The sequence below is a fragment of the Schistocerca piceifrons genome, chromosome 4, assembly GCF_021461385.2.
Source record: "Schistocerca piceifrons isolate TAMUIC-IGC-003096 chromosome 4, iqSchPice1.1, whole genome shotgun sequence".
Taxonomy (NCBI): domain Eukaryota; kingdom Metazoa; phylum Arthropoda; class Insecta; order Orthoptera; family Acrididae; genus Schistocerca; species Schistocerca piceifrons.
Genome location: NC_060141.1, coordinates 497,169,053 through 497,241,141, shown reverse-complemented (window position 1 = coordinate 497,241,141; position 72,089 = coordinate 497,169,053). Strand labels below are relative to the sequence as shown.

At 41.7% G+C, this 72,089-nt stretch overlaps 1 non-coding gene across 1 annotated transcript; it reads right to left on the bottom strand.

Annotated features, from left to right (window-relative positions):
* Window positions 1–42,614: 42,614 nt before the first annotated feature.
* On the bottom strand, window positions 42,615–42,689 carry Trnas-cga. Its single transcript has one exon. It is a non-coding gene; the product is annotated as a tRNA-Ser (tRNA).
* Between the last annotated feature and the right edge of the window lie 29,400 nt (window positions 42,690–72,089).

Genomic DNA, 72,089 nt, shown 5'->3' with positions numbered 1-72,089 from the left:
AGGCTTTTTGCAGATGATGCTGTGGTGTATCGAGAGGTTGTAACAATGGAAAATTGTACTGAAATGCAGGAGGATCTGCAGCAAATTGATGCATGGTGCAGGGAATGGCAATTGAATCTCAATGTAAACAAGTGTAATGTGCTGCGAATACATAGAAAGATAGATCCCTTATCATTTAGCTACAAAATAGCAGGTCAGCAACTGGGAGCAGGTAATTCTATAAATTATCTGGGAGTACGCATTAGGAGTGATTTAAAATGGAATGATCATATAAAGTTGATCGTCAGCAAAGCAAATGCCAGACTGAGATTCATTGGAAGAATCCTAAGGAAATGCAATCCGAAAACAAAGACAGTAGGTTACAGTACGCTTGTTCGCCCATTGCTTGAATACTGCTAAACAGTGGGATCCGTACCAGATAGGGTTGATAGAAGAGAGAGAGAAGATCCAACGGAGAGCAGCACGCTTCATTACAGGATCATTTAGTAATCGTGAAAGCATTACGGAGATGATAGATAAACATCAGTGGAAGACTCTGCAGGAGAGACGCTCAGTAGCTCGGTACGGGCTTTTGTTAAAGTTTCGAGAACATACCTTCACCGAAGAGTCAAGCAGTATATTGCTCCCTCCTACGTATATCTCACGAAGAGACCATGAGGATAAAATCAGAGAGATTAGAGCCCACACAGAAGCATACCGACGATCCTTCTTTCCACGAACAATACGAGACTGGAATAGAAGGGAGAAATGATAGAGGCACTCAGGGTACCCTCCGCCACACACCGTCAGCTGACTTGCGGAGTATGGATGTAGATGTAGATGTAGAGTGGTACACTTGTTTCTTGGCCACAGTTTGTTGGTGGCCATTCATGTGGACAGACAGCTTGTTGGTTGTCTTGCCTATATAGAATGCACCACAGTGGTTGGAGCTTGGCTTGTAGACCACGACAGATTTCACAGGTAGCCCTGCCTTTGATGGGATAGGTGATGTTTGTGACCGGACTGGAGTAGGTGGCAATGGTGGGATGTATGGGACAGGTCTTGCATCTATGTCTGTGTGTGTGAGTTGTGTTGTGTGTGTGTGTGTGTGTGTGTGTGTGTGTGTGTGTGTGTGTGTGTGTGCGCACGCATGGGCGTGCATATGCGTGTCTGTTGTTGATGAAGACCAATCGCCAAAAGCTTTAATTATGAAAGTCTTTTTGTTGTGCTTATCTGTGACTCAGCATCTCTGCTATATGGTGTGTAGCAACTTTCCTTCCCATAATACTGTTACGTTCCATCCTGGACTTTCCACTGTTTGATTTTTTACTGTAATTTCTTTGTGCCTCTATCACAGTCTCTGAAGTAAATGCAATTAGTCATTGAAAATCACTCTTTTGGTGTGACAGAATGGTGCCTACACCATAGACTGAAGTATCAACAGGAACTGTGAGCATTATGCTCAGATCATGTATCATAAAACATTTGATACTGAGCAAACATTAATTTAATTTGTTAAATGTTCACTGGCATTCACTGTACCGGTTCCATGTGGTGCCTTTTCGTAACAATTTGTGCAATGGTTCACTGATGGACGTTGCATGAGGAAGAAACTTCAGATAAGTTATTTGCTCCAATACAGAACATAATTGCCAGATGTCCTTGGGAGCCAGAATATTTTTAATGCCATCAAAGTGTTGTGGGGTAACTTGAAGCCATGTGTAGACTGTACGTGTCTCAATTATAGCACTCTGTGTTGAAAGAAGATGCAATTATCTTTGTTGTATTTCAAATTTGTTGCTTGTAGAAGTACAAGATACCAAAGTCTGTAAAATTTCCTGTGGAGTTATTCCTGAAACAGTTATGTTGCCCAGGCAGTTCACAGTGTTCAACCAAGTGGAATGCTAACCACCATAAAACCTAGTGCTGACAATTTAAATCCCAGGATGTCTTCATCAAAATTCACTAATCAGCTGAGAATTAACTGTCACTTTAAAATATCCTCAGATGTAAAGTGAGATGCTTGGTTTCCGTATAATTATGACTGGCTTTGCCCACTGGCTACTGATTATTTCATCAATAATATCATTCTGTTTACCACAGTAGAGTTCCTGTTCATTTTGTGTTTCAATGCAAAAGGAATGTTGCATGCTTTGCAAAATTTTTGCATATTTTTGCAACAGCTGATTCAACTCCAGGAGACACCACCTTGTAGAAGCACTATCCACGAGGACAGAGAGACTTCTATGTTCACAAGGAGCTGAGGACTATGCCGGCAGTAGCAGAGCTACTGGCAAGGTCTTCCACAACAGTCAGGCCACAGTGGATGAACCAGACAAAGTGTGTGCAGTCCTAAAGCATTGACTGCACACCAACCAGCGAGGCATCATGAAATAGCATCAAGAAGGCACTAACCTGCACGCCAATGGAATGGGCGGGCAGTGCCACATCTGCATTTTGCAAGTAGTAATTGTGAAAAGTACTTGCATGTAGGAGTCACAAGAGGTTAAGTTTCTTTTCCTCATAGAAATAAAGTTTTTCATTAATTTGAAAGTGTTTTGTACAAATGATTTTGGAATCTCGCCACCAGCCATCACAACTTGTCTCCTTCCTTGTTTGTGTCAAGTGCTGACAGACTGTAACATTAAGGAGACAGTATCGGTAGATTCAGTGAAACTTTCCAGTTCATCTTTACTATCTGTTCAAACTGCTCACACAATATTTCGACAGATAATATGTGTAGACACAGTTTAAGTTCCACAGACAAGAAATATAGGATGGATTTTGCAGCTTATCGAAAATTATATCCTATGTGGACTTACATCCAAATTTGCAACCACACAGTTATCACCAACACATAAATTTTTGGAACAGACAAAATGAATATTACATTTAAACAAACCTCTGAGCACTGACATCATAGAAACTGTTATATCCTAGCCAGTAATGCCACCCGAGCCCGCTGCCGAAAAGGTTGGCAGCATCAAAGTCCGGACGCCGTCCGCATAAGCAGCGCCAGCGAGACAGGAAATCGCCGCACGTCTGCGCGTGCCACCGCTGGCTTCTGGTTTCTTAAGCGCTGGAGTCGCGAGCGCTAGGACAGTTCTGTATTCGCCGCTCAGTTGTATACTCGCCACCGAATTGTGTACTTGCTAGTCAGTTGTGTGTTCATCGCAGCAGAGTTGTTGTTTGTCGTCAGCCGACGCTGACCTAGCCGCTCCGACTCGAACTAGACAGATTTCTGTAGACACGGAGGTCACTACTGTGTTTCTGTATCTTCGTTAATAAAGATAAGTACCAACTTTTATTTAATCAGAGTGTTTGGGTTTTCATCTTTCTGTTCACTATTCCAACGGACCGGTCGGTCCGCTATGAAAAGTGTGGCGGTGACTTCGTAAGCCGTTTCTACAGCGAATTGCTTGTCGCTACGAACGCCGCCACAGAACTGGCGACGAGGGCTTCCGAACTCGTGTGCAGGGCTGGTTCAACTTGTTTCTGGTTATACTAATTATAGCGATAAAATTTTGGGGGCTGGTTTAATTTGTGTTCACTATGTCTGCCGAATTACAACAGTTGATCTTGTTACAGAGTCAGCAAATACAAAGTCTGGTGGAAGCAATCGCCAAACAAGCAGCTAATCCTCCAACACAAAAGGAACAAGCACAGGCAGCACCACCTTTCCGTGCTTTTGATGCATCAAGAGAAGAATGGCGATAATATTTCGCGCAGTTGCAGGCGCACATGACAGTCTACAAAATCACGGGTACTGAGCGGCAGCTTTATTTAATTTCCACTGCAGGCGTGGACGTCTATCGACTACTTTGTAAGTTGTTCCCAGAATCCAAGCCAGAAGCTTTAGACTATGACGTTGTTGTTAACAAGCTTGCTGAGTATTTCGAGTCGCGCGTTCATGTGGCAGCAGCCAGATTCAAGTTCTTCAGATTAAAGAAACTGCCACATCAATCTAATAAACAGTGGTTAACAGATTTACGGGGCCTCACCCGTCAGTACCGATTTAATTGTGTGTGTGGAGCTTCCTACAGTGATGTCATGTTACGAGACGCTATTACTCAAAACATTGCAGATTCTCATATTCGTGCTGCTATCTTAAAGTTGCCTGACCCGTCGTTAGAGACTGTGATGAACATCATTGAAGCCCAAGATACTTTTGACTATGCTGAGTGTGAGTTAGATCAGCCATGTATTTCTCAAATTGCCTGTGCTAAGCAAGTTATGTCACGCTCGCGGCCCCACCGGCAGAGTCAGACTGTAAACACTAGCCGGCCGCGTCATGTTAAACACATTCGTCAGCCGCGTGTGCAAAATGATAGAGTTAAGTCTTGCCCTAAGTGTGTTCTTGCTCATCCTTGTGAACGTTGCCCGTTGAGAAACGCGGTTTGTCACTTTTGTCAAAGGAAAGGACACATCCAGACTGTTTGTTTGCGTAAACGCAAGAACAATTCTAGTGCTGCCCAGCCCATGGATATTCATGTTCTTCAAAGCCAGCCCGCCCAGAAGGTCGCGTTTAAAGACTCTTCCACGGTTCGTGTGGGTAATAAACTTGTTCGCAATAAGCCACCCACCCAGCCCTCTGCTATGCGACCCAGGCGTAATTCAAACGCTGTAAAAAGTAATGTACAGATTGCAAGTGAAGCGGGAGTTGTTGTTCCACCCGCCCAACCCACGAGTTGTCGTAAGCAGCGAACATGCGCTAAACGCGCTGATTTTGTGTCTTCCGCCTCCACTGCACCGATCCAGAGACAGTGTAATAAACTATTTGTGAAGCTACGCATCCAGGATAAGACCTTCAATTTTCAATTAGACACTGGTGCGTCTGTGACTCTCATAAATAGTGCTACGTATGCGGCTATCGGCCGCCCTAAACTTTCAGCAGCAAAACATTCTTTGGCTACTTATAGTGGAGAACAAATTCCTGTGTTAGGTGTATGTGGCGTGCCAGCCACATTCCGTGGCAATACAAAAACAGTTTCATTCACAGTGCTCCGCGCTACAGACAGTGTAAACATTTTCGGATTAGACTGTTTTGACTTGTTTGGCCTGTCTATCCAAGACAATGTGTTGCAAATTAATTCTGTTGTTTTTCCTCAAGACAGCATAACCGATTTGTGTAAACAATACAGTGACATATTTAAAGACGAACTAGGTTGTGCTGCGAACGTTGCCGCTCATATTACGTTAAAAGATAATGCTCAGCCTCGATTTTTTCGTGCTCGTCCAGTGCCTTATGCCCTCCGGGCACCTGTAGCAGATGAACTTCGTCGTTGGCAAAACAACGGTGTTATTCAACCCGTTTCAGCGAGCCAGTGGCCTTCTCCCTTAGTTATTATAAAGAAACCGTCTGGCAAGTTACGTTTGTGTGCTGATTTTAAGTCGACAGTTAATCCTCAGACTGTCATTGATTCTTTTCCTTTGCCTAGACCGGACGAGCTGATGGATAAGTTAGGGGAAGCTCGTTTCTTTTCCAAAATTGATCTCCGTGAAGCATATTTGCAATTGCCCCTCGACGAGCAATCACAACAGTATTTTGTCATAAACACGTCGTTGGGGTTGTTCCATTTTCTGCGTTTGCCTTTTGGTTGTGCGTCAGCTCCAGCTGTTTTTCAGCGTTTTTTGTCACAACTTCTGGCTAATGTGCCATCGTGTTGCAACTATTTAGACGATATTGTTGTGTCTGGTCGGACGCCTGCTGAACATTTCCGTAATTTGGAGTGTTTGTTTAAAGTGTTGTCTCAGGCAGGCCTACGTTGCAACATCGATAAATGTTCATTTTTCCTTACGGAGATGGAGTATCTGGGACATGTTATTAATGCTCAAGGCATTCATCCCTCCCAGTCACATTTAGCAGCTATTCGTGATTTGACCGCCCCTTGCAATCTGCATGAATTGCAAGCAGTTCCTGGCAAATTGACATATTATATTAGGTTTATACCTAATGCATCACAGATTGCTGCACCGTTGCATCGTCTCCGCCGTAAGAATGTTCCGTTTGTGTGGTCAGCTGATTGCCAAGCAGCCTTTCAGCAGCTTAAAGAGGCTTTATTGAATGATCGTTGTCTGGTCCATTATGACCCTAACAAACCTCTGGTGTTAGCTTGTGATGCCTCTTCTTTCGGCCTCGGTGCTGTGTTGTCTCACCGAGTCGGTAACACCGAACGTCCTATTGCGTTTGCATCTAAATTGCTAAACAAAGCTCAGTGTAATTATAGCCAATTGGACAAGGAAGCGTTGGCTATTGTGTTTGGTGTCACAAAATTCCATTACTACCTCTATGGCAGACCATTCTATTTAGTAACAGATCACAAGCCCCTGACGTCACTGTTTCATCCGTCTAAACCAGTTCCTCAGCGGACAGCTCAGAGACTACAACGTTGGGCTCTTTTGTTATCACAATACCAGTATGAGATACCGTATCGCCCTACAGCTCAGCATGCAAACGCTGACGCGCTTTCTAGATTGCCGATTGCTGCGGATGATGTCTTCGATTCCTCTGACGACTCTTGCCATCAGATTGACGCCGATGAGCATCAATCCCTCCGGGATTTTCCGATTGATTATCGTCAGGTGGCACGTGAGACAGCTACGGATCCTCATCTGAGTTTACTATTACGTTTTGTTCAACGTGGTTGGCCGTCCAAGGCAAAGGACATATCGGATCCTGTGGTTCGTCGCTATTATCTGCAACGTCATCTGTTGTCTGTTTCGCATGGAGTTTTGCTGTTACGCACCGCGAATGACCAGCTTCGTGTAGTGGTTCCCCAAGTGCTCCAATCCAAGGTCCTCGACTTGTTGCATCAAGGTCATTGGGGAGTGGTCCGCACCAAGCAGCTTGCCCGCCGTCATTGTACATGGATCGGCATTGATAAGCAGATTACGCAGATGTCTACAGATTGTTCGACGTGTGCCGAACACCAAGCTGCTCCGCCTCAACGCTATTTTGAGTGGGCACGCCCTGCCGGTTCCTGGCAGCGAGTACATATTGATTTCGCTGGTCCATATTGGAATTCTCGTTGGCTCATCGTGATAGATGCATTTAGTAATTTTCCATTTGTTGTGCCCATGCAGTCTACAACGTCTGCACAAACTATACAGGCGTTGACTTCAATTTTTTGTATTGAGGGTCTTCCAGAAGTTTTAGTGTCTGACAATGGTCCACAATTTACCTCTGCTGAATTTGAAAGTTTTTGTTCTGCCAATGGCATTCGCCATGTTCTTACTCCGCCGTTCCACCCTCAATCGAATGGTGCAGGGGAACATTTTGTACGCACATTCAAGGATCATATGGACTGCCTTCGTGCTACGCACTCTCGTCAGCAGGCCCTCATCACGTTCCTGCCGTCGTACCGGACCACGCCACGCGACAGCCCTTCGCCTGCGGAGCTTCTCCACGGCCGTCGTCATCGCACCCTACTACGGTTGTTGCACCCCCCAGGATCGACCCACCGCTTCTGAGCATCGCACGCGTTTTCAGCGCAACGACGCCGTTTTTTTCAGAGTTTATCACGGTTGCCGTCGTTGGGAACGTGGTACCGTGATAAGTGTCCAGGGTCGCGGTTTTTATACTGTTCAAGGTGCTACTGGGGTGCACAGGAGGCATCAGAACCAGTTGCGCCGCGCTGGCCGCCCGGATTCTGCCGCTCGTTCTTTGTCCACAGATTTGGTCCGCGGCGGGTTCCAGCCGCGCCTTCCGACTTCGCTGCCGCCCCCAGGGCAGCAGCAGCAGCCGTCGCCGCTACCACGCCGACAGCCCGTCCCGTTGATGCCTCCCGCGCAGCTTCATCCGGGAGCGCCCCAGGTGGTCGCTCCGGCGCCTGCGGTCCCTCTTCAGTCGCCACCACCTTCGGAGCTGATGGACGTCGACCCCTCAGCCGGGCCGCCTTCCCAAGTGGTGGCTGTGCAGCCTGTCCTGCAGCCGCTTTCCTTGGGCACCCCCAAGGAGTCTGACACTGCAGCGCCTTGTCCGGCGCCCACTCAGCAGCCGTCGACGCAGCGTCAGGAGACGCTGTCTCTCTTCGTGGGTCCCGACGCCCCGTCGCGTCCAGTACCAGAAGCTGCGCCCATGGTCACAGGCGTGCACCCTGACCTCGGTTTTCAGTCGGTGTTTCCCGAGGCCCCGCGCAGCCAATGCTGGGGTGCGGACCGGGGACTGCCACTGACAACAGTCTCTGCCCCGGTCTCGTCCGCTACGCCTGCGGCCAGACCCCTCCCCTGCCGTCGACACTCGCCACGTCATTATTCAATGACGGTGCGGCGATTTGGGGGGGGAGGAGTGTTATATCCTAGCCAGTAATGCCACCCGAGCCTGCTGCAAAAAAGGTTGGCAGCATCAAAGTCCGGACGCCGTCCGCATAAGCAGCGCCAGCGAGACAGGAAATTGCCGCACGTCTGCGCGTGCCACCGCTGGCTTCTGGTTTCTTAAGCGCTGGAGTCGCGAGCGCTAGGACAGTTCTGTATTCGCCGCTCAGTTGTATACTCGCCACTGAATTGTGTACTTGCTAGTCAGTTGTGTGTTCATCGCAGCAGAGTTGTTGTTTGTCGTCAGCCGACACTGACCTAGCCGCTCCGACTCGAACTAGACAGATTTCTGTAGACACGGAGTTCACTACTGTGTTTCTGTATCTTCATTAATAAAGATAAGTACCGACTTTTATTTAATCAGAGTGTTTGGGTTTTCATCTTTCTGTTCACTGTTCTAGCGGACCGGTCGGCCCGCTATGAAAAGTGTGGCGGTGACTTCGTAAGCCGTTTCTACAGCGAATTGCTTGTCGCTACGAACGCCGCCACAAAAGAAACAGCCATGTTAATTACAATAATGAACCAAAAGATGAAAATTGCAAATTTTTCAGTATTGTTAAATTATTAATTACATCATCTTTTGGAACTTGTATGTCTCATCTGGAACGTTATGAGACAGAGACATTGAAATTTTTCCTAGTTTTTGTCAGTTCTATCCCAGACAGAAAATAGCTGTATTTGAAATATGAAAACAGTGTCATAATTTTGAATTAAAAAGCATCATTGACTCACAAAATTGTTCACACCAAAATTACTTTTATTATTTGTAAATCCTGATAAGGAACATAAAAAGATGTAACCTATTTGTAGAAAAACAGAAGACTCAAAACACCTATCTGACAGTCAGAGTGGAAAACACACCAAAACCAAATTAAGTATATCATTGTCAACAAAATATAAACATCAAATTTGCATATATAATTATCAATAGTTACTGTAAGCGTTACTCTCAACCTGAAAGTTTCATATTTTTCTAGTTATTGTAGTAATATTAACTTGTGTCAAAAGCTTGCAAACAAAATCCACAGTAACAACACAAGCCTTAACCTGGAGGTTTTACGAGGTCTTTGACATCTTGAGGGAGATGATGCACCTGGGTGTTAGGGATGGTAGGAAATGGATGTGTTCTGAGAGTGGCTCTAAAAATTGTTGTCATTACTAATACTTGTGAATATTGTAAACAGTAGTGGAAGTGTAATCAGAATTTGGAAGTAAAACCATCTGGTGGAAAATGACATCATGGCCAAGACTTTTTATTTAAAGACAAGTGTCAAACCTGTTACAAGAATCTATTTTTATGAACTTGCACAAGAAGCAGCAGCAGCAACAGCCTGGGAGACAGCACATAATACTTCAGCAACACCAAAAACCTAAGTAAAAATTAATTCAGCTATGCCTTCTTCACTTTGTCCAAATTTAAATAGTTTAGGGTAGAGGACAAGCACTGGAATCTGGTCATACCCAAAAGGTATTAGGGCAGGTGGATGAAGTAATGTTAGAAGCCCACAGTAGCTCATACAACAAAGTGTGTCCCCTACCCACTTCCACAGTCCTTCTCCAATTCCCTCAATACCCAACTCAACATATGATGTGATCCATGCTAAGGGTTGCATCGCACATGGAAAGATGTGCCAGCGGGACCTCAGGGATACCAGTTGACTTCTCCGAGTAATTAGCCTTGAACTATGTGGCATACCATGGTGTCGACTAAACAGATCCCCAATTCTTATGGGAGCAAAATGGAAAACACACAAAATAAAAGATAAACTGAGTGACTTGATGAGACCTCTAATACCCAAGCACTGAAGTTGCAACCAACAGAAATTGTTTCTGCAACTGGACCAGGTGACAGATCAGTCCAAGAAGTGGAAACTGTTACTAAGAAGTTGGACCAGATACAGATCGTATTCTTGTCTAGAGCTCAGAGAAGGAAACACCTCAAAAAACAAAGAGAATAGGAAGGTAAAGAGTGGCTTCCTAAACATAAATAGAGGCAGTTAAATGGTCTTGAATCTATGACTTCCAAAAAAGACTGTCTCATAGTGAAGGGGGTAATCAGACGCACTCTATCTATAAGAAGGACAACAAGAGAACATGGGAGGAGTCTTACATTCCCACTTCTCTGGATACACAGATTCAGAAAAAGCTGAGTTTTTAGGATAGGAGTTATCCAACAGGGACATCAACTGGTCAGCATCACTTCACAGCATATGAAGCTTGTTGAGGTGGCTCCTTGAGAAGACTGGGGTGCACACGAGTCATGACCCCAATGCTGGAGGGTCTATCTGGACAAAGGTACTCTTATTTTTGTCTGTAAGGGGATGGGAACAGTAGAATGGCTTAAGGAGATGGTGCCCAAGATATCTCCAGGGAAGGAGGCAGAGCTGCTAGTAAAGACAGTGGCTGAGCTCTTCAAGACTGCAAAGGTTTCAGCACAGTAACAAAACTTGTTAAGGATACTTTTACAAAGACCCAAAGGGTAACCAACCATAAGGTTGTACTGTATGGCCAAATCCTTGTGATGGAAGTTGACAAGAAATCCCTGATGGCAATGTGAGAACAAGCCCTGAAATTGTAATTAGGAATCTCACAGGTTGCCAATAGGATAATCAAAGACATCAAAAGCGACCATTGTGGCAGGTTAAAGGCTGTGAGTGTTGCAGATCAACCTGCAACACACTAAAGGGGCTGCTGCCCTCTGAGTCATCTCCTCAGAAGACAGGAGGTATATGTGGGCCTGATCCAGAAACACTATCCATATAAACAGCACATCTCATTCAGGTCTCAGGGGAATTGGCAGTAAGTTGATTTATGCTAGAAACCTAAAGAAACCCAGAAAATATATTTGAGTTACGAATGGAAATTCATTCATACCGATGGTGGACTTCTTTTCCAGAGACTTAGTGACCATCAGGATGAAATAATGTGAGGAAGGAAGCATGACAGAAATTGCATAGGCCTCAGCTTACTTTCTTTATGACGACATAATTCCTCCTTTCCAGGAATTGACGAGATTGGTAGATGGCTGCTCACAGCAGAATGAACAACTGCTGGTTGATTGTGATGCCAATGCCCACAACCTGGCATGGGGAAGCAGCAACACCAACAGATGAAACGAGCACCTATTCAAATATCTAATAGAAATTAATCTGGACATCTTGAACAGGACTAAGGAAACTACCTTCAGGAATAGAAGAAGAGAAGAAATAGCTGACATGGCTTTTGGGTCCACTATAATTAGTAGTAATCTCCAATTGGCAGGTGTTAAAGTTCAGCAGACCATGTCTTAAAGAAATCCTATGAAATGAGACTTGCACTCACACAGGCATGACCTAAACTCACACTTCTCTGAAGTCATAACTGCGATAAGGAACCCATTAAATTTTGAGTAAATCGCAGACACACTGACATCTGCCATTATGAACTCATACTTAGGAAACTGCCCAATCACCGAGAAATGCACAAATAAAAATGTACCTTGGAGGAACAACAATATAGAAGAGCAAAGGTAGTAGGTAAGAAGACTGTTGAACCTTGCAAGAAACAAAGGACAGATTATTGGGAGACCCTTGTCAAATACTATCATGCAATCAAGCAAGCAAAATTATTTTCCTGGAAGGCATCTGAGGATGTAGAAGGTACAGCTGTTTGTGCTACACATCACAATATCCTCACTAGAACAGCAGCTAATCAAGGAGGTACTTTTACAAAAGGAGGATGATAGTGTACAACAAGCAGGGTCAGCCTAGCAGCAGAAATCGTACCTAATGCTTGGAGAACAGTGAGGATTGTTTCCTTCCGGGGCCAGGAAGAACTGATTATACCAAGGCTAAGGATTTGAGATTCATCAGTCTGTCCTGCTTTCATTTGAAGTTATTAGAAAAACTGGTTACTGTGCACATTGACTAGGATTCCAGATTCAAATAATGGAAACTGCAGATTGGGATATCATCAATATAATGAAAAGGGTAAAGTGGTATTCACCATAAAGATGACACACTTTGAGTTGCAAACTCGCATAATGAAAAGACTGTTATGCTTTTAGCATTCCGCCGAAGCTTTCTTCAGAAAAGAAAACAGCCACACTTTTATTCATACAAACAAGCAAACCTCATGCACATATTACTGACATCTCCAGCAGCTAGGACTGGAATGCAACTGTCACATTGAATGAAAGCAGGAATGTTCATGGGGTGGGGAAGGGGAAGGTATAGCAGGGTATGGGTCAGGCAAGAGAAGAGCCAGCCTGACAGAACATGCAGCCACTAGATGGAGGCATGACCAGGGACAGTGTCAGGTGGCTAGAGGGTTAGGGATTGGGGGGGGGGGGGGGGGGGGGATAGGATAGAGAGGGCAGAAACTGTTGGGTGGAGAGCGTGGGAGCAATAGGTTATCATAGGCTGAGGCCAGGATAATTTCAGTAGCGGAGAATGTGTTGTAAAGATAACTCCCATCTATAACAATATGAGAGAAGGAAAGTTGCTACTCATATTGTTTCCTTTCCTTCCCTCGTATTGTTACATTCCATCCTGGATTTTCCATTGTTTGATTAACTCCAGTCAGCGCAATTCTGAAAAGCAGTTGGTGAGGGAGACAATCCAGATCGCCCGGGATATGAAGCAGCCACTGAAATAATGCATATTAGGTTCAGCTGTATTTTGTGCCACAGAGTGGTCTACTTTGTTCTTGGGCACAGTTTGGGCCAATATAAAAGGCTGTGCAATGATTGCACCAGAGTTGGTATATGACATTGCTGCTTTCACAGCTGGCCCACACTCTGATGGAGTAGGACAAACCTGCAACAGTACTGAAATACGGAGTGCAGGGTGGGTGGACTGAACAGGTCTTACACCTATTTTGGTTTTCCACAAGGATATGATACCTATGGGCAAGGGGTTGGGATTGGGAGTAGGATGTTGTGGAGGTTGGGTGGGCAACAGAACACCAGTTAAGAAGGAGTGGGAAGGATCTTTGGAAGGACGTTCATTATTGCAGGACATGATGATAGCTAACGTAAGCCTTAATGAAGGATGTGGTTCAGTTGTTCCTGTCTGAGGCGGTGTTCTTGACACTGCAGATGTGGTGGCCCGGCTGTATGGGAAGGATTTTTTAGTATGGAAGGGATGACAGCTGTCAAAATGCTGGTACTTTTTGTAGTTGGTAGGTTTAATATGGACAGAGATGTAGATGGAGCCATCAGAGAGGAGGTGGTCAACGTCAAGGAAGGTGATGCTCTGGGTTGATGAGAACCAGGTGAAGCCGAAAGGAGAGAAGGTGTTGAGGTTGTTAAGAAATGAGGATAAAGTGTTGGTCCTGACTCCAGATCATGAAGATACCAGCAACAAACCTCAACCAGACTATGGCTTTGGCTGTTATGGAGGCTAGTAAGGTCTCCGCTAGATGGACCATAAACAGATTGCCGCAAGCAGGTATCATATGGTTGCCTACGGCTGTGCCGCAAATTTATTTGTATACCTTCCTTTCAAAGGAGAAGTAGTTCGGTGTCAGGATTAAGTTTGCAAGGTGTATGAGGAAAAAGGTAGTGGGTCTGAAGGATGTTGGAAAAGGTAATGTCCAATAGGGGTAACACTATAGGCATGAGGGACTTTGGTGTATATGGACATGGCATCAACAGTGATTATTGGGAATTCAGGAGTTAAAGGGGTGGGGATAGAGGAGAGTCAATAATGAAACAAGTGATTCGTTTCTTTGATGTGGGAGGCTAGATTTCAGCTATTTGTTGGAGGTGTAGGTCAATGAAAGCCAAAATTCTTTCAGTGGGTGCACAACAACCAGCCACAATGTGGCTTCCAGGATTGTTGGGTTTGTTGATTTTGGGGAGCATGTGGAACTTGGTTACATGGGGTGTCATAGAGATGAGAAGGGAAGTGGATTCAGGGGAGATGTTCTGGGAAAAGCCTAAGGGAGTGCTCCCTTCATCACTCAGTATCACTCTGGACTGGAACAACTGAATCACACCATTCATATAAGGTCTTTGATTATCTATCATTATGCCCTGAAATGTGGGATATCCCTCCCAAGATCCTTTCCACCCTATTAAATTGGTGTTCTGTTGCTCACCCCACCTCCACGGCATTCTAATCCATCCCTACGCCACTCCCAATCCCAACCACTTGACGCATGAACCATATCCCTGAAGAAGACCAAAATAGGTGCAAGACCTGTCCCCCCACTCACCCAGCACTTCCTGTTTCAGTCCTGTCCCAGGCTTATCCAATGCCATCAAAGTCTGGGCCAGCTGTGAAAGCTGTTGGAGACTGTAGTCATGTCTGCGTTCGGTGTCATATATCAACTCCACTGCAACCATTGCACAGCCTTTTATATTGATATAACTACTAATCATCTGCCCACCAGGATGAACAGTCACAGCCAAACAGTGGCCAAGAGCAAAGTATACCACTCAGTGGCATAACATGCTCAATTTCAGTGGCTGCTTCACAAATTAGGCCATCTGGATCCTCCTCTCTACCACCAGCTTTTCTGAACTGCATAGATGAGACTTATGTTTACAAAAGATTCTCCATCCCCTAGCTGCTGGAATACTTAACTTTAATCCATCATTTGTATACATCGTTCTTGATGAGACATGCTTCATACGATAACTATCAATTGCTATGGCGCCTTGCTAGGTCGTAGCCATTGACTTAGCTGAAGGCTATTCTAACTATCTTCTCTGCAAATAAACGAGGCTTCGTCAGTGTTGCATCGCTAGCTAAGTCATCCGTAAAACTGGGGCGAGTGCTAGTAAGTCTCTCGAGACCTGCCGTGTGGTGGCGCTCGGTCTGCTATCACTGACAGTGGAAACACGCGGGTCCGACATGTACTAATGGACCGCGGCCGATTTAAAGCTACCACCTAGCAAGTGTGGTGTCTGGCGGTGACACCACAGTTACAGCTGCAGAAGAACATTGTACTGACACCATCATATGCAGGTGAATTACAACCATGCTAACTAGAAGAAAGGTAGAAGCCAGCATGATGAATGAGAAAATGGTGATCAACACACCCAGTGAGGTGCCCACATTCTAACCCCTACTACTGTGGAGCCAAGTGGTGAATGAACTCATTGAAGAGTTAAATACTGGATGCTAATTTTGTCAGGGATACGAATAAGATTCAGTCAGAGTATACTTAGGAATTTTGCTAGTGTTGCATCATATGCTATTGACACCACATCAGGCAGTCAACATCAAGAGGCTGGCAGTAACTCATGTGACTGCACTGACTATCCACAGCTGGCTCGAAGCTACACCTTCTGCTGTATGCATGAGTAATGCCACCATGACGCCAACATACGAAGACACCACTTAGACACCAGCCTAGTTGGATAGCAAAGTTACATAGACTCGTTCAAAGCCTACTATTTAGCCTCACCTCTCTGTTAATATGTATGATGGATGTGACTGTATAACAGACTTGTTGGAATACAATTGGACTACCTCAACTGCAGTTAAGTAAAAGAGTTATATACATACTACGAGCACTACTCATTATTTTGCTCTCTGTATCAGCACCCACCTATTCCTCAGTAACCACCCCTGGACCGATCTAATAACTGGTGATGAGACATACAGTGTTCCAGTTTGCTTCAACTTTTCGCCATACAACCACCTGGTGCCACTAATACTCATGTATCTCTCTTTGCAGAACTATCATTTTTACCATGCTTGCCTTACTGTGCTTTTGTGTCTCAGAATGTGGGCTAAAATTGACTGTGTCTGTGCATATCGATTGAACATTGGTGCTCATTTTGGTTGCATATATTATTTCTTATTTGTAACATTAGGTGTAGGGTAAGGTGGAGTAAATCCGACCGGGTGGGTAAACCCGACCGCCCTCTATTTGTGAGAAACGGCAAGGTGGAGCGATTTCGCATTAGTGTAACCATATAGAGCATTCGAAATAATGAAAATGTCACCTTGACAGCTTTGCCGCACTTGATATTTAGACACTCAAAAGACAAGTGTGTTTTCGATTGTTTCAATTTAATTTTTGTGCAAATTGCATCACTAAATTTACCTTATTAAATAAAAAGATCACAAAATAAAAGGTATGTGATTTTTGTAGGGCATTTAGTGACCTATTCAGTGTATGTATCGTTTTTGTTGGAAATGTTGTGTAAATTGTTTCTATACGTGTTAAATGAAACATGGCATGGTGAGGTAAATCCAACTGCTAAATGGTGGGGTAAATCCGACCATATATTTTTTATTGTTTATGTGTATGGAATTATTTATTTATGTAAACAAAGTGAATTTTTTTTATTTTTAAGAAAATGGTATGAAATCACAAATGAAAAACGACACCGCAATCAAAACTATATTTGCCGAGCAGTTGCTGCAATGCAAATGGGAATGTCTTTACGAGCTGTCGCTCATGATTTTAACATTCCAAGATCAGCATTGCTGTTGCACTGCCATGCAATGAAATCATCTTTTTTCAATTAAAATTTACATTCATTTAACTTTCAGTACATTTAGTAGTCTAAATATTGTTATTTTTTAAATACATTTTGTTCATTTATGTAAAAAAATAATTGTTTATAATTATTTAAAAAAAACGTTCATTTAGAACTATTTCTGTGCAAAATCAGCCAAAAAAATATGGGGTCGGATTTACCCCACCATTTTTGCCATTTGCAAAAATGGATGTTTCTTAAAATACAGATATCTCAAAAACTATTGATGGTGTAACAAAAATATTTTGAAAACAGTTGCTCCTTTGTATTACCTATAATTTAATATATATAACGTTAAGATCCGACCTCGGATAGGCGCTTTATAGGCACAATAAATTACTAGGTCGGATTTACCCCACCTTATCCTATGTATTGACTATGGCTAGTATTCTGAAAAAACTGTCAATAACACAACTGTTTTTCACGTGCAGCAGATGCACTAGATCATGGACATGATGGTAAGATTGCTTGCTGTGCAAGTTAACATGCTGCTGTCACCTCTGCCTCCCACAGCACAGCTACAGCCAGTAGCACCTGTTTCTGTCCCACCTTTCCGTGCTTTTGATTCAACACATGAGCAATCATTCAAGTACTGAGCACAGCTCAACACACACTTCATGGCATGTCACACTGAAGGTAGGGACAGGCAACTTTATTTTTTTGCAATGGTTTGTGTGGCAGCATGCAGGCTCACTTCAAACTTTTCCCCACAACCCACCCTGAAAGTGTTCCTAATGAAGAATTAATTGGTGTCCTAGGCAAATACTTTGCTGTACAGATTTATGCAACATTGGTGCATTACAAATTCTGTTGTTTGCAGAGGCAACCTAATCAGATTCATAAGCACTGGGTAGCAGACTTACATGCCATTTCAACTTTAAGTGCGAGTCTCATCGTTATTATAGTGTTGCCATGATCAGGGACATCTTTACTCAAAATGAGTCAGATCCTTACAAACATAAACAGTTTCTTACATACCTCGACCCTAGTTTTTGGAATTAGCGGATTGACAGGACTCAAATAACAGAGCAAAAGTGGATTTTGATTCCTCTCCAATTTGTGCAATACGGAGTAGTGCTAAAAAGGTTGTGCCCATATTTAACATGCCACAGCGTACAAAATCTCAGCCAGGTTAGTCACTTAAGCAAAACCAACCAGTCTGCTAGGCAGCAGACTAGTGGTGTTAAAGCACCAGGCGTGCCCCTGTTGTGATCCTAAGTGTTATCATTGTGGCAAGCACAGTCATGTTCAAGCTGTTTGCTTGCAAAAAAGGAAGTTCAACATGCTCTTTGCGTGTTCTCCCAAGTTTCGGTCAATTAATGTTAAATGGAATTTTTTCCAGGCCTAGTAGTGTTTCTAGTGTTCCACAGTGCACGTCTAGTGCAACGGCAAAGAAGTCACATATTTATTCCATTCAGCGTCAAGTCACCCAGTGGTCCATCAGTGACTTGGTTGAACAGAAGCACTTATGAACTGTTAGGCAAGCCTAAGCCACATAAATGATGGGCAACTCTTTCAGGTTACGGTGGACATGACATTCATATCTTCACTGTTTGCAGCCTACCTGCAGCTATCTGTAACGTTACTGTAACAGTTTCATTCAGGATTTTGTGCTCATTTGAAAGTGAAAATATTTTTAGCTAGGATTCTTTTGATTTACTTTGTTTGCTCACTCAAGAAAATATTCTCTCTGTTAAGTCTTCTGTGCCTACAGACAGAGTAGCTGAACTGTGTGGTGAATTCAGTGACATTTTACAAGATGGCCTAGGCAATGCTAATAATTTTGAAGCTCACATTACCATGAAAGAGAATGCATAACTACAGTTTTGCTGAGCAGGACCTGTCCCTCATGTTATAAGACATCAGTTGGCACAGGAACTTTTATCTCGGCAGGACAATTGTGTAGCCAGTCAGTGGGCATCACCTTTAGTGGTGATAAAGAAACCTTCAGGCAGGTTAAGTTTACGCATAGATTTCAAGGCACCAGTAAATCCACAGACTGTGACTGACTCTTTTCCTTTGCCACAGCCTGAGGAACTCATCAAAAAACTTGGTACAGGTCACTTCTTTTCAAAGACTGATCTTTGAAACGCGTTTGCAGCTTCCCTTGGATGCAAAGATGCAACAAATTTTTGTGATCAACACCAACAAGGGGTTGTTTAAGTATTTGCAGCTGCCCTTTGGCAGTGCATCCACACCTGCAATCTTTCAATACCCTTCTTCCAGACTGAGATTGTATATTTAGGACATGTAATCGACAATTGGGTATCCATCCTTGGCAGTCACACTTAACTGTCATAGGCAACCTCCCAGCTCCTAGGAATGTCATTGCAGATGTGTTGGGTAGATTGACTTATTACATTCGGTTCATTCCAAATGCTGTACAGATTGCAGCCCCTCTGCATTGTCTTCAATGAAAGAAATATGCATTTGAGTGTACTCGAGAGTGTCCAGTGACATTCCAGAAAATGTTGATACAATTTCATTCCACTAAGCCAGTCATGCTTGCAGTTGACATATCCTCTTTATGTGACTGGCACTGTTCTCTCACAACAGAGCTGGATCAGTGGACAGGCATATTGCCTTCATATCCAAACTCCTCCCCAGAGCACAGTGCAACTATCACAGACAGAGGAGGAAGCTCTTGCTATTGTATCTCAGATGGCCAAATTCCTTCAATAGTTATATGGCACAAAATTCTATTTGGTGACAGATCACAAGGCTCTCACCTCATTGTTCAGTCCTTCCAAGTACGGCCCCCTGCAAATGGTGCAAAAATTGCAGTGTTGGTCTCTGCTCCTTTCAAATTATCAATATGAACTTGTGTACAGCCCATTGTCTGTGCATCTGAATGCAAACATTCTCTCTCACATACCAGTCGGCACTGATTTGGTGTCTGACACCTCGAAGAATTTTTGTTTCCACACTGATATTCAGGCCAATGCAACACTTGATGGTTTTCCTATCAACCACCAACAGATTGTTCTGGCAATAGTTGCAGCCTCATATCTCAAGATGCTGTTGCAGTACCTCCACAATGGATGGCCAAATTCAATTAAGCAGATTAGTGATCTGATTGTGTGCTGTTATTTTGATCTCTGGCACAAATTACCTGCACAGTAGGGTGTTAGCCTATTATGCACATACAATAGTCAATACCATATGGTTTTGCCACATTTGCTTCATAAGGAAATTCGTCACCCTCTTCATCAAGGCCAGTGGAGCATTGTGCACACCAAGCAGCTCATCAGAGGCCATTGCACATGGGTCAGCATGGACATTCAAATAGAACAACTGACTTGTCAATGTCCAACAAGCACAGCACACCAGGTTGCTCTGCCACAGAAATGTTCTGACTGCCCCAAGCCCCATGCCCTTTGGCAACATCTGCATGTAGACTTTGTTGGTCCCAACTGGAATTCTGGCTAGTGTATTGTGGTACATGCCTTCAGCAAGTTTCTTTTTGTGGTACCCATGGAATTCACCACAAATAACTACTACTATTATGACTCTTCAAATTTTTGCACTGCAGGTCAACCAGAAATGTTGGTTTTGGAGAATGGACCACAGTTCATTTCAGAATTTCACCAGTGTTGTAACACCAATGCATCAAGCATGTGACAACAGCATCATTCCACCCTCAATCTAATAGTGAAGTAGAAAATATCGTCTGAACATCTGAGCAACAAATGAACGAGTTATGTGCTTCCCATAAGCAGTACCAAGCGTTAGTACTCTTCCTTTCATCATACTGTTCCCAACTACCCAACGGCGAGTCCCCAGCAGAACTTTTGCATGGATGCTGACACAGGACACTGCTTCAGTTGCTGCAACCTCTGCAGCAGTCATCCCCTCCTCCGCAGCAATCTAAGTATAATACAATGATTTGATCTTTTTCAGAGTTTTGGCAGAAACAGGTGCTGAGAATGATTAATTACCACCAAACTCTTGGACCGCTCTTTATATATCTTGAAGGGTCCCACTGGGCTGCAGAAGCGCCACCAGAATCAGCTTTAATTTGTATGGGCTGTGTGATACTGCTGCAGGCTTTTCATTTGTTGATTTGGTTTCCAGGAAGACCCCATAGCCTCAGCTGCCTCTGCCTCTCTCGCGTCCATGCCACTGCACTCGATGGATAGCCCATTGTTGTTGACATTACGCCATCACTGTCACCACAAAGCCAGGGGACGCAGCCACAAGAGTTGGCTTCCCTTCACCCAGCCTCTATCTCAGAACCCACTTCTTCCTCAGCATCAATCAACCCCTAGGCTGACTCTGTAGTTAGAACAACTGTACAATGTGCACTAGACACTGTGGAAAACTGGTGCAGAAAACAAAAGCTAAGGGTTAGTCATAAGAAAATTGTTGTAGTACTATTTACAAGGAAGCAAATCCAGGACACATACTGGAATCACAAGCTCCTTAATGAAACTCTACCCATAGAGTGGGCAGTGAAGTACTACGGATAACCCTGGATGGAAAACTATCGCCGGCTGGAGTGTCTCCTATTACTTCTTAAGGGTACTGGTTGGTTGTACTAGAATCACAGGGAGTGAGACTACACAATAAACTAAGGCAACAGTGGGCTAAGACCACTGCTGTTTGTGTCTCCCGTCATAAATCAAATCAAATCATCAACTTTCCATTTGAAATGTCAGCTTGAATTTAATTCAGTCCCTGGTGAATGGTGAAGCCCAAGATATTGAATACATCTACTCCAAGTAAGTTCATTACTTTATTGGAATTTACAAGGAATTTACATCTATGAATGTTGCATACTTCATCATTACTTTATTATAATTTACAAGGAATTTACAACTACGAATGTAGCACATTTCATAAATTATTTATACATCACATCTGTTGAAAACTGTCCTTTCACTAGAATCTCCTGATTGCATAACTAAACAGCGAATTTTGAAAGTTTGTTTACTTTGGTATTTCTAACTTAATGATCGAAATATAAAGCCCTGCGTATATTCGATAATTGATCAAAACTTTGTTAACTCAAAGAGTTATGCCTAACAACTTGTTATTGCCAGAAAAGATAGCATTCACACAATGTTTTGTCCATGGAAGTTTTCGAATTCTTAAGTTTGTTATGAACTGTTCTTGACTTTTTTATTGTTAATCATTCCCATATGCTTGTGTTGTCTGCTATTTTCATTGGCTGTGTTTTGTTTTGGACTTCTTGGCCTCTGTACAGTCTTTCTACAATAATTACAACATGTGTTGCAATAGGAACAATTGTCCCTTTTGTGGTTTACATTGGTACTTGAACAAGATGGTAATTTAGAATTTCTAAACTTGTTTACAGATTGTTTCAGCTGAGTAGTGTGCACACCCTCTGATTTCAGGGTGTGGCCAAGCAGTTTGCTTAACCAAGCCAGCTGTTTTACATGTAACAAACCAGTATGGGATGCATCTCCTGTTGGGCCAGTGCCTTATTTTCCTACCCAGTCCAGACAAATGCAGTGTGCAGATAGGCTAGTCATTGGAAGCTCCAACATTGGGCAGGCAAATGAGCCCCTTAGAAAGATAATAGGCAGGGCAGAAAAGGATACCAGTGTGCACTTGGTATGTTTTCCAGGAGGGTTCCATCTACGGCATGAAAGAGGCTCTACTGGTGGGATGGCAGCTATCAAGCACACTGCTTGCAACCAGCTGCCAGCAGTGGCACATGTCGGCACAAATGACACCTGCCACATGCATCCTGAGGCCATCCTTGGTTCCTTTTGTTGGGTGGCTGACAGGTGCACACAACTGGCATCGCTCATGGGGTTCAAACTAAGGTCACTATTTGTAGCATCATACCCAAGGCCAATTGCGGTCCTCTTGTTTGAAGCAGTGCAGAAGGTCTAAATCAGAAGCTTAATCAATTCTGTGATGGTATTGGATGCGAATTTCCTCGATTTCCACTATCAGGGGGAGAGCTGTAGGGTTCCCAATAATGAATCAGTTGTACACTGCACACAGTAGACAGCTACTATGGTAGTGGACCATGTGTGGCATGCACAACATGTCTTTTTTTTTCCTCCCCCCCGCCCCCTCCGCCACCCTCCCCCCACCCCCCCGAGGAACCTCCCACTGAGATCAGAGCTGAATTTCCTCTGAAATCGAAGCTACATCACCTATATTATTCTCAGAGGTTGCTCATCCTCATAGACTGGAAATAGAAAAGATTAATATGATATTAATAAACTGCAGGAGCATCATGATTAGGTTCCAGAATTAGTATCACTTGTTGAAAGTTGATTGAAACCGGAAGTGAATAGCTCAAAGAAATTCTAAATGCAGATAGAAATATTTAAGGATAGGTTAGTCACAATGGTAGTGGTGTATTTATTCCTGATAAGCACTCAATAATACTTAGTGTAGTTATTAGATTCTGAATGTCAAATAATCTGGGCAAAGTTAAGCATCAAAGGTGGGCCACAAATGGTAAATGGATGCAATTATAGACCCCTGCATCAGGAGCTGTAGTGGTAGAGTGATTCATAGAGAACTTGCAGAATTTCATGAATAAGTTTCCCGACCATGCCATTGTAATTGGAATGATTTCAACTTGCCTGGTATAGGTTGAGAGAGTCATACTGCCAAAACATGGTGCCAGGGTCATGGATTTGAGTGACATTCTGAATGTCCTGTCCAAAAATGACTTCAAGCAAATGGGCAGACAAACAACTCGTGAACCTAATACCTTAGGCCTCCTAGCAACAAACAGACCTGAAATTCTCAAATTCATTAATGTAGAGGAGGGTATGGGTGATCATAAGACTATGACAGCATCTATAATTACGAGTATTACAAGGAATGTTAAGAAAGATTAGATAATATTTTCGCTTAGCAAGACTGACAGGATACAAATTGCAGAGTATCTGAGTAATCAACATCAAACATTGAGTGCTGGGGATGAAGATGTCAAGCACAAATGGAAGAAATACAAAAGTATCGTTCAATATGCCTTAGACAAGTATGCTCCAAGGAAGGTCTTAAGGGACGGAAAAGTCCCATCACTTTAATAGCTACGTTAGAAAACTGCTACGTAAACAAAGAGAACGTCATCACATATTCAAAAGCAGTCAAAATCTAGCTGACAAAGGAAAGCTGAACAAAGTGAAAATGAGTAAGGAAAGCAATGAGAAAACCATTCAATGACTTTGAAAGTAAAATTTTTTCAACTAGTCTGACTAAAAATCCTCAGAAGGTTTGGTCTGATATCAAATCAGTAAGTCGGCATAATCATCTATTCAGTCAATGAGTGATCATTATGGCAGTGAAACAGAAAATTACAGAGAAACAATCAAAACTCTGAAATCAGTCTTCTGAAATTGTTTAATTGTGGAAGATGATAACATGGCCCTTCCAATCGTTGTACGAACTTTGAAATGGTAGATATTGAGATAGCTGATTGTGGAACAGAACTACAACTACAGTTGCTTTGCAGTTGAAAGGGATCAGGATCAGATGACATACCTGTAAGATTCAACACTGATTATGCAAAAGAACTTGTTCCCTTTCTAGCAGCAGTTTATTGTGTGTCACTGGAGCAGTGAAGGGTATCTAGCAACTAGAAAATAGTGCAAGTCATGCCTGTTTTCAAGAAGAGACAAAGAACCGACGCTCATAATTATAGGTTTATGTCATTGACATCAGTCTGTTGCAGAACTAGGGAGCATGGTTTATGACGTTAATGGAGAACGTATATCTCATCTGTAAAAATCAACTTGGATTCCGCAAATGGAGATATTGTAAAACTCAGCTCGCTCTGTTCTAATTCACAGCACTGTAGACATCAGTTCTCTGGTTGATGCTGTGTTCCTCAACTTCAGGAAGGCATTTAACACTGTCCTGCATGGATGTTTAGTGAAAAACATGCAAACTTACCAATACCAGATTTGTGGCTGGATTCAAGGCTTCCTTGCTGACAGAACTCAGCACATCATTCTTAATGGAATAAAATTAACAAGTGTAAGGGTAGCTTAGGGGATACCCAAAGGTAGTGTAATAGGACCATCACTGTTTACAATGAATATAAATGATCTAGTAAAATACAGGAGAAGCACTTTAAGCCTGCTTGCAGATGATGATGTTGGCTGTAAGAAGATAGCAACACAAGAAGAAAGTAACGATTTGCAGAAGGGTCTACAGACAATTGATAAATAGCGCTGGGGCTCACAGTTGACCCTGAATGTAAAAATAAATGTAACTTATTTTGCATGCATAGGAAAAGAAATCCATTTCTGTACAACAAAACTACAGACAACAAATAGCTGGAAACAATAACCACCGTAAAATATCTATGAGTATCTATCTATCCAGAGTGACCTTTAAGTGGAATGGCAAGATAAAACAAACAGTAAGAAAAGAAGATACCAAACCGAGACTCATAGGAAGAATCTTAAGGAAATGTAATTCATCCACTGAAGAGGTAGCTCATAAGGTCCCTGTTTGACTGATTCTCAAGTACTGTTCATCAATCTTGGACCCTTACCATGTAGGACTGACAGAAGAGATGAAGAAGATCCAATGAAGGGAAACATGTTTCACCACAGGATCATCTGATCAGCTTGAGAGCACTGCAGAGATGCTCAACAAATCCCAGTGGCAAATGCTACAACAGAGGCATTGGGGCATCACTGAGAGGTTTACTATTGAAATTCCAAGAGAGTAGATCCTAGAGTCAGACAATATATTGTTTCCTTCCACATACATCTCCCAAATCACATCAATGAGAAAATTCTAAAAATTAGAGCTAATACAGTGGTTTACCAACTGCCATGCTGCCCATGCACCATTTGCAAGCGGAACAGGGAAGGGAGGATCAGTTGGTAACAGAAGCATCCTCTGTCACCCATTGTCAGGAGGCTTTCAGAGTAATGATGTAGATGTACATGAACACATAAGCGTCTTCACACTATATTGCTTCAGTCAATACATGCGTTTGTATGTATGCCCAAATTAATGGCAAATAATCTTGTGAAGACAGGTTTTTTAGATAAAGCAGCTCCATCTTTAATGCTGTCAGGAGAGTGCAGTATAAGCATGTCACAAACTAGTGAGTCTGCCTAAGATTTCTTACACTGATCATTTTCACAATGAAATTTACATTCCCCATCAGACCCTGTAACTGAGTAATCTGCTGTTTATAGCATTCATCTGACTTGTTGAAACACTGAAAAAATCTGTCTGGCAGCAGCAACATGAATTTTCAAGTTGAAACAATTTGCAAGCCTTACTTTAATGTCAGAATATAAGAAAGTCACTGGTTCACAAGCAGGTGACAATTTCTGAAGAACTTGAAATACTATGGGATCTGCATGCACTAATAGAAATGACTTTTGTTCCACATCATCTGATGTATGATGTGTGAGACAATGCCTCACAAGTCATGGATGTAGTTGCTCCAGGACACAACTTTCAGATCAAATGCCAGAAAGGGTGGCAGCGGCAGCTTGAATTGCAGTGAGCAGTGACTGTTTTTGTTGGCCAGTGTCCTTGGGTCAAATGCACCACTAAGAGCTCCGAAGTTGGTGATAGTTGTTGCAATACATTAAAGGCTGGTTGTAGGATGAATTCTGATTGTGCTATGTCTGGAAAAAATTCTCTGATCAATTTAAAATATTCACAAATATCTTACTGGAAAGGCAATGGATTAGCAATCCCAGAATCGAACAACCACGGAACAAAGCAGTGCAGCATTGCCACAAGAATCAATGAAATTTATCACACACTTTAAGGTTAAGAAATATAAAATTGCCCTGTTTAGTAATGTCAACTTTTCCCTCCAACATTGTTCTTGTTACTCGTTGCCCAGTGTTGAAGTGAATACTGTGCATCTAGACTGATCAGTAATTCCCAATTTTTTCCATACTGCCAAAGGAAGATACTACGCGAAAGAGCATGAACATTCCTTGAATTTTTTTTTCACGTTGCTGATTTGTATGCTTAGAATTTAACACTTGTTGGATAGTGCGGCCCTTTAAGAAATATGGATGAAAAAAAAAGCATTTATTAAGAATATGTTACAAAATGGTACTTAACTTTGGTAAAGTTTGATACATGGCACTTGACATCCTAAACCTAATACAATGATATTAAAATAATTTTGATGTCTATTGGTAATCTATACATTGTAATTGAGCAGACACTCAATAGTCCAATTACTCTGTAAGCAGCAATAGCTAGATCAGAAGGTAGTCTTTAGAGTACTGTACTGAGGTGACTATAGGCACTGAATGGTGCTTCTAATTATTGGTTCATAACTGTCCAAATGGTGCCTTTGGTGGAAGGATTTGCATGTTGATCAGTACAAGGCAAAAGTGGAGTCGTCTGCAGTTGACACTCTTATCTATTGGATGCTGTGCACTCTATCGGCAGATCTACATGACGTACTGGAGGATGTGGTGCTGGAGCAGGAAGATGTCACTTGATTCTGAGTGCTATCTTGAGGCTGCTGCATAGCACTGAGTGACGCCAGGTGAGTGGTTTTGCCTGTGTGGTGGTAGCCTCTTGCTGTATTTTTTGTGTTTCTCTTGTTTTGCTTACAATAACACTGACTCAAATTTCTCATAAAGAAATAGAGAGCAAAAGAAATGATTTAAAACATGGCTTCTACAATCCCTACAGTCAGCCAGTTCACACATATTTATTGTTTTAGTTGTAATCAACATATAGAACTATAATACATATAATAATAAAAATAACCAGGAAGAACATTGCACTTTATTATAACAACGACATGCTCCCATTCAGCACAGATATAACTAAAACAAGAAAAAGTTTTCAAGAGCAGCTGCATGGTGACATTTTCAGAATAACACAAACAAAATGTTTAGAGCTTTTAATTTTTACATGTAATGTAGAAAACTATCTACCTTTCTTTACAAAATTACGTCATTTAAGTCGCACTTTGTCTTTGTTTCTTTGGAAAAAATTTTGTTGTAATGCTGCTGTTTCACTTCTCAACTGCTTTCTGAAGCTTTTCTGTATTTTTAATTTCCTTAACTTCTTGCTCCCTAACTTCTGTAGCACTCTCCAATGTTGCTTGGGCCTACTAATTCCCACCAGGTCTTTTTTATTTAGTTTTTCTTTAGACCACTTGTTTGCATCATCCAGTAATCTGTCAACAGTCAGTTTTTCCCTGTTCTTTGTCTTTCATTTCCTTCAGTGCCTGCCCACCATGTTCAGTATTTACTTTTTCTTTTTCAGACTTTCTCTTGATACTTCCTACCAACAATTATTCTTGTCTTGTTCTTTTTGTTTCCTCAGTTTTTACTCGGCCACTCTCCTCTCATCTTCACAGCACTGCTTGTATCTGACATGAGCTGTGCATGCCCAATTGAAGAAATTCCTGAATGATCATTACAAAATGAGCCTTCCTCTCAAACATATTCACCACAGGATTGAGCATCCAATGTTCTTTCACACATGTTTACGGTGTCTACATTCAAGATGTTCCCCAACAATGAGAATCCCCTTTCTACATCTGCACTGATAAGCAAAAGTGCAAAGATAGCTTTCACATTTTTTGTAACATTGAAGTATTTCATTTCTCCACACATAAATGTTTCCTCAAAAAATTTGACTTCAGTAAATATGCACTGAGACCTTGTGACTAGCTGATTTTTCTTCTTCTGATGTCAACAGTTTCCATTCCTCAACTAGTGCATGTTACCGTACTCATCTTGAAAAAATGCAGCTAATTTCACTTTGTTTTTGTACACTTCTTCTTCAATCTCTCTGTATGATGCAAACATAAAAGATACCACAATACAGATTTATCCAAAGAAGACTTTTCCAAAATACACTGTCAGAAAAAAATTAGTACACCCTTTTACAAGTCTCCAGTTCACTCAAGATTTAGTGTTGCCACAATGCATATAGAGTACACGAAATTATTACATATACACATCAATAGCAGAAGTGGTACTGAGGTACCAGCTAAAACACCCATATTAGTACATGGTGTAGTCTCCACAGGCAGCAATGCAGACACTGACTCTTGGCATCCAGTAAATTGTACAGATGGCAAATACTGTCCTGGGATATGTTATGCTACATCTGCTTGACCTGTTCATGTAGTTCTGTAAGAGTTGTTGGCTGACAAGACACACGTCACTTCTCATCTCATCAGATCCCACAAATGCTTGATTGGAGACAAGTCCAGAGATCATGCTGACAAGGAAAGTTGCTGCACATATTGCAGAGAACTTTGTGTTTCAATTCCTGTTGCAAGAATGGCAGAAGAAAAGGGCTAACAACATTCTGCACATACCGAGTGCTGGTTAACATCCCATCCAGAAATGCCAAAGGCGAACACGAGTAGTAACTTATCACACCACAGACCTTATGGTCTTGGACGAAAGCACTCCATGAGACAGCACTCTCCAGGTCTACGACGTATGCACAAATGACCATCACTTGTGTGCACGCAGAATCTGGTTTCATTGTTGAAGATCATGGTATGCCATTCAATCTTCCAACTGATCCTCTGATGGCACCAGTTACGCTGTGCTCGTTGATACTGTGGCATGACCGGAAGATGGACTATTGGTGTGCGTGCCCGTAGTCCCACTCTTAATAACTAGTTCACAACAGTTCAAGTTTTTGCATGTGCTGTCATAGCTGCATGATCTACCACTGCTGCCCCACAACACTGGCAGGCATCTGTGCTGTGTGGACATCCATAACCTTATCTATAATTGTGAGAATGTGTACTTGGCCACTGATACCAACATCGTTGCACATCTGATGCAGCATGTCTAATTTGTGGGGCAATTCTCTGAAAGAACAATCCTGCCCATCAGAAGGCAACAATTTGACCTCTTTCAAACTTGCTCAGTTTGCTGTAGAAAGCACAAGTGCATCTCTGTGGCATGGCTGCTTGCTTACTTCACATATATGGACCACACTGAGCCTTCTGGCTGTGAGCCTTTCCTAAGAAAGGGTAGACACAGATGGCACTCTGGTAGCTATGCCATTAAACTGATGGTGGACAAAGACAAAACCATTATCAGTACAACAACTACCCCTTGTGGCTCACTCAGTTTGCTGTAGGAAGCATACGTGCATCTCCGTTGCATGGTTGCATGCTTACTTCACACATTTGAACCACACTGAGCCTTGTGGCTGTGTGCATTCCCTACTAAAGGGTGTACACAGATGGCGCTCTGGTAGCTATGCAACTAAGCTGATAGTGAACGATGTTGAAACCATTATCAGTACAACAACTATCCCCCATATGGAATATGCCGTCATTGGATCAAAATCAACATCGTCTTTTCCAGGTGTACCAATTTTTTCTTCTTCTTTTTTTTTTTCAGGCAGTGTATGTGTACAGGCACATAGTTTTCTAGCTCGCATGGAAATATAGCATATTTCTTTTGCGCCTAGCTTCTTCAGATATTATTTTCTCTAGTAATGAACATTACATCTTTCAATGGCAAGTAATACTCATCACAACATGCTTCCAGACTCACTGGAGGAGCACTAACACAAAATCAATTAATGAATGATCAAATGAGATTTATCAGCTTATTATACATTAGATACATTAACTGAGCTCTCTTCTGAAAGAAACTGGTGAATCTTCAATGTGTACTAGCACTTGCACAAGCACACATAATTTCTGTCCTTTAATAGTTTAACAATATTCTTGTGTTTTAAAGAGCTCATCAACCTATTTTTATGCTGGGGTATGAATTGAAGAAAGTATTTTTCAACAGCTGGCCATTGTTCTAAAACTGTCTCCCCAGCTGGTTCTAATGTGAGCCATCTAGAGGAAACATGTTTGTAAAATGATGACCCAGAAGTTTCACGTGTAACTGTACTTTTTGAAAATATTCCCAACAAGATGTTTGGTCATCAAAAAAATTATGGCACAACAAGATTATGTCCACAGCATTTCCATCAACGTCTTTTAATAATTTTTAGAATGCACTGTGGACAATGTATTTGTTACATGTGCCAACATCAATCAAGTGTTTTCTTATACGATGAAATCACTCATACGATAATTCACTGTTTTGTTAACACTGAGTCCATCAAAGCCTAATATCAGTAGCACTCAATGAGAAAGTGGGACTATCAACGACTTCATTAACTTGGAGTAAACATGACTAGCAGTGGCTTTACCAATGAAGAAAGTCTGCAGATGTCATGTCATAATCATTTGTTAGGAATAAGACCAGTACTTAACTACACTCTGAAGATCTTTCTTTGAAGCAGCATTCACAATTTCATCAAAACAAAGACAGAAATGTGCTCCTAGAGAGAAATGTGCTCCTACAATTTTATCTACCGACAGCTTTTAAAATAAGGAGCTAAAGCATCACATGCTAAATTTCTCATCTTTGTCCTTGTAAGGGTGTTGAACTCAGAACGAAGACCTTCAGGAAACATTGTCTCAAAGATTTCTTGAAACCTGCACAAGCTCGCTGAATGGCAGAGTTCTCTCTAATCATTTTCAAAAACCAGATTAACTCTGCTTTTAAAGCAGCCTTTCTAGCAGAATAAAACAAAATTGATGGAGTAGCTTCAGGTGATGAAATTGCGCTATCACTGCTACATCCAGGACATGCCAAAGACAAAATCAGTTATGAAAAATTCAGTTTGAATGTAGAGTGTTCTCTGCACTTTCAAGTAGAAGCATGCTTCTCTATAACACTAAAGCTCAATGAACTGTAAATGATCATGCGTACTACAAACAAAAAACTCTATGTTACTTTTTTATGTCTCCACCCAGAAATCATGAAATGGCTGCTGTCCTTTTTCTGGAACCATTCTGATTTTACAGCACATTTTTCCACTTTTATGCAAGTAATACACTTAATCAAAGAACTTATAATTCTATAGACAGCTACATGAAACAACAAATTTAAAAAAAAAAAATAGATTACTGTTCACTGCAGTATGAAGTTAAGAAAAAAAACAAATAAGCACAGGAATATATCTGCACAGAGGGAGAGGAAGAGAGAGAGAGAGAAGAGGATTTTTTTTTAAAAAAAAGAGTGACCTTTTGCTGTTTGTTGTCAAAGTACACTGACACGACAAAAATCTCGTGGGATACCTCCTAATATCATGTAGGACTTCCTTTTGCAGAGCAGAGTGCAACAACTTGATGTGGCATGGACTGAACAAGTCACTGGAAGTCCCCAGAAGAAATATTTACCTATGCTGCCTCATAGCCATTCATAATTACAAGTGTTGCCAGTGCAGGATTTTGTGTACAAACCGACCTCTCAGTTATGGCCCTTAAAATGTTGCCTGTTAGTATGATTATTAGATTTAGTTTCTAATCCAGTCTGTAATCCTCCAAAGAATCTCCAGGTGCATCAGCAGAACCCATAAACAATGATTAATTTATGGCCAGGGAGACCGAGCAATTCTGACCCAAATAGTGAAGCTGGACAGCTCTTGCAGTGGAGGTGCAAAATAACATCAACCATGCCACAGGCTCATCCACAGCATCCGGCTTCATATAGAATCCATAACACAGGAGAATTGCCTTTTTGGTTAATAAAATGAGTACATTATTTAATTGAACTGCAGTCACACCAGCGATCTCATGATGATGACTTTGAATTTTATTGCTCTTTCCGGTAAATGATAACAACCAAACAGTTGCAGGATAAAGATTTATTGAAATCCTTGACCACAGTTTTGATATATCTAAATATACATTCATGAGAGACAAAAATGCACTAATGTCACATCCTGCAGTGGAGATGCATAAAACAATCATGCCAAAGGCGTCATCAGTAGTTGAAATTAAAATATCACCTCCAATTTTAACTACTGCTGATGCCTTTGGCATGATTGTTTAGTGCATTTCCACTGCAGGATGTGATTTTAGTCTATTTTTGCTTCTGATGAAGGTATACTTAGGTATACCAAAACCGTGGTCAAGGATTTCAATAAATCTTTATCCTGCAACTGTTTGGCTGTTATCATTTATCGTGAAGATTTTCAACAGTTGCTGCTTCAGTCACATTTAAAATTTTGTTACTGCTCTTTCTCTTCACAATTCAGTATTGATCACATTCCACACATTTACACAAGCCAATTTAACATTCATGAGCAACTCACATGCACATAGCATCTAGCATGTTTACAATAGGTATACAATCGTTGGTCAACTATACTCATAATTACCACAATTAACAAATCAAACAATGGAAAATCCAAGATGGAATGTAACAATACGCGAGAAGGAAAGTTGCTACTCCCCATATAGAAAGGACGCTCAATCGCGATAGGCACAGCAAAATGATTCACACAATTATAGCTTTCGGCCATTGAGGCCTTTGTCAGAAGTAGACAAACGTACACACATGCACACACACACTCACGCAAGCAGAACTTGCACACACGTCTGCACTCTCAGAGAACTGAAACCACACTGCGACCAGTAGCACCAGTGCATGATGGGAGTGGCGACTGGGTGGGGGTAAGGAGAAGGCTGTGATGGGGAGGGGGAGGGATAGTATGGTGGGAGTGGCGGACAGGGAAGAGTTGCAGTTTAGACAGAGGGCAGGAGAGTAGGTGAGGAGGGGTGAGGGGTTAAGCAGTGGAAAGGAGAGAAATAAAAAGAAATTAAAAGACTGGGTGTGGTGGTGAAATGATGGCTGTGTAGTGCTGGAATGGGAACAAGGAGGGGGCTGGATGGGTGAGGACAGTGATTAACGAAGGTTGAGGCCAGGAGGGTTACGGGAACGTTGGATGTATTGCAGGGAAAGTTCCCACCTGCACAATTCAGAAAAGCTGGTGTTGGTGGGAAGGATCCATATGGCACAGGTTGTGAAGCAGTCATTGAGATGAGGGATATCATATTTGGCAGCATGTTCAGCAACAGCATGGTCCACTTGTTTTTTGGCCACAGTTTGTCGGTGGCCGTTCATGCTGACAGACAGCTTGTTGGTTGCCATGCCTACATAGAATGCAGCACAGTGGTTGTAGCTTAGCTTGTAGATCACATGACTGGTTCACAGGTAGCCCTGCCTTTGACGGGATAGGTGATGTTAGGGACCGGACTGGAGTAGGTGGTGGTAGGAGGATGTATGGAACAGGTCTTGCATCTAGGTCTATTACAGGGGTATGAGCCATGAGGTAAGGGATTGGGAGCAGGGCTTGTGTAAGGATGGACGAGTATATTGTGTAGGTTCAGTCGACAAAGGAATACCACGGTAGGAGGCCATTTCATAGGATGGCCCTATCCCGTGAGATTTTTTTTTTTTTTTTTTTAAATTAAAAATACTAATTCAGCTACTGGGTTATTGCTTTCATAGGATGGCCTTCGGCTGTGTGTCTGAGAAGGACTCTGAGGCTTTTATTCTATTGAGGTTATAACATCTTACCTAAAAACGAACAAAACGTTAACTACTTTTAATTGATAAAAAAAAAAAAAATTTCACGAGCACTCTGGCGCGACCAATAACCACCACAATAAAACTTTAAAGATAAGAAAATTTAATTTAAAGATAAGAAAATTTAATGAAGGACAACTATAATACAGAAAGAACACAAAATTTAATAAAGGACAAGTATAATAAAACGACAACAAGTACTGACAAGCAGACAAGGAGACCTCACTTACCGTGAGGCCATTTCATAGGATGGCCTTCGGCTGTGTGTCTGAGAAGGACTTTGAGGCTTTTATTCTATTGAGGTAATAACATCTAACCTAAAAACGAACAAAACGTTAACTACTTTTAATTGATTAAAAAAAAAAAAAATTTCACGAGCGCTCTGGTGCGACCGATAGCCACAACAATAAAACTTTAAAGATAAGAAAATTTAATTTAAAGATAAGATAATTTAATTTAAAGATAAGAAAATTTAATGAAGGACAACTATAATACAGAAAGAACACAAAATTTAATGAAGGACAAGTATAATAAAACGACAACAAGTACTGACAAGCAGACAAGGAGACCTCACTTACCGTGAGGCCATTTCATAGGATGGCCTTCGGCTGTGTGTCTGAGAAGGACTTTGAGGCTTTTATTCTAATGAGGTTATAACATCTAACCTAAAAACGAACAAAACGTTAACTACTTTTAATTGATTAAAAAAAAAAAAAATTTCACAAGCGCTCTGGCGCGACCAATAGCCACAACAATAAAACTTTAAAGATAAGAAAATTTAATTTAAAGATAAGAAAATTTAATTTAAAGATAAGAAAATTTAATTTAAAGATAAGAACATTTAATGAAGGACAACTATAATACAGAAAGAACACAAAATTTAATAAAGGACAAGTATAATAAAACAACAACAAGTACTGACAAGCAGGGGGGTGGGGGGAGGGGGGCACTGCTACGTGTGTACTGATAGTATTATTAAAATCTAATAATGATCATAAAAACATGTGACTGCAAATATTAATTGTTGTAAAGTTGTTTCCATGTTATTAGGTGCACATTTAAAATTGTATTTATTTTCTGGTTTATCATGGATTCATGGATAATGATTACATGGCTGTCACATGACATTTCAAGCTCAAATGCAGGGACTGATAGTGAAGACAGAATAGGGCCCCAAGAAAATTTTCCTGACAATGTTCTTGCTAGTTGTTTTGTATGATCAGTCTGTGTGGACTGAATCACCTTACAACTACCAGTTATCGAGCACAAACCAATGGAAAGCTGGAAAGATGGCACAGACCTTGAAGGCAGTTGTGATGTGTCACAACGACAAATGTACACAGAACATACCATTGGTTTCACTGGGCTTACAAGTCTGACATTGGCACATCTGTTGCAGAAATGGTATACGGCAAGAACGTCCATGTCCCAAACAATTCCACTGTAGACATGACATATATGACAATAGTGACTGACGCACTGCCAACATTTAAAACTCAGTTATGACAACAGATTTCCCAACTGGGCAGACCTGGAGCAACCAGACATGGCACCCACTAACTTTTGTCCACAATTATTTAAAACAGTATACCCACAGTACACTCTGATTGGTCATTATCAACATTATCAAGCCACCATATTCAGGAGATTATGGAGTATTGCTCAGAAAGAAACATACAATGGAAGAATGCTACAATGGGAAACCCATATTGGTTTCAGCAGAGAAAGCGAGAGAGAGAGAGAGAGAAGGCAGCAAATATACTGTCTGACAGTTCCCAAGCCCCCAGTCAGTTGGTAACACAAGTACTAATTACTCTGGAAGAACCAACACAAACATTTATTCCACTGACACCTTAACAAACAACTACGCAAGAGCAAATGCCACTATGGCAGGTGCAAGCAGGATGTCTGAACCCATATGTCCTGGGTGCTCCACACTTTTGGTAGGAGGTTGTGTGGTGGATGACAGTGAGATGATGCGGAAGCACTGAACGCAGAGAGACTCCAACACAATGAAATACATGTGTTTCTGACATCTCAACTTGTTTACTCTTAGTTTTCATTTTGACTAGAACGCGGTTTCCTTGAAAGAATATATTTCTTATCTCAGTGAAGTTACACTAACAATGATTAAAGCAGTTTAGTAGCCTGCAAGGGTTTTTTAGTGCAGTACTGCAGTAGATAATAGCAACTTCAAATGTATCAGTATGTATATAATTACTTTGTGGTCCAAGAACCCTTTGTGCCCTTGCTTGGGGGCAGCACCAATTCTGGTGTACTGTGTAGGGTTAAGCACGATTTAACCCACCGACTGCTGTTGACGGGTTTACTCGTCATGCTGGCTGCCGCTCCCAGAGTGCTAATGACGAGTTTACTCGCAGACACCAGTTTTCCCCTCTGTGCTGTTGATGAGCTATGTCGCACCTGTTTGCCGGCCCCTGAGCACTGCTGATGAGTTTACACGTGTAGCTACCTGAGTGCTGATGACGAGATAGGCCACACAGCGGATTTCCCACCTCACGTCTCAGTAGTCTTTCGCAGTTCTGACTGCTAGCTTTCCATCTGATTCTTTGTCTGTTGTGTGCCTCGGCTTCACACTACAGTTCACTGTTCATCAGAATTTATATCGGTGCTCTCCACATCCTGTATTTTACAAAGGAAGTGGCAAGACATCATGAGTGCACTGAGGAAGAAATAGTGAAGATTCTTCACAATCAATCATTTCCAGCAATTCCAAATTATAACAACACTGATTACCATCTGCAGAACATGGCTGCATCTGTGCCTGGATGGAACACTGTACACAGTGTACCTATAATAGGTAAAGAATCTGACTGCAGATGACTAAGCACTCAGTTTGTTGTATTCTCAGAAACAAATAATAGGCCATGTGAAATATCCAAACTTGTCACGAAACGAATTTAAAGAATGAAGTAAAATTGTTCTTACCACTGCTCACAGTAAATTCTGTTGACATATCGCGATATGAAAGATGACCTGTATGTTGCTTTCTCCTACAAATGACGTAATATGACATTTTGAACAACAAAAACAACATACAGTAATCTGTAATCTATGGCTTATTTTATTCTTTCTTGAGTTAGTACTGTGAGGAACCCACAAAGAAATGCAGATGTTATAAAAGGGTATGCAAGAAAGAACAGTAATCTCTTGAGGTAACTCTAAAGAAACACGTTGCTTTCGACAAAAGCTACAAAAATTGTGTAAAAAAACTACAAGCAAGATATAATTCATAGTGATGAAAAATAGTTTCAATGATTCAGTTTGATTCTGCAGTAATTGATCTGGAGAAACTATGTAGTGGGAGCATTTATTCTGTATCATCTGTGAGAGGACACAGTGCTTCACCTGGAGTCACAGTCACTCCAGAAATATTCACCACAGGATGGGTGGGGCAGTGCGGGCCACTCCAGCCCCAGTTGCAGCTCGAGGAACAGACAATTCGTGCAGGTAGCTGGATTACACAGCAGTCCGCAGCACCTCAGCACGCCAAGCAGATAGTGTACCTCCAGCAGTCAAAGGATTAATATTGTCGACGGAGAGATTATGATGAGAGAGGTGGATGGAGGGAAAAAGAGATGGGAAGCAGAACCCTCACATATTCTTCTTCTCCATGCTTCCCAAAATCCATAAACCCAACAATCCTGGACGCCCTGTTTTAATTAGATACTGTGCTCTCACTGAAAAAAAATCTCCATTCCTGCCGACCAACAAATTCAAACAATTGCCTGTAGCCTAGCCTATCTTATCAAAAACACAAACCACCTACTGCAATGGCCATCAACCATCCCTACTGCATTACTGTCTGCCTCCGTAGCGGTAGCATTACCACCTACCACAAAGGGGGGCCAGGTTCGATTCTCGGCAGGGGACTGGGTGTTGCGTGTCCATCATCATTTTCATCATCATTGACTTGCAGGTCACCGATGTGGTGTCACTTAAAAAGGACTTGCAACATGGCGGCCAAACTCCCCAGAATGGGGCCTCCCAGCTAACAATACTTCACGATCATTTCATTTCACTGCATTTCTATGAGGAAAATTAGTTGTCACTGTTGATGCCAGCTCTCCATACATCAATAATCCTCATGTCAACTTGTTTACAGGTCATCTAGAGGATTGCTTCCAAAAACAGCTTCTCTGATTCAAGTTCTTTGATGGTATCATCAGGATCCAGACCCAGGGCCGAGATAACTTATTCCCAATCCTCCACAACCCAACACCTTCCCACACTGGTAAAGTGGTATTCGGCTGCTTGCCCAATGCACACAATAATGTGGTTCATACCTAAGCCACTCCCACTTCCATTCCTAACCCCATACTATTGTGGTCATATCACTGTGCAAGATCCAGGTGCAAGACGTGTCTGATTCACCCACCACACACCTCCTACTCAGAGGCTTATCATATCCTATCATAGGCAGAGCCACATGTGAAAGCAGCTATATCATATACCAGCTCTGCTGCAATTCCTCCATAGCATTTTAAGTGGGCATGACCACCAACCAACTGTCCACCAGAATGAATGGCCATCGAGCACAACATGCTCACATCAAATGCATGCTGCACAACTCATGCCATCTGGATCTTTCCTCCCAGCATAATGTTTTCTGAGCCACACAGATGGGCGTTATCCTTGCAATACATCCTTTGCTCCTGTAGTTCTCCTGGTCTCAGTCTGTAGAAGCCCAAGAACCACACTGTACCCAATGGTCTCTCTCTCCTATGTCCAGTAACCCCTGTCCAATCCATGCCTTCACTTCATCATCACTGTGTGCCACACAATTTTCTGGCGATAGCTGTATGTCACATTCCTATCCCATACACCTGCTACCTACCCATGCCACAATCCTATACTACACACTGGCTGTCTCCACCCAAACTGCTAGCTAATTCTCCCCAACCTGTCCTCCTGCTTCCTGCCTCTTTCTCCCTCTACACACCCCACTTGAGATAACCCCTTTCCCCAAACCATCTGCTGAACTGCAATGCTGGCATTGTGTGTTCAGCCAGCACACTCTCGTGCACAAGTGCCTGTGCATTTGTATCTGTATTCAAGCTTGTTAAATGTTTTTTCAATAGACTAGCAAGCTTTGATTCATTGTTGTGTGCCTGTTGAAGATTCAACACTTCTACTAATCTTCTTTACTCCTAAATTATCTACATTCTACCAGAACTTTCCTTACTTTCCATGTAAAGAAAAGATAATGATAAATTATTATACAGAAGTTTTATGTCAACAACTCTCGTGACACTGCCCCACTCCCTCCAGCATTACCCAGAGTACATGCTGCATGGTTAGGTGGTTAGTTACATCAACAGGAACCTCATCAATACCTTCCACTGTAGTAGGCTGCCTTCCTCTTCAAGGTGCCACATCAAGCTAACTAGTGTCTTTGAATTTCATTAACACCATCTTTAAATCGTTAAATGACATCAGGCCTCTTCTCAGACCTTTCTGTTGGGAATACTCCGTCAATGTAGCACTGTAATTGTGCAGTTCACGTAAAACAGTTTCACTAACAGTGTACAGTCTCTCTTCTCGATATTCAAACTGTTCACTCATGTTATGGCTTGACAGCATGGATGTCATACTGTTATATGAACAGTGTACACCACTAGATTTGTATAGGATGGCTGCAGTTGGAACTAATGGTTTTTCCAGCATAAATCAGTTCCACATTAATGCATTATCATACCTACCAAGGTTTGATACCACATGATAATTACAGCCCACATTGGATGTCCATAACTCTAACCAGGGTATACATATATAACCTTTACTTAACTTTCTGTTAGTCAGCTTTTCTGCTTTCCATGCCATAATTATACACTCCATCTTTATTCTGTAACAATCCGTTAAAGTTAATAGATACAGCAAACGTGATTATCTAACAATGAAAACAATCAATTTTTGACATAATAATTTAATTGTATAGATAAAAAAATCTACTCACCAAATGGTAGCAGAACACACACACAAACTAAGGTTGTAATTATGCAAGCTTTTGGAGCCAGTGGCTCCTTCTTCATGCAGAAGGGTTGAAGGGGAAGGAAGAGGGGTAAGGAAAAGGCCTGGAGAAGTCTAGCAAAAGGGATAGATTTCGTGAAAGCCACCCAGAACCGTGGGTCAGTGGAAACTTAAAACACAGGATGAGAAGGATAGATCTTGGCCCACTGGATTTGCTTGTGGATGGTATCTGGAAATCAACATTTGCTTTCATTTTTCAATGCTAAAAATTCTCTGATCATGTTTGCTGTGAACTGATATCCATTATCAAACAATAACTTGATGGGTTCCCCTATATTCGAGAAACACTGATCCCTCAATCTACATAGTAAGATATTTGCTGTAGCACCTTTTAAGGGATATAATTTTTCCAACTTAGACTGACAATTGATTACTACAAAAATGTATGCCATTTCTCCCTGGCCACAAGGCAGTGTGCCAGAAAAGTCTACTGCCATAAGATCCCAAAGGTCCTCTGGTATTATTGGAGATAAAACTGTTTATATACATTAAGTAATCACTTTGACTTTTTGAAACGTGCAGCAGATTATTATCAGTATTTTCTTGACGATTCTAAATATATTCTTAAAGTAATAATATTTTTTCATGTGCAGTACACACTTCTTGTGATCAAAACACAAATCTTTTGTTTGCTTACATGATGTCTGAAATATTCCAAGTTTAGGTAACTGTTGCTATGTGAATTCTGTGTAGTCTGTCTTTTATCCACATCATTATTTAATGAGGTTCCAACCTCAGCTCCCACATTAGTAGCAGAAGAAGATATACTTTCATCTGTCAAGTCTATATCATGTTTAGTTGTTTGAAGATCCCATAATATGGGCATGATTTGACAAGTCTTGCAAATTTACATGAAAGAATGGAAAATTTTTGTTGTGCCTTCATGGTCAGTAAGCTTGATTATTACAAGGATCATACAAAAGCTTGATTATTTCAAGAATCATAAAAAGAATTTCAACAAGGTACGGTGTACAGTTCAGTGTTTTTATTGTTGACAGCACTCTGGATTGGTCAATGAGCAGACTGATTGAAAATGGAGAAAACAGAGTTTCATGCTGTTGTCAAGCATTTTCATCTGAAGGGTCAGACTGCTGCAAAAATCAAAACAAAACTGGACGAAGTTCACACCGGTTTTGCACTATCACTGAAGACCATTTACTTTAGGGTTAATGAATTTAAACAGGGTCAGACAAACAACAAAGATAGCACACACTCTGGCTGTCCAATTGAGGTCACCACAAAGGAAGCTATTGACAAAATCCATGATATGGTCATGAAAGCCTGCCGAATAAAAATATGTGATATTGCTGTGACTGTAGGCATCTTAACTGAGCTAGTGCATAACACCCCATATGGAGAACTGGCTACAAGGAAGCTGTGTGTAAGGTGTCGTGATTGCTCACAGACAACATTTCAACACAATGTCTAACAATGTTTAATCGCAATCTGCAAGATTTTTTGCACCGATTTTTTACTGCTGATGAAGCCTGGCTCCATCATCACACTCCAGAAACAAATCAGTAGCCAAAATAATGGACAAAGGACGGTGAAAATGCACCAATGAAGGCAAATACAAATTTTGTTTGCTGGAAAGGTAATGGGCACTGTTTTGTGGGATTACCAAGGAATAATCCTCACAGATTACTTGAGAAAGGCAGAGCCATAGCTGGACCTATTATGCTTCACTGTTAAATCATTTGAAACTTGCATCAGCTGAAAAAAGAGCAAGACTGGCACACAAAAAAGTGCTCTTTCAACAGGATAATGCACCATATCACACATCAGCGATAACAATCACGAATGTGTATGAACTGGGATTTGAACTGGTTACTGATCCACCCTGTTCAACAGACTTAGACCCAAGTGACTTCTTCCTGTACCCTAATTACAAACTTGGGCTAGCAGAGAAGAAAGTTTCATCAAATGAGGAATTAATAGTATCATTCAATGAGTCTTTGCAGTCTGACAGAACCTATTCTTCCGATTGGATGAAAAAGTTGGAGGATTACTGGACCAAGTGTATATCCCCTAAAGGAGGCTATGTAGAGAAGTAAGGTGAGTTGTTTATGAAACAAACATCTTTTCCTTGCTTTTTTACCAGACTTATCAAAACATCCTCACAGTTTTTTCTCCAGTTGTTCTTCCATTTTATTTCTAAATACTATAAATGTTTCGACACTCTTATTCATGACTTGTTCTAAATTGCCTTCCTTTTCTAATATTTCCACTTTATTGCCAGAATATCCTGTACAGATTTAATCATATGTAAATGCTGAACTCTGCTGATTAACTTCCCTTCCATCAACTCTAGGTGAGCAACTAAATCCTGTTCGTTTCAATCTTAACTCCGTTCTCTTTTCTAGTTTGTTCATTCTCCCATTTAACTAGAACCTAGATTAAGAAACTTCCTGGCAGATTAAAACTGTGTGCTCGACCGAGACTCGAACTCGGGACCTTTGCCTTTCGCGGGCAAGTGCTCTACCAACTGAGCTACCGAAGCACGACTCACGCCCAGTACTCACAGCTTTACTTCTGCCAGTACCTCGTCTCCTACCTTCCAATCTTTACAGAAGCTCTCCTGTGGCTAAGCCATGTCTCCGCAATATCCTTTCTTTCAGGAGTGCTAGTTCTGCAAGGTTCGCAGGAGAGCTTCTGTAAAGATTGGAAGGTAGGAGACAAGGTACTGGCAGAAGGAAAGCTGTGAGTACCGGGCGTGAGTCGTGCTTCGGTAGCTCAGTTGGTAGAGCACTTGCCCGCGAAAGGCAAAGGTCCTGAGTTCGAGTCTCGGTCGGGCACACAGTTTTAATCTGCCAGGAAGTTTCATATCAGCGCACACTCCGCTGCAGAGTGAAAATCTCATCCTAGATTAAGAAGTTTTCTGCCCATCTGAGAAAATTTTTCCTCCAATTTGGAAAATATGTTGTCTATTTTAGAAAATGTTAAGTTCATTTCTGATAATAGGTGTAAAATGCCTGGATAATTGATTTTAAGGCCTTATTTCCCTTTATGAGCACCACGGTCATCAATCTCTTCACAAATAATAATTTAAAAAGTCACAGAAGTAGTATTGATGTTATTAGAAAGGTGCTAATAGTAAACAAAATATGTATCTCTGACCTACGTGATTCTTAAACCATTGAAATTCACTGAACAAGTTTGCTTTCCAAACTGAAAGTGTCTAACAAGTTAACAGTAGAAATTGGAATTCATCTAACAAGGATACTGTATAAATTGAAAATCTACTGCACAATAAAAGGTATTTTATTGAAAGAGAAACCACAGGGTTTTAGTAACATGAACCCCAATTAGATCTTGTATAGGCTGTGAATGCCACCTTTATGTAGACATTGCACACCCTCGATCATCGCTGGCTGCCAGCTGCCCCCAAAATGTTGAACTGCTGCCTGCAAACATCATGTGCCAGTCACTGCTGGACAAACTTCCTGTTGCTGGTGTCTCAAACTACTCTTCCCAGAAAATGAGCTTCATGTCCGTCATGCATATAGTGCATGTGTAGCTTTTATACTTGCTGTTAACTTTCAACTATTGATTCTCCATCATTCAAGACTGTTAAAAATGGAAAATTTACTTTGTACTTATGAGTGACCACTAAATATTGCAGAATAGTTATTCTCACTTTCGCATTTCTTGACAACCTCTTTTCAATTACAGTTACTATGAAAAATTCACTCTTGTATCTTTTGAAAATGCAATATAAACTAGTTAAAAATTATTTGAAGATAAAATCATGAAGTGCATGACAAGTTCTTGTTGTTATTGTTGTAGTCTTCAGTCCAAAGACTGGTTTGATGCAGCTCTCCATGCTACTCTATCTAGTGCAAGCTTCTTTATCTCCAAGAAACTACAGCAACCTACATTTTTCTGAATCTGCTTAGTGTATTCATCTCTTGGTCTCCCTCTGATTTTTACCCTCCACGCTTCCCTCCAATACTAAATGGTTGATCCCTTGGTGCCTCACAGTGCGTCCTACCAGCTGATCCCTTCTTCTAGTCAAATTGTGCCACAATTCCTCGTCTTCCCAATTCTATTCAGTAGCTCCTCTTAGTTACATGATCTATCCATCTAACATTCAGCATTCTTCTGTAGCACCACATTTTTAAAGCTTCTATTCTCTTCTTGTCTAAACTGTTTAATGTCCAGGTTTCACTTCCATATGTTATAAATAGGAATAACAAAATAAATATATCATCGATCTACAGTTAGTTGACAAAACTCTAATACAAAATTAGCCTGTAACCAAGTGCCAAGATGCAGATTACACTTCGTGGAAATTATATAAGTTGATAGTGGTCACACCACTGTCCAGGAAGGTCAATGAAATGCAGAATTCCAGTGGAAATCACATGTCCACTACCATACTAAGCTTAGTAAAAGTTGAAGTCCAAGTTCCAATATAGCATTTACATTCTAAGTCCAGAGCGCACCCAAATTAACATCCCACAGCACATCCACCGCAGCGTAGAAGTTCATAGTTCTGGAGTAGAACACAGCATGATGACAACTGGCTTGTAGTCATCAGTAGCAGTGTTCAATAAGACTCCAAAGTTAATCAAGCCAGAGGCAGGGGTCGCTGTATTTTCTGGACAGCCAACTGCTGAATGTTGTGGACAGCCAATCACCGTGGTTTGAAACATGCAAGCGTGAAAGCACCCCACAATGCTAGCAGCAGGCTGCGCATGGAGAAGTGTGGCCAATGATGCATTTCTCGGCTGCAAGTAATAACATACCGCTGCTCAGTGCAGAGATTTAATACCACACCCCTTCCCCCTTGGGAAAGCAGGGAAGCATCTGCTGCGAATGAACGCCACCTCCATGGGGTCCTCCTCTGAGTCCTCAGTGTAGTTGGTGACTCAGGGAACGGGAACATACAGACGAAAACACCCTGTCTGGGGGTGAAGGTTGTATGGTGTGGACCTCAGCAGTGGAGCAGGATAAGCCAGAGACATGTCTCCATCTTCATCTGAAATTACTCGTGGTTGGAGACCATGCGACATCTTGTAGCCCAGGAAAGGCAGCCTCTGGGGCTGGGCTCTTGTTGGGGAGTGGTGTCGGTCAGCTGGCTGTGGGCAAAAGGCACGTGTTACACTGGCTGGGTGGCTTGAGGTAGGATAGGAAACAGGGGACCGATAATGATGGAGCAGAAAGGGGGATAGAAAAAACTGATGAATGAGTAACTAGTCAGTGACGATGATGATGATTGGCATGTCACAGAACCTCCTGGTTCGGAAGCTGCACTCTGAAGACCTTCTGGCCCTCGTGCTGGACAATTGTTCCTGGATCTAGGCCGGTTGCTGGCTGAACTCTTTTGCCCACACCAATGTGCCAAGGTGGAACTTGGAAGCAGGCAGTAGTGGTGCTGGCCATGGCGTCGGCATGAGCAAGCTCAAGAGGATCCAGGGCTGCCGTCTGTGGAGAAGTAGTTCTGCTGAACTTTTGTCTCTGATGGATGTGGACCTGTAACTGCTCAAAAAAAAAAAAAAAAAGTTAAGTGTTGCTTCAGGGGAGTGATCCTGGAGGTATTTCTTCATCTGAGTTTTGAAAGTGCGGACCATCCTCTCGGCCTCTCCACTAGATTGTGGATGGAAGGGGGGGGCATTAAAATGTGGCGAATGCCATTCTGGGCACAAAAAGCACGAAATCCCTCACTATGGAATTGTTGACTGTTGTCAGTTACAAGCACTTCCGGCAGACCTTTTCTAAGACTGTGGTGGTGTTGGTGTTGACGTGGCACTGCATCGGGCAATGTACGGAAATCCGGAGTAAGCATCAAGTACATGGTTTTAAACATAGGCCCAACAAAACAAATGTGTACCTGCTCCCAAGGGCAAGCACATGGTAGCTATGAAGCAAATGAAAGTCGTGGGGTTGCCTGTGGGTTTTGGCAGGATGGACACATTAGGGTGAGACATTCAATCTCCTGGCTCATGCCCAGGATTTTAGTTCAGGATACCCCATGACCTTGGTGCAATAGTTGCAGGATATGCTGACATAAAGAATAAGGAATGACTACTCGGGGGTGTTCCTCATCGGAAATGAGTAGAATTCCTCCACTGATCAACATGAGCTGATGGCGGGTATTAAAGAACTGATGGAATGCCATGGAAGCCTTGGGAGGTTGTTGTGTGGGCCATCCATGAGATATGTGACTCCAGACTTGTTGGAGTACCTTGTCATTAACAGTTGCCTCTGTGACCCACGAGCTGGTAATGAGAAAAGAATGAGAGGTGGCTTCTGCTTCTTCATCAATGTGAAAACAGCATTTCTTCATTGTTGAACTCAGGAGTGGGCCTCATGGAAGGCGAGAGAGGGCATCAGCTTTGGCGTGCACAGTCCTGTTGCGGAAGTGAATCTCATATTGGTAACATGCCAAAAATAAAGCCCAGTGCTGTAGGCAGTGAGCAGTCCTGTCTTGAGTCTTTGCTGCTGGACTGAATAAGGAGATCAGCAAGGTGAAACTTTGTGCCATAAACAAAAACGAGGAATTTCTGTAATGTGAAGATCATGGCCAGTGCTTCTTTTTCTACTTGGGAGTACCAGCGTTGCATGTCAGTCAATGTTTTCGATCTATAGGCTACAGGGTGCCCAGAACCATACATTTCCCTGTATCAGATGCGTCCCATTGCAATAACTATCTGCTTTGTTGAATAAAATGTGTGAGCCATGGGGCTATCAATAACTGGGAATTCAACCTGTGGAAGGTGCGCTCACAAGCTGGTGTTCACTGGAGATGCATCCATTTTTTGCATAACTGGGACAAGGGGGCGGTTTCTGTTGTTTTTGTGGATAAGAATTTTCAGTAATACAATATCTTCCCCAGAAATGAACAAAATTGCTTAAGCATTGTTAGTCTGGAAAGTTTGATCATGGCTTCAACATGTTTTGCAGTGGATGAATACGTGAGCTGGAAATGATGTGGCTGAAGTGCTCAATCTCCAGCTGGAAAAAAATTTCTTTCCTGTGTTTTAGCCCGGCCTTCCTTAAGACGCTGAATAAACATTTAAGATCGTGGAGGTGTTCCTCCTTGGTTCTCCCTATTACAATGATGTCATTTAAATTGTTAATGCAATCATCGAAAAATGGCAGGGGCACTTGCTATACCAAACAGTAAGTGTATCAAATGATAAAGCCTAAGTGGTGTGTTAAGTGTAAGAAACTGTTGAGATTCTGCATTAAGAAGAAGTTGAGGCATGCATCCACTACATCTATTTTAGAGAAGAAGTTTCCATGATTTAATTTTGGCAGTAATTCTTCTGGCTTAGGGAAAGGATATGTCTCAACCTCTGATTGGGCATTGACAGTTACTTTAAAATCGCTGCACAGGCAGATCTTCCCCAAGACTTTCGCACTATGACTAATGGGATAGCCCACCGACTAGATGGAATAGGTTCTAGAACTCCAGTTGCAGTTAAGTGATCCAATTCTTCCTTTACTTGTATTCTGAGAGCTAACAGAATGGCTTGGGCCCAAAAGTACCAAGGCCATGCATTATGTTTCACTGCAATGTGCGTCTCAAAATCCTTTAAGGTGCCAAGTACCGGGGTGAACAGGTCCTCATAATCCTGGCAAAGTGTCTCTAAGTCCAAGTATGGAACATCTTCAGATACCTAATTCACTGAATCATCTATTAAAAAGTCCAAATGTCAGAAAAGGATCCAGCACAGACAAGTTCTCAGTGGAATCACTGTTAACAACTAAGAAGATAATGTAGGGGGTGACATTACGATATGTCACTGGCAGTTGAACTTGATTGCATACTGGCATGATATGTTTACCGTATGCTATTAGATATCTCTTTGTTTCTTGCAAGGGAGAAGCTCCAAGTTTCAAATAGATACTGTAATTCAGAATACTCACAGCTGCACTGGTGTCTGCTTGTAATCAAACTGGTTTCTCTGCAATTTGCACTTCTACAAAAAGCTTATTGGAGGTATCTTGATGGTCTATCTTGGCTACCAGATTAACATCCATATGTTGGGCAGGAGACTGTCTTGCCTGACAGGACTTATGACATACAGAAGCTAAATGGCCAATGGAAGAACAGTGTTGGCAATAGGCCCACCTGTCAGGACAGTCTTCATGTCAATGCTTTTTAAAACAATCCAGACAAGACAGCAATAATTTCAGTACCCAAGACCGGTTTGATTGGCTCAAGCTGGGTGGAGGATGTTGGTTAATGCTACGGTATCCCACCTGTAGTGTTGCTATGACCAATTCGCCACTAGTGTGGCCATTGCCTGCTAGCTCAGATGTGTCTACATTAATGGCTGCAATGTTGATCCACAACTCTTCTTTCTTGCCTGCTGCTCAGGTCACTTTGAAGCTTTGTGTTAAGTTCAAAATTTTGTCTACCGATCGGTCTTCAATTTGAAGTGCCTCATGCTGGAAATCTCTGTCGGGAATACCCTTGATGATCATGTCCATGATCATTTCTTCTGCATAGGACTCCTTACTTTTAGGGGTAACAAAATGGTATTTTTCGCCCTATAGCTTGCAACTTAGCAGCCCATTCTCTATGAGACTAGTTTGGCTGTTTCTTGCATTGGTAAAGTGATATCCATGAGGAAATAACATGGGTATGCCACAGGTAAGGTGTGTTCTGAAGGTCAGTTTGCACAATAGCTGGTAAATCTCACGTTTTGACCAAGACAAAAACAAAGATTTCATGAGGCTGTGGAAATTCTGCAGTAATCTTGATTCATAGGCTTTCCAATCTTCTAAACCCTCATCAAAGGAGGGAAAAGCCAGGACTTGCTGAGTTGCTTGCATGGATAGTAAGCCTTAAAAAAGTGGTTGGAAGGTGTTCTGTAGCAGCTTCTGATTCTCGTCCTGCTGATGTATAAGTTGTGTGAGTAGAGCTTCCAATGTAGATGGTTGCTGGCCGTCACCATTTTTTGTGTTATAACCAAGAATAACAAAATAATATGTCACCATTCTACCGTTTATTGACACAACACTGGCACAAAGTGGTATAAGGAAATCTTGTGCTAGAAAACGGTACCTTCACAATATTGCAAGAAGCTACAACACAACTCAGGAGTTTGATAGTTACTTTAAAAAATATCAATCTATCTTAAATAAAATAATAAAGGAGGCAAAGAAACGAGACAATGACAAATACATAGAAGATGCTTCAAACAGAACCAAAGTAATCTGGCAAGTTGTAAAAAAGGAAACAAAATCTTACAAAAGTAGAGTTAATAATATAGTATTAAACGCTGGCATGGAAAACATTAATAACCCACAGGAAGAAGCTAATATGTGTAATAACTATTTTATAAATGTAACAGAGAAACTACTACAACAGACTTCCAATAGAAAACAGCATACAGAAACAGGGAAAAAAGTCTCAAGCAGATCAATGTTTCTGTATCCAACAAATGTAGAAGTAGTACAGGTTGCAATAAAATGTCTCAAAATGAAATACTCTGCAGGTGTAGATGATGTACCTGATTTCATTATAAAGGAGTGTGGGGACTTAACTACTGAGCCCTTAACCCACCTTTGTAACCTATCTTTTCCTACAGGAACTTTTCCTTCATGTCTGGAAATAACAAAAGTAAAGCCATTATACAAGAAAGGAAACAAAGATGATATTTCCAACTACACACCACTGGCACTTCTGTCTGTTTTCTCAAAAATATTAGAAAGGCTTTTCAATAAGAGGCTAACAGACTTCTTAGAGGCATTCTGTCAGAATCTCAACATGGATTTAGAGCAAACCGCTCAACCGAATCTGCAGTTCATTCCTTTCTATTAGAGACACTGATAGCATTAGACAACAAAAAACTTACCATGGGCATATTTTTAGATTTGTCAAAGGCATTTGACACCATTAATCATGACAAATTGCTACACAAGCTAGAAAATCTTGGCATTAGGGAACAGCTAACAACTGGCTCAGCTCTTATCTTAAAAACAGGGAACAATATGTGGAAATAGATCAAGAAAGGGAAAATGTCATTAGGAATATAATTCCAAGCTACTGACTGTTTATAATTCCAAGCTACTGACTGTTAAACATGGAGTGCCACAAGGATCAGTAATGGGTCCTGTTCTGTTCTTACTCTATGTAAATGACCTAAACATAAGCAATGACAGCATTAAAATATTTCAATTTTCTGATGATATGAGTGTTCTAATTACAGGAAACTCAGAAGAAACTCTTGTAAAAAACATAAAAGAAGCCACTAACAGGCAAACATGTTACTTCAATGACAATGACTTAATAATAAACTCTGAAAAAACTGTAGCTATGGATATACATGCAGCACAAACAAAAAATCTGATATCACCCAATCTAGAGCTATACAGACAGACAATTGCCAGAACAGCCAGTACCAAATTTCTTGGACTTCATCTACAAGACAACTTGAAATGGAAAGCACATATTGAGCAAATTAACAAAAAATTAAGTACTTCTTGTTTTGTGCTGCGTACATTAAAAAATCGTACCAGCTACAACACCCTTCAGTGTGCATATTATGCAGCTGTACACTCTCATCTCCGGTATGGGATTATGTTTTGGGGAAATTCTAGAGATGCCATCACAAAATTAAAAATAATAATAATAATAATAATAATAATAATAATAATGGAGGGGGTAGATAATCACAAATCATGTACACCATTGTTTCAAAAAAGGATGATCCTGCCACTCCCTTGCATATATATACTTGAAAATATAATGTATTTAAAGCAAAACTTACATACAAAAAGACCACTCATCACTCAAAATCAGATTCAGTTATTCACAACCCAGGTTATGAAGCAACAGGGAAAGGAAAATAGGGAGGGTAGCAAGGATGGAGGCATGGTTGTCAGAGGGAAGCCAAAGATATTCTACTGTAAGTACTGTGCCAGCTTCAAACCAAAGAGGATGCATACAGAAGTAAAGTATAAAGATAAACACAACTATGTAGGATGAAAAGATGCGTGAATGGCTAAAGAGGAAAGGGAAAGAGGAGAAGACTGAAGAGTGAATGGGAGTGAGGTTGTTTAACGTAGGTTCAGTCCAGGGGGATGGCGGGATGAAAGGATGTGTTGGAGTGCAAGTTCCCATCTCCGCAGTTCAGAGGGACTGGTGTTGGGTGGGAGAAGCCAAATGGCACATACGGTGTAGCAGGTTCCTAGGTCCCTAGAATTATGCTGGAGGGCATGCTCCGCTACTGGGTATTGGGCATCTCCTAGGCGGACAGTTCGTCTGTGTCCGTTCATGCGCTCAGCCAGTTTAGTTGTTGTCATGCCGATGTAAAAGGCTGTGCAGTGCAGGCATGTCAGTTGATAAATGACATGTGTAGTTTCACACGTGGCCCTGCCTTGAATTGTGTATGTTTTACCAGTAGCGGGGCTGGAGTAGGTGGTTGTGGGGGGATGCATGGGGCAGGTTTTGCAGCAGGGTCGGTTACAGGGGTGGGAACCGCTGGGTGGAGAAGGTAGTCTGGGAATATTGTAGGGTTTAAGAAGGATGTTACGGACGTTAGGGGGGCGATGAAAGGCAACTCTGGGTGGTGTGGGGAGAATTTTGTCAAGGGATGATCTCATTTCAGGGGTTGACTTGAGAAAGTCATACCCCTGGCGGAGTAATTTGTTGATGTTTTTGAGGCCAGGATAATATTAGGTGACAAGGGGGATGCTTCTGTGTGGTCTGGGGGTAGGAACATTGTTGTTGGATGGGGAGGAATGTATTGCTCGGGAAATTTGTTTGTGGACAAGGTCTGCGGGATAGTTGCGGGAGAGGAAAGCATTGGTCAGGTTATTGGTGTAATTGTTGAGGGATTCGTCACTGGAGCAGATACGTTTGCCACGAATACCTAGGCTGTAGGGAAGGGAGCGTTTGATGTGGAAAGGATGGCAGCTATCAAAGTGAAGGTACTGTTGTTTGTTTGTGGGTTTGATATGGACAGAGGTGTGGATGTGAGCTTCAACAAGATGAAGGTCAACGTCCAGGAAGGTGGCTTGGGTTTTGGAGAAGGACCAGGTGAAATTCAGATTCGAAAAGGAGTTGAGGTTATGGAGGAAATTAAGGAGTGTTTCTTCACCATGAGTCCAGACCACAAAGATGTCATCTATAAACCTATACCAGGCCAGGGGAAGCAGCTGTTGGGTCTTCAGGAAAGCCTCCTCCATGCGGCCCATAAAGAGGTTGGCATAGGACGGAGCCATCCTGGTTCCCATGGCCTTTCCCCTCATTTGTTTGTAGGTCTGGCCTTCAAAAGAGAATTAATTATGGGTGAGGATGAAGTTGGTAAGTGTGATAAGGAACGAGGTTTTTGGAAGATCTTCGGGTGGGCGTTGGGAGAGGTAGTGCTCAAGGGCAGAGAGACCATGGGTATGTGGCATGTTTGTGTAAAGGGATGTAGCATCTATGGTGACAAGAAAGGTTTCAGGTGGGAGAGGAGTGGGAATGGATTTGAGGCGTTCTAGGAAGTGGTTTGTGTCTTTGATGTAGGATGGGAGTCTGCGGGTGATAGGTTGGAGGTGCTGGTCTACCAGAGCTGAGATACGTTCGGTTGGGGCTTTGAAGCCTGCTACAATGGGACAGCCAGGATGGTTCTCTTTGTGGATTTTGGGTAATAGGTAGAAGGTAGGGGTACGTGGCTCAGGTGGAGTGAGTAAGTCTATGGAAGCCATTGTGAGGGACCTTGGATTTTTAGGATTTTTTGCAGCTCAGTCTGGATGGAGGGAATGGGATCCTGGGTAACAGCTTTGTAGGTTGAGGTGTCGGAGAGTTGACGCAGTCCTTCTGCCACATACGCCACACGGTCAAGTACGACAGTTGTGGAACCTTTATCTGCCGGGAGGATGACAATAGAGCGGTCTATTTTCAGCTCCGTAATCGCACGGGATTCAGCTGGGGTGATGTTGGGGGTTGTCAGGATGTTCATCAAGAAGGACTGGGAGGCAACACTGGATGTGAGGAATTCCTGAAATGTCTGCAAGGGATGGTTTTGGGGGAGGGGAGGAGGATCCCTTTGAGAAGGCAGTCGGAACTGTTCTAGACAGGGTTCAACACTGGGTCTAGTATTTGGGGGCTGGGTTTGGGTAGTGAAGTGATATTTCCAGTTGAGGTTCCAGGTGAATGAGAGGAGATCTTTAACCAGGGCAGCGTGGTTGAATTTAGGCGTGGGGCTAAAGGTTAAGCCTTTTGATAGAACAGATGTCTCTGGAGGAGTGAGGGATTTGGATGAGAGGTTTAGGACTGAATTGGGACTGGTGATATGTGGCATTTGACTGTGGTTATAGTTGAGATTTGGTCTGTGTGGGGTATGTGCTGGGATGGGGAGATTGAGTAGGGTGGCTAGGCTAGGTTTGTTGGCTATGAGGGGGGTTTGTTGAAGGTTCTGTTGTGGTTGGTGTTTGTGAGGGATAGGGAGAGGGACCCCACTTCTTAGGTGTTGCACTAGCACTGTGGATAGTTTTTTCAGGTGGTGTGTGGCATGGAACTCAAGTTTGCAGCTGGCTTCTAGGATGATGTTCCTGAGTGTGTTCTCCAAGCAAGGGTTTGAGAGGTGGAGGACTTTGAAGAGAGATAGGAGCTGTTGGGAGTGGTGGTTACATGATGTAGTGTAGAGATTCAGGACAAGTTGGGTAAGGGCTAAGGACTGAAGGTTCTGGAAGTCCAGGAGAGACTGGTGGAAGGAGGAATTGCACCCGGAGATGGGAACTTTTAAGGTAAGCCCTTTAGGGGTAATTCCAAAGGTTAAGCAGGACCGGAGGAAAAGTATGTGGGATTGTAGTTTGGCTATGGTGAATGCATGTTTCCGGAATGAATGTAAATAATGTGGTATAGGATTAGGGTACATAGTGGGTAACTGGTGGGTAGGGAAATTAAATAACTAAAGTTGAAATAGTAATCATAAGAAGGAATAAAACGCGGAGGGAAGGACGAGAAGGAAAGAAATTGTGTTGGTAACGTTCAATACCAAAGGAAGACCACTAAATAAGAAAAATACGGAAAAAGTTGATCAGACCAAGTGAAACGTCCTCTTATGAAAATTATACACGACTGTCCTTAACCTGACACACAATATTTTTAGTGCAACACAATCTGACTTTGAAAAATCCATACAAAAGAATGGCCCTGACTAACATTAACCTATACGTTTCACAAATCACTTACCTCACAAAAATCTTGGTTACTCGAACTACTGCAATACAGCGAGCACCACTACTGCCAGCTAAATAAAAGATTCAAACCACGGAAGGCACTAACTACTGATAGGGATAGTTAGCAAATGAAAGATATTAATAGAGAACAAACAATGTATTTAACTTAATATCATCATATATATATATATATATATATATATATATATATATATATATATATATATATATATATATATATATATAAAAAACAAAGATGAGGTGACTTACCGAACAAAAGCGCTGGCAGGTCGATAGAAACACAAACAAACACAAACATACACACAAAATTCAAGCTTTCGCAACAAACTGTTGCCTCATCAGGAAAGAGGGAAGGAGAGGGGAAGACGAAAGGAAGTGGGTTTTAAGGGAGACAGTAAGGAGTCATTCCAATCCCGGGAGCGGAAAGACTTACCTTAGGGGGAAAAAAGGACAGGATACACTCGCACACACGCACATATCCATCCACACATACAGACACAAGCAGACATATTTAAAGGCACACACTTATTGATACAATGTTGGTCAACAGCTAAATTTTTCTCACAGTCCATAAAGACAGTCCTCATCATTCGTCACAGTAAAATTGCAGTGTTTTTCTCAAAGTCTGAGCAGTAAAAGACAATGCACACGGAAGTAGTGGATTTCCATGCAGTCTTGAAGAAGTAGTGTTGTCCTTCCAACGGAAAGACAGTGCTGACTCTTGACATGCTGACAGGTAATCGGCCACAACAAAGCAAACCCACAGCAGAGTCAGTCGAAGTTTTGAAGAGTATTGGTGGGTAGGTCATCACAGAGCAGACCCACTGCAGTCCTGGTAGAGATTGCGGTATTGGTGGGCCACCAGAGGTGCAGACCCACTGTAGTCCCTGTAGAGATAATGGTACTGGTGGGTCATCAATGATGCAGACCCACTGTAGTCCTTGTAGAGATAATGGTACTGGTGGGTCATCAGAGATGCAGACCCACTGTAGTCCTTGTAGAGATGGCCAGCAGCCATCTGTTGTGACTGTGCAGGTGCACAATCACCATTGAAGAGTCTTGCGGATAATATAGCAAGTCCATAACCACCACTTGTGCACTCACAAAGTTTCTGGAATTGTCCTTAGAGCCAGCAATGCTGTTATCCAGTCCCTTGCTGAATTATTAACACATGTGCAAACACTAACAGTCCCTGCTTCTCACATATTGTCCATATACTATGACCAACAGAAACGTGTGCAGTGAAATATAACTTACAAGTTGCTTAATTTGATGAACTGGTGTCAATTACAATTTTATAACATGAGAATACAATTACAAGGGTACAAAATACATCATTAAAGAACATAACAATACAGATAAATTTGTGGCACAGGCCTTACAAAAGAATCGAACTAGACATATACGTCAGTGTTACAGGAATTATGACATGAGTACATACATAAAAGATCAGAGTAACTTTCGAAACATCAACTTCACACATGAGCATTAAAACAGAATAAATAATGTCTCAACATCTTTACAAAGTAAATAACATAGTATTAGAAAAATTCTACAACATAGCTCTCATCAGCTAAACACATAAAGACAGGAAAAACACAAATACACAAGGGTACACAAACACCTAGTGGGATAACACAAAAGGAAAGGACAGGGTTTGTTTTACTGCAGTATTTTGCTTGGAGATCTCCCTTTGTTCATCATTATTCCCAAAAGTACTATCTAAGCCTGCTTTCTGTATTCTGTTCACATCCTCTTTCAAAATAGTTTTTCTCCACTGTACACTACCCTTTTTTTTTTTTTTTTTTGGCCGAACCATTTTCTTATATCTTCTCAATGCATTTCTTCCAATTCGTCATAGTTAGTTTCTTATGTAGTCTACCCCCGCTTAAGCTAACTTAAATCTACTGAGCTCAGATACTAAACTAAGGGACGAGGCAATGCAGCAGCACAAAACAAGTAACACAAACATCAATGACAAAAATTCAAATTGGCAAAGCAATTGCAATATTGCAACTAATATAAGGCAATGTGCAGCAAACAAGAAAAATAAATTCGTAGTAAACTGGCTTAGCAGAGTAACACAAAGTCAAATTCAGTAACACTATGCCTGGCAAACAGCAGCAGTAAACGATACGCTATAAACCTAAACATGACAAAGCTCAAGCAGAAAAAATTTTACACTAAAAACAACAATGCATATAAGGGAAATGTCTATTCACATCTTAATGACTATGTAATTAAAGTGGTGCACCACAAGAAGTTATTCTACCAAAAAAGTTACCAAGTACTTGAAAAGAAAATTATGAATGCAGTTCCTGTGAAGGTAAATGTCTTTTTGTGCTCCCTCATTTTTTTTGAAAAAATTATTATTTACTCGATCTGTAGACAGAAAATATTTATATTAGTACATCTATAAAATTTTATTTTAACCAATGCTGCAGTGCAGCTAGAAACTAGATATTAAACAAAATGAGTAAATAAATACATAAAGGCAAGCCATATGGCATTTCTCTCAATTAGCAAGACAATAGCCGTGAAATGTTTCTCATCGTTTCATTAGGCATTTTAGTAAATATCATAAATTAAGAGCTCCACAGTGTAATCATGTTTTTAAGTTTGAGGGTGTCGTATTTACGATGCTTTCTACAAAGGAATGTCGATAGCGAGGATAATGGCCTCCCCTTTTTTTTTCTACCACGTAATGGCTTTTTCTCAAGGTGGCTGGCACACCTGGCTGCTCACAACGAATTACGTCACGGTCACTTACCTTTCTTACTGAAATATTTACGACAGCAGTTTCCGCTACAGTGACAGTCTCATATAAAAATATTTCACAGGTCAAGAATTTGGGTTACAAATCTGTAGAAACAAAAATCCTATTGATATAACAGTGTCCAAAAAATTATCGCCTGCATTGTGATACATTCACGCATTTAGACACATGTCATAACTCTTAAAGTACGATTCTTGGTTTCCAACGACCTTTTTCACAAATCAGCGTCCCTAACCACTACTCATTATTTCTTACCTTATTACACATATACGTATTCGTAGACATTCTTCAATATTTCATGATAGCAGATACATAGCATACTCAAATAACTCATATAGCATCAGCTTATTGATCATAAACATACCTCAACAGCATAATACACATCGTCGTCATAAAAATAACATCATAACACCTCAGTCAAATCTCGAAAACGTCGTAGCTTTCTGCAATAATGTCAAAACCTAAAGAAAATTCTCTGCTCATTTCAATAGTGTCATCGACCTCAAACGTACTTTAAAATCATGCTCCCTTACCAAACACATCATTCAAAGCTCTCATAATATCACAATGGGTCCGAAAAAAATATGAACAGTTTACGAAGTACAGACAAAATACAGTTTCATAAGTGTGAAGTTATCCAACTGTGTAATTGCGTAAAAATCTGTCACTGACATAGTAAAAAGAATGTTTGTTTCTCTGTCAAATAATCAGATAGCTGTGTAATTCTGTGTTAGAGAAATATGGTACCGATGTGTAAAGTTGTATAAGCAAATACCATATTAGCTAGGGCTCCTTGTGCTTGCCAAATACATGGTACACAAAGTAAGCGTGTACCCCCCTGAGGATTAATGTAATTATACCCTCAGGTGTTACAGATTACAGCAATGGAATGAAATGTATCACGGAAAAACTTCGTATCATTGTACTTCAAATATCTTTAAAAATAAATGTTTTAAGTATAAAATTAATCACTCAAATACGTGTCCTGTAGCGCTAAATGTGCGTCTTGTTGTAACATAATCTCTGTGGAAGTGTCGTAGTTATTGTCCTCCGAAAGCTAAGTTCTGCAGAAGCCAATGTACTTACCTCATGATAAACAAAAGTGAAATGCTTTGTGTATAGATATCTTAGTTATTACGCTTATTGTTGTGATGAAGAAATTACTGTGTTGTAACGTATTATTGTGCTACGAAAAAGGCTGTCTCATTGTAGCTATACCACAAAAGTTACTACTAAAACATGTTTTACTTTCCAGAATAATACAGAAAAACTGTGCCGGTATAAAACAGAAACACCGCAAAAGCAACATTGTAAATTGTCACTCATTAGTAGCGTCGTGATAAAATCGTGTAGCTGTCACATAAACTAACCACTGTTTCATCTGGTATCTCACAGAAAGTACTTTAAATCCAGAATGTATTTTCAAGTAAACCAAAATGTTGCATTAAAATCTCATTAGCAGTACTGGTAAATGTTCTAAGTATGTGAGCCTTATAGTCGTTACGTAACCATGCAACTAACAAGCAAGAATGTACGAATAACAACATTGTGTCGTCTGTTCACTATAACAATGCATTCATAATTTCTGTTGAAATAAGTTCTCTTGGTTCTTGACTGGATATTTAACTTCAAACACTGTTGCATGTTAAAACAGATACTAAGTCTGACAAAGCATACTAGAAATGTGAAGTGAAAAATTTTATGGCAAAGACAAAGTTAAAAAGCAGATTATCTTTCAATAAATGGTTTTACATGTGAAATGTGGTGTAAACCTTTACTCTTCCTAGTACGCAGAGTTTCAACTTCAACGCAATTATCATGTGGTATACGTCGGATTCTGTAAGGTCCATTGTAAACTAGAAAGAATTTGTGACTCAAGTGTTTCTTCTTATGTGACAATGAATGGGCTTTAATGAGAACTTTCTGACCAATATACAATTTCTTTGCATTTGCTTTACCGTGTAGTTTTCTCCTTTTGTCTGCTGCAGATTTTATATTTTTAAGAGCCAAATCAATTATGTCTTTGTGTCGAAGTTTACGTGTATTCGGGAAAGGTACCAGCTCTCTGATTCTGTTCGGTGGTTCTTCATTCTTTACTACAAGAGTAGGTGGTAAAGCAGTGGAATCATGAGGCATTTCATTCAACACGTTTTGAAATAAGTGTAAATATCTGTCCCAATGCTGATGCTTTCTGTGACAATAAAGTCTGCAAAGCTTATTGATTTCTTTCATAATCCATTCAGAGGGGTTACAATGTGGTGAGTACAATGAAATAAAAACAGGTTTGATTTTATGGTTGCGAAGCATGCGTGATCAAACAGCAGATCTGAATTGCGGTCCGTTATCTGAAATGACTTTACTAACGTGTCCAACTTCACGTAAGAAATTTTTAACAAAGGCGTTGGATACAGACCGTCCAGTGGCTTTACGTAACGGAGTGAAAGAAACAAATTTTGAAGTAAGTTCAACAGCGACTAGAACGTACGCAAATCCATTAGATGTTCTGACAAGCGGTCCCAAGAGATCAACAGCAGCAAATTCTTTTAATTTAGAAGGAATAATAGGAAACAACGGAGCACGATGTGAGACAGTAGATGGTTTCGCCTTTTGACAAAGTTTAGAAATAGACAAGACTCTTCGAATTCTCTTTTCCATATTGTTAAAATAACAAGTCATTCGAAGAATATGATAACATTTTCGTGGACCAAAATGTGCGTAGTTGAAATGAATGTACCAAATGAGCTTATTAACAAAATCGTCTGGAATGCAAAGTACCCATAGCTTGTCAGCAACAGTGCAGCGTTTGAAGAGTATGTTATTTCTAACCAGGTAATAATGCCGAATCTGTGTGTGTGTCTTTTCATACCATTTGCTCTTGATGTCTTTCCAAATCGGATCTTTATCTTGTTCATGAGCAATGTCCTTTAAAGATGTGGTGATGAAATTTTCAAAGGCGACTTTCTGAATGTAAAGAATACTGAAATTTTTCTCGAGGTTGCCTTCTGTGTTACTTTTCTCAAGCCCAGCTGGTGCGCGTGACAGTGCGTCCGCAACAATGTTCTCCTTGCCGGGAATGTAGACTATTGTGAAGTGGAATTCTTGCAGAAACAATGCCCAACGTTTTAACCTGTCATGATTTAATTTTGAGAACATAAGAAATTGTAATGCACGATGATCACTGTATACTTTTACGTGCTTACCAGAAAGAAAGAAACGGAATTTGTTAAATGCCCAAACAATAGCTAAAGCTTCTAATTCAGTAACGGAATAATTTTTTTCAGATTTTGTTAGCACTCGGCTAGCAAAAGCAATGGTTTTCTGAACAGTAATGTCATTTTCTGTGGCTTCTTGAAATAAATGGGCACCAAGACCGACTTTAGAAGAATCCGTGCTAAGGCAGAAATCTTGTGACAGATCTGGATGAGCTAAGATTGGCGCATGAAGTAACGCTTCTTTCAAAGAATTGAATTCCAACTGTGCTTGTTCGTTCCAGTTCCAAATAGTATTTTTTCCAGTGAGAGAACAAAGTTTTGGTGTAACAAGAATTTGCATATTCAGAAAACGACGGTAAAAATTTACGAGACCTAGAAAACTGCGGACTTGTCTTTTTGTGGATGGAACTGGAATGGCTCTGATTGCTTCTAACTTTTCAGGATCCGGCTGAATACCTTCAGAAGAAATAATATGTCCCAAAAACTTCACCTTTGTCCTACCGAATTCAGACTTTTCCAAGTTAACTGTAATTCCAGATTCTGCAAAAATACGTAACAAACTGTTGAGGATGCGATTATGTTGTTCCCATGAGGCTTCTGCTATCAGAATATCGTCTACATATAAGGTGATGTGGCGTTTTAAGAACTCAGGTAATATGGAATTTAGCCCGCGAATGAATGCTGCCGAAGAAATGTTCAAACCAAAAGGAAGTTTCCGAAACTGATAACAAACGCCGAAACAAAGAAAAGCTGTGTATTTTCTACATTCTGGATGAAGTTCGATCTGATAAAAGCTGGATCTGAGATCAATGGAAGACAACACTTTTACACCATTAAAATTTTGAAGAAGTTCTTCCATCGTCTGCGGCCTGTCTGTTTCAGGAATAATGATAGTATTGATTTGTCTCGAATCTAAGACAAGCCTGATCGATCCATTTTTCTTCTCAACAACATGTAATGGATTGTTGTATGAGCTTACTGCAGGCATAATAATGCCCTCGTCAAGCATAGATTGTATTTCTGTTCTAACACGGTCCCTATAATGTGCTGGAATTACGTATGGTCTAACACAAAATTTAGTATGCTCACGAACACGAAATTGGTATTGAAATCCCTTGATTGTTCCTGTTTTGTGAGTAAAAACTGTGGAATGTTCTTGTAAAATCTCAAAAAGGTCCTGCCTATCAGTGTCATTACAATTCTCAATTGTTTGAATTTTATTCTGAATTAACTGATTAATTTCAAATATGCCGTCGATATCATCCCTGTCAGTACTTGCAGAGTGATTGTTAGTGTCTAGTTCCGTAGAAAATTCCGAACTGTTGTCCAACAGAAGGTAAAGCCGATTAATTTCTTCGTCATGGTTTGAGAGCCAATCTTCAAATTTCAAAGCTACTGACTTACCTTCTTTTTCTAAAGTTATTTCAGCATCGTGAAAGTTTAAGATTGCTTTGTATTCATTCAAAAAGTCTACTCCCAGTATAATTTCCGTCGACAATAATGGAACAATAAGAAAGTTCATAGAGAAGCTGTGGCTTTGGCAAAAGAATTCTAAATTGGTTTGTTGGCGTACATCTACACTTTTTCCAAAGATTGCACCTTGTAATTTAATCTTACGTAACGGAAGTGTGGGGCAATCGTTCGATTTGTTGCATTTGCTAAAAGCTGTTTCACTAATTACTGAAATGGGACTGCCAGAGTCAAGTACTGCCGTAAATTTTACGTCATTTACAGTAATGTGAATCACAGGATATGCAATGTTGTTATGTTTTACGTCGTGTTCCTGGAGTAAGATGTCCCTAATGTCTTCCATTTTTACGTAAATACTAGCTACGGCAGCTGCGTCGTCAGTTTCATAAGTACGTTTTGTGGCTGCCAGCAGTGTGAGTCATTGCCTATTGTCTCTTTGTTGGCGCGCGTCGTTATTGGGATTTGGAGACCTAACTTCTACAAATTCACCTCCTCGAGAGGGCCCTGCTCTGTTTGAATCCCGCCAGTTCTGATGCAATTCAGGTCTGTCGTTACGATCATATCGTCTGTCGTCATGTCGGTAGATGCCATAGTTTCTTTCTTGTCGGTCACGTGGTGGAGAATTTCTCCCTGAATCGTAACTGCGCGCTGGACCGTTGCATCTAAAATTATTCTGTCTCCCTTGATAACAATTATTTTGGTTCCCAAATTGTCTGTTTCTCTGATTGTCTCTGTGATAGTCACTACCGCGGAGAGGTGATCTTTCCCTGTAATTATTACTACTCTGCCAACGGTTGTCATACGGGTGGTGTCTGTTTTGGTCACGATATGTGTTGTGAGAATAGCCTTGTCGTGTCCAGTTATTATTTCTTTCATCGCGGAATTGTGACAGATGTGACCTGTAATTGTTGTGCTCCTGTTTCCGCGTTCCCCGATTGTCAGTGTCAATTTCCAGTTCTTGTAACAGTCCCTGAAAAGCCTCAATGTCTTCTTTGCAACGTCCTGCTAAAATAATATGTTGTAAATGTTCAGGTAATTTGATTAAGCAAATGCGGATGAGTTCTGAGGGGCTGTATGGGTTTGACAGGTACTGATTCTTGTGCAACATGTCTTCAAAATATTTCACAAGACTGGAGAATTCAGATTGTTCGAAATGTTTCATCATTATGATGCCATGTTTTACTCGGTCTTGTGTGGCTTGAGACCAATATGCTGAGAGGAAGGCATGGTAAAATTCTCCTTCAGTGTGGCAATCGTGAATGACCGATCGCATTCTTACAACTGGTTCATTCTCTAAGTAGCCACACATAAATTCTAATCTGTGTTCTAACTACCAGTTGGGAGGAAAACAATGAGAGAATTGATGGAGTCATGCTTGTGGATGAATGTCGTTGCCAGAATTCTTAAATGTTTTGAATTTACGTGTAGTAATGAACAGCTTATAGTCAAAATCATCATGTCGGCGAGTCGCATATCGGTCATTGTTAGGTCGTGTCGGCCGTTCCATCTCAAAATTCGGTGCACATTGCCAATTTCTTTCATAACTTCCGAAATGCCCTGTGCTATTATTTTGCGGCTTTTCCATATTTCTAAGTCCCTCTTCCCGTCTTGGAGCGCGAGTGTCCTCTGAAATACGTAATTCTTGTATTACCTGTGTCAGCTGATCTTGTACTTCCCGGATTTCTCTTTGGTGTTGCGTATTAATTTGATTCAGATTTTGTTTCAGTTTCCTAATTTGTTCGCTCTCTTCTGTGTCATTAAAGACTACCGGTTTTGTGTCATTCAGATTATCATCTACCTTCGTAGATAAATTATTTAGCTGATCCGAAAGTTCAACTACTTTCTCTGATAATGAACTAATTTCCTGCATGTGTCTTTCTACTGTGTCCTTTAAGTTTTCCTGAGTTTTTGCAACTTGTGTAACCGAATCGGTAGATGCAACTGAGTCAATTTTAGTTTGCCGGGTCTCATGATTTTGATGAACAATAGATTGCAGTTCTTTTATGGCTGCTTCATGATTCTGTAATGCATTTTCATGCCGCGAAAAAATAGGTTGAAAATGCTCACAAATTTGTGTTTTTACGTCATTACAGACTTTTTGACATTTCGATTCAATGTTATGTAACTCAGTAGTTAAATCTTCACGTGTGTGTTCAAGTGTGGTGTCTGACTTTTGAAGCTTTTGCTGTGTTTGTCTCTGATTTTGTTCCATTGTGTCTAACTTTTGCTGTGTTTGTCTCTGATTTTGTTCCATTGTGTCTAACTTTTTGAGATTTTGTTCCACTGTGTCTAACTGTTGCTGTGTTTGTCTCTGGTGTTGTTCCATTGTGTCCAAACTTTTCAAGCTTTTGTCCCATTTGTTGCATTAATTGTAATAACAATGCACTGGTGTCTGAAACATGTTCCTCAGTGCTTTTCGGCAGTGAATTTGCACCGGCAACATTCACATTTTGACAAGCGGAAAATGTGTCTTCACTCATTTGAAAAAACGGTGAGAACGCAAAACCTGAATCTACAGTATTTGCCAAATTGTGTCCTGTCATTTCGGATTCCTGCGGCGTGCTGTTGCCGAGCGATCGATCGATAATGCTTCCCTGTTCACTACCTGTTTCACTGTCTACGCCATTGTTTGCAGCCCGCTCCATTTCCCTATGCACAGTTACCAAATTACTACTTTGAACGTCTGTTAATTCATTACACAGTGGTGCTGATAAGCTACGCTCGTCGTCACTATTATTTCTCAGTTTACTTTGGAGCCTAGTGTTACGTTTTTCACACGCCATTATTGTCACAATATTTCACACGATAACACAGAAAAGCACAATTTGAAGAGCAAAAATAAGAGAACACATTAACATAGCACTGAAAATAATATGTAGTTAATTGCACGCGCAGCTGCGAAATACTTGGTGCAAATCTACATGCATGCCACAACTGTTTTACTGTACAACAATGAAAGACTGCAACTACAAAGGAGATTCTCTCTACAATTACGCACTAGCAATAAACAATAGCTACACTAATTACACAAACTACAAGAAAAAATCAGAAGATTCCAGTGAGGTATCCTTGGCTAAGGGTCGACATATGAAACGTCCCCTCAGAAAAATTATACACGACTGTCCTTAACCTGACACACAATATTTTTAGCGCAACGCAATCTGACTTTGAAAAATCCCTACAAAAGAATGGCCCTGACTAACATTAACCTATACGTTTCACATATCACTTACCTCACAAAAATCTTGGTTACTCGAACTACTGCAATACAGCGAGCACCACTACTGCCAGCTAAATAAAAGATTCAAACTACGGAAGGCACTAACTACTGATAGGGATAGTTAGCAAATGAAAGATATTAATAGAGAACAAACAATGTATTTACCTTAATATCATATATATATATATATATATATATATATATATATATATATATATATATATATATATATAGCAGTTCATGACAAATTTCAAAACTCCGCCATCTCTCTGCCCACATCCACCACTGCTGGCGGCTCACCTCCAACTGCGCAACGCTACGCGCTGTTCACATCCAGCTGCCGCTGCCCAACACTACCATGGAAGACAACAATGCAAACTAGACACAGACTGCACACAGCACAGCCAGTGATTTTTTATACAGGGCGCTACGTAATGTTGCCAATAAGAAAACATAAACAGCCTACTTACACAAGCAAGTATGTCCAGATCAGGGAAAAAGAACACACGTTGCTTAAAAACAGAGATAGCGAGTGGCGAAAAAAAAGATCGCGCGTGCCGCAAAAGAGATCGCGCGTGCCGCAAAAAAGATCGCGCGTGCCGTAAAAAAGATCGCGCGCGCCGCAAAAAAGATCGCGGGTGGCGCAGAAATGTCCCAAAAAATTTTCTTGTGGCAGAGAAAGATAGCCAATGGCACAAAAATGTTGGCGGCAACAAGAAATCGACGGAAATGAATGATACTGGTAGGTGTGGAAGAGATTGTTGGCAGTGATTGTTGGCTGGAAAACAGCGGATAACGAACGTTAAAACTATGGAATGTTGAATAAATAAATCAATAAATAAAAAAGAGAACAGGACTATAAACGGAACAAGATAATAGGAGGAAGATGAAACTCGCACAGTTGGTGACGAAAAAATTTATTAATGTAAATATAAAACACTGAAGAAGAGAAAGTGTTAAGATGACAGACGTAAGTGATAGCTAACAAAAGGGACAAAACAATGAAGGATGTGGACCATATGGGTGATCTAAATGATTACTGGAAAATCTCACATGAGATGTGAAACAAATACTAACAAAGAGATAGAGGGGCTGGCCAGTACTTACCTCAGCTCAGTACAGCCGATAGATACACATAAAACAGAACCGAAAATTTACGTTCCTAGCTTTCGGAAAAAATGTTCCTCCATCACGGAGGAGAGAGGGGAAAGAAAGGGAAGAAGGGAAAGGAGATTCAGTTACTCACAACCCAGGTTATGAAGCAACAGGGAAAGGAAAATAGGGAGGGTAGCAAGGATGGAGACATGGTTGTCAGAGGGAAGCCAAAGATATTCTACTGTAATTACTGTGCCAGCTTCAAACCAAAGAGGATGCATACAGAAGTAAAGAGGTATATAGTATAAAGATAAACACAACTATGTAGGATGAAAAGATGCGTGAATGGCTAAAGAGGAAAGGGAAAGAGGAGAAGACTGAAGAGTAAATGGGAGTGAGGTTGTTTAACGTAGGTTCAGTCCAGGGGGATGAAAGGATGTGTTGGAGTGCAAGTTCCCATCTCCGCAGTTCAGAGGGACTGGTGTTGGGTGGGAGAAGCCAAATGGCACATACGGTGTAGCAGGTTCCTAGGTCCCTAGAATTATGCTGGAGGGCATGCTCCGCTACTGGGTATTGGGCATCTCCTAGGCGGACAGTTTGTCTGTGTCCGTTCATGCGCTCAGCCAGTTTAGTTGTTGTCATGCCGATGTAAAAGGCTGTGCAGTGCAGGCATGTCAGTTGATAAATGACATGTGTAGTTTCACACGTGGCCCTGCCTTGAATTGTGTATGTTTTACCAGTAGTGGGGCTGGAGTAGGTGGTTGTGGGGGGATGCATGGGGCAGGTTTTGCAGCGGGGTCGGTTACAGGGGTAGGAACCGCTGGTTGGAGAAGGTAGTCTGGGAATATTGTAGGGTTTAAGAAGGATGTTACGGAGGTTAGGGGGGCGACGAAAGGCAACTCTGGGTGGTGTGGGGAGAATTTTGTCAAGGGATGATCTCATTTCAGGGGTTGACTTGAGAAAGTCATACCCCTGGCGGAGTAATTTGTTGATGTTTTCGAAGCCAGGATAATATTGGGTGACAAGGGGGATGCTTCTGTGTGGTCTGGGGGTAGGAACATTGTTGTTGGATGGGGAGGAATGTATTGCTCGGGAAATCTGTTTGTGGACAAGGTCTGCGGGATAGTTGCGGGAGAGAAAAGCATTGGTCAGGTTATTGGTGTAATTGTTGAGGGATTCGTCACTGGAGCAGATACGTTTCCCACGAATACCTAGGCTGTAGGGAAGGGAGCGTTTGATGTGGAAACGATGGCAGCTATCAAAGTGAAGGTACTGTTGTTTGTTTGTGGGTTTAATATGGACAGAGGTGTGGATGTGAGCTTCAACAAGATGAAGGTCAACATCCAGGAAGGTGGCTTGGGTTTTGGAGAGGGACCAGGTGAAATTCAGATTCGAAAAGGAGTTGAGGTTATGGAGGAAATTAAGGAGTGTTTCTTCACCATGAGTCCAGACCACAAAGATGTCATCTATAAACCTGTACCAGGCCAGGGGAAGCAGCTGTTGGGTCTTCAGGAAAGCCTCCTCCATGCGGCCCATAAAGAAGTTGGCATAGGACGGAGCCATCCTGGTTCCCATGGCCGTTCCCCTGATTTGTTTGTAGGTCTGGCCTTCAAAAGTGAAGTAATTATGGGTGAGGATGAAGTTGATAAGTGTGATAAGGAACGAGGTTTTTGGAAGATCTTCGGGTGGGTGTTGGGAGAGGTAGTGCTCAAGGGCAGAGAGACCACGGGTATGTGGGATGTTTGTGTAAAGGGATGTAGCATCTATGGTGACAAGAAAGTTTTCAGGTGGGAGAGGAGTGGGAATGGATTTGAGGCGTTCTAGGAAGTGGTTTGTGTCTTTGATGTAGGATGGAAGTCTGCGGGTGATAGGTTGGAGGTGCTGGTCTACCAGAGCTGACATACGTTCGGTTGGGTCTTTGAAGCCTGCTACAATGGGACGGCCAGGATGGTTCTCTTTGTGGATTTTGGGTAATAGGTAGAAGGTAGGGGTACGTGGCTCAGGTGGAGTGAGTAAGTCTATGGAAACCATTGTGAGGCCTTCTGAGGGACCTTGGATTTTTAGGATTTTTTGCAGCTCAGTCTGGATGGAGGGAATGGGATCCTGGGTAACAGCTTTGTAGGTTGAGGTGTCGGAGAGTTGGCGCAGTGCACCTGCCTCATACTCCACACGGTCAAGTACGACAGTTGTGGAGCCTTTATCCGCCGGGAGGATGACAATAGGGCGGTCTATTTTCAGCTCCTTAATCGGACGGGATCATCCTAGAAGCCAGCTGCAAACTTGAGTTCCATGCCACACACCACCTGAAAAAACTATCCACAGTGCTAGTGCAACACCTAAGAAGTGGGGTCCCTCTCCCTATCCCTCACAAACACCAACCACAACAGAACCTTCAACAAACCCCCCTCATAGCCAACAAACCTAGCCTAGCCACCCTACTCAATCTCCCCATCCCAGCACATACCCCACACAGACCAAATCTCAACTATAACCACAGTCAAATGCCACATATCACCAGTCCCAATTCAGTCCTAAACCTCTCATCCAGATCCCTCTCTCCTCCAGAGACATCTGTTCTATCAAAAGGCTTAACGTTTAGCCCCATGCCTAAATTCAACCACACTGCCCTGGTTAAAGATCTCCTCTCATTCACCCGGAACCTCAACTGGAAATATCACTTCACTACCCAAACCCAGCCCCCAAATACTAGACCCAGTGTTGAACCTTGTCTAGAACAGTTCCGACTGCCTTCTCAAAGGGATCCTCCTCCCCTCCCCCAAAACCATCCCTTGCAGACATTTCAGGAATTCCTCACATCCAGTGTTGCCTCCCAGTCCTTCTTGAAGAACATCCCGACGACCCCCAACATCAACCCAGCTGAATCCCGTGTGATTAAGGAGATGAAAATAGACCGCTCTATCGTCATCCTCCCGGCAGATAAAGGCTCCACAACTGTCGTACTTGACCGTGTGGAATATGTGGCAGAAGCACTGCGTCAACTCTCCGACACCTCAACCTACAAAGCTGTTACCCAGGATCCCATTCCCTCCATCCAGACTGAGCTGCAAAAAATCCTAAAAATCCAAGGTCCCTCACAATGGCTTCCATAGACTTACTCACTCCACCTGAGCCACGTACCCCTACCTTCTACCTATTACCCAAAATACACAAAGAGAACCATCCTGGCCGTCCCATTGTAGCAGGCTTCAAAGCCCCAACCGAACGTATCTCAGCTCTGGTAGACCAGCACCTCCAACCTATCACCCGCAGACTCCCATCCTACATCAAAGACACAAACCACTTCCTAGAACGCCTCAAATCCATTCCCACTCCTCTCCCACCTGAAACCTTTCTTGTCACCATAGATGCTACATCCCTTTACACAAACATCCCACATACCCATGGTCTCTCTGCCCTTGAGCACTACCTCTCCCAACGCCCACCCGAAGATCTTCCAAAAACCTCGTTCCTTATCACACTTACCAACTTCATCCTCACCCATAATTACTTCTCTTTTGAAGGCCAGACCTACAAACAAATGAGGGGAACGGCCATGGGAACCAGGATGGCTCCATCCTACGCCAACCTCTTTATGGGCCGCATGGAGGAGGCTTTCCTGAAGACCCAACAGCTGCTTCCCCTGGCCTGGTATAGGTTTATAGATGACATCTTTGTGGTCTGGACTCATGGTGAAGAAACACTCCTTAATTTCCTCCATAACCTCAACTCCTTTTCGAATCTGAATTTCACCTGGTCCTTCTCCAAAAACCCAAGCCACCTTCCTGGATGTTGACCTTCATCTTGTTGAAGCTCACATCCACACCTCTGTCCATATCAAACCCACAAACAAACAACAGTACCTTCACTTTGATAGCTGCCATCCTTTCCACATCAAACACTCCCTTCCCTACAGCCTAGGTATTCGTGGCAAACGTATCTGCTCCAGTGACAAATCCCTCAACAATTACACCAATAACCTGACCAATGCTTTCCTCTCCCGCAGACCTTGTCCACAAACAGATTTCCCAAGCAATACATTCCTCCCCATCCAACAACAATGTTCCTACCCCCAGACCACACAGAAGCATCCCCCTTGTCACCCAATATTATCCTGGCCTCGAAAACATCAACAAATTACTCCGCCAGGGGTATGACTTTCTCAAGTCAACCCCTGAAATGAGATCATCCCTTGACAAAATTCTCCCCACACCACCCAGAGTTGCCTTTCGTCGCCCCCCTAACCTCCGTAACATCCTTGTTAAACCCTACAATATTCCCAGACTACCTTCTCCAACCAGCGGTTCCTACCCCTGTAACCGACCCCGCTGCAAAACCTGCCCCATGCATCCCCCCACAACCACCTACTCCAGCCACACTACTGGTAAAACATACACAATTCAAGGCAGGGCCACGTGTGAAACTACACATGTCATTTATCAACTGACATGCCTGCACTGCACAGCCTTTTACATCGGCATGACAACAACTAAACTGGCTGAGCGCATGAACGGACACAGACAAACTGTCCGCCTAGGAGATGCCCAATACCCAGTAGCGGAGCATGCCCTCCAGCATAATTCTAGGGACCTAGGAACCTGCTACACCGTATGTGCCATTTGGCTTCTCCCACCCAACACCAGTCCCTCTGAACTGCGGAGATGGGAACTTGCACTCCAACACATCCTTTCATCCCCCTGGACTGAACCTACGTTAAACAACCTCAATCCCATTTACTCTTCAGTCTTCTCCTCTTTCCCTTTCCTCTTTAGCCATTCACGCATCTTTTCATCCTACATAGTTGTGTTTATCTTTATACTATATACCTCTTTACTTCTGTATGCATCCTCTTTGGTTTGAAGCTGGCACAGTACTTACAGTAGAATATCTTTGGCTTCCCTCTGACAACCATGCCTCCATCCTTGCTACCCTCCCTATTTTCCTTTCCCTGTTGCTTCATAACCTGGGTTGTGAGTAACTGAATCTCCTTTCCCTTCTTCCCTTTCTTTCCCCTCTCTCCTCTGCGATGGAGGAACATTTTTTCCGAAAGCTAGGAACGTAAATTTTCGGTTCTGTTTTATGTGTATCTATCGGCTGTACTGAGCTGAGGTAAGTACTGGCCAGCCCCTCTATCTCTTTGTTAGTATTTGTTTCACATCTCATATGAGATTTTCCATTAATCATTTAGATCACCTATATGGTCCACATCCTTCTTTGTTTTGTCCCTTTTGTTAGCTATCACTTACGTCTGTCATCTTAACACTTTCTCTTCTTCAGTGTTTAATATTTACATAAATAAATATTTTCGTCACCAACTGTGCTAGTTTCATCTTCCTCCTATTATCTTTTTCCGTTTATAGTCCTGTTCTCTTTTTTTATTTATTGATTTATTTATTCAACATTCCATAGTTTTAACGTTCGTTATCCGCTGTTTTCCAGCCAACAATCACTGCCAACAATCTCTTCCACACCTACCAGTATCATCCATTTCCGTCGATTTCTTGTTGCTGCCAATATTTTTGTGCCATTGGCTATCTTTCTCTGCCACAAGAAAATTTTTTGGGACATTTCTGCGCCACCCGCGATCTTTTTTGCGGCACGCGCGATCTTTTTTGCGGCACGCGCGATCTCTTTTGCGGCACGTGCGATCTTTTTCTTCGCCACTCGCTATCTCTGTTTTTAAGCAACGTGTGTTCTTTTCCCCTGATCTGGACATACTTGCTTGGTCTGGTCAACTTTTTCCGTATTTTTCTTACTTAGTGGTCTTCCTTTGGTATTGAACGTTACCAACACAATTTCTTTCCTTCTCGTCCTTCCCTCCGCGTTTTATTCCTTCTTATGATTACTATTTCAACTGTAGTTATTTAATTTCCCTACCCACCAGTTACCCACTATGTACCCTAATCCTATACCACATTATTTACATTCATTCCGGAAACATGCATTTACCATAGCCAAACTGCAATCCCACATACTTTTCCTC